The sequence below is a fragment of the Siphateles boraxobius genome, unplaced genomic scaffold, assembly GCF_051911475.1.
Source record: "Siphateles boraxobius isolate OS27281-9 unplaced genomic scaffold, OSU_SipBor_1 11, whole genome shotgun sequence".
Classification (NCBI taxonomy): Eukaryota; Metazoa; Chordata; class Actinopteri; order Cypriniformes; family Leuciscidae; genus Siphateles; species Siphateles boraxobius.
In genome coordinates, this window is record NW_027508711.1 from 13662209 (window position 1) to 13734297 (window position 72089).

A 72089-nucleotide genomic window follows, 5' to 3' on the forward strand; every position below is an offset into this window, starting at 1 on the left:
TATATAAATGTTTTGTTATTCAGTAATGTCATTTATAAATTATTAGTTAATGAACTAATCATTTATAAAACATGACTACATCAATAAATTCAAGTAGGCTACTTTAGAGTAGATTCGTGCTACACAATGACAATAGTGTAAATTTCAGAGAAAATGTACATTTAAAATAAAACAACGCAAGTGACAATGATAGTCAATATTAAAAACATTAATAACATAAAACAGCACCTTTCTGGGAAGCACGAAGCCACCATCTTTTGTAGTTTATGTTGACAAACTGGATGATACATTATTTATCACAAATTATTGAAGTATTTATGGCAAAATTGTTTTAGTATCATTATCTCAATAAACAATGGTTAATCATGAACAAATTATGAACAAACCATTAGTAAATGATTAGTATATCAGTTATTGATGGATTGTTATGTTGTAAGCTGGTCTGTTCAAAAACACATACATGCACTATTTTTTAAGAAGAGTACTTTATTTGTTTTCAAGCAGATGGTCATTTATAAATGACTTACAGTCAGGGGCTTCCAGTAGGTTATGTTAGTTAAATTAACTAAGCACAGACTTGTGTTCTGTGTGGAGTAAATTACTGTTTTTCTACAAGTCATTTACACTTTCTGCATCACTTAATATCAGTGTAATAGGTGTAAACTATTAATGAGTCCCATGCGATTTTTTGTTTTCTGATTTTTTGTCTGTTTTTCTGAAATTATAAGCATACATTTGGCATTGGAAATATATTGATAAGTTTCAATTATTTGTGTTTGTTTATGATCTATAAATTCTGTAATTCTGTATAATTTGCTTTTGGTAGGCTACAGCATGTCAGAGTGAGTAGTGAATTTTTTTGGACACCCCAATAAAATCACTGGGTCTTACCTGTCCACCCCTGAAAAAACATTCAGAATACGCCCCTGTGTATTATACAAACAAGAATGCAATGTTTCCCAAATATCCACACGATTGCAAAAATAAAATTGGTTTAATATATCAGTTCAACAAACGAAAGGGTAATATGAAGAGATATTCATTTTAAACAGTTTTCTCAGTATTTTTTTGCTCTATTTTGCAACGAAATAATAGTTCCAACGAAAGCCACAGTAGAAATGCTGCACATATTCCATTACACATTCATATATACAACTACTTGCTTTGTTACTGAATGAATGAATAAATAAATGACTTGATGACTCACTCATAAAGACAGTGGTTTACCGCCACCTACTGACGGTTTTAATGAATTTTTTTTTAAAGTATCACTTTACCATCATTGCATATCTCTATTGAATAATTTTAAGCATGTTTTATTTTATAAAGGTATTTATAAAAGTAAAAATGCACCGGAGAAAATCGGTTTAAGGGGACAAAATATTGTCCCTTAATGGAAAAGGTGTGACTGCAGTCTAAAGGGCGTTTTTACACCTGAAAGTCCGCACCAAGGGCCGAACCAAAGTTCACGTTTTGATACATTTTATACTTTCAGAAAGTTTTGGTTTGGTTTCACACTGCAATTATGCGAGCGCACTAAAAACTTTACATGACATACTTGCGCCCTGTTGTCATCATCTATGTGGGCTGCATCTTGACATTGATTGGTTTGTAAATGGATGTGCGTCTGACGTCAGCGTGTTGTCAATTCGGCTGGTAACTTTGACAACATGAATGAACAGACGCATATCGTTGCAACTATATTTGGAAAGTGTCTGCATTTTTGTGCGTTTTTTCCAGTTGACTTCTTGTCATCAGACCATACTTCAATTAAAAACCTTGTCTACTCCTCTCCCCATGTGCTACCAAGGCTAATTTTTCCTGCCACCTTCTGTTTTTTCGGCTATGCGGGAACCACCGGAACTTCCTGTGAAAGGTCTGAAAGTCCGAAACAGAAATTCTTTCACACTAGAAACGAACCAAACCTTTGTTCAGTTTGATCCGGACCGAGACTACCTCTTTTCGTCTGACCAAATTTCATCTGTTTGGTCCGGACCGTGGTCCGGGGTAGGTTTCACACCTGTAATTTTGATTCGGACCAAACTGAAAAGTCCAAAACTCCAGACCAAACAAGGTAGGTGTGAAAGGGCCCTAAGGGCATTTTCAGACCTGTAGATCATTTGCTTTGTTTCAAAACAGGGACTTTACTGTATTTGTTACAATGTTGCATTTTCTTCTTGGTTCAGTTCGCTTTCACAAGGCAACATTTCAAAGCATACCAAAATGTGTTTATTCACGTACAAGTAAAACTGTCCTCTTATTGGTCAGAGTTCCCTCTGCGTCATAGGTGTAGCCATGGGTGTGCCAGGGTGTGCCGGTGTGGTGAAGAGATGAGTCCCACTGAAGAGATGGGTCCCACTTTAGGACCCCATTAGTATGCCAGTAGTATTCCTGATCTAAATATGTTCTCGCGATAACTTGTAGCTAACGTGAACTCTTATAGCTTTATGTGGAATGCTAAATCCCGCTGCTATGGTAGTACCCCAGAGTGCAAGATAAGATAAAAAATAAAAGCAGTTTGTTGCCATCAAGTAATACATTTATTTGTATAGCGCTTTTCATAGTAGGTTGCGTCAATAGCAGAGGAGAAAGGCCGCGAAATTTAAAAATACCACTTTTATTGTGTCACGAAATGTAGTTTTAAGAGTTTTTCAGTCGAGAATGTAGTTGCTTAAAGCTCAAATCTGTGGTTTATTTATAAAGATAGCGCCTATTTAAAATTTTGATCTGACGTTTTCGGAGTTGTGAGATCCAGGCAATAACCGGGCGCACAGCGCTCATGTAACCCGCCTGGAACAGCCTTACCTAGGCTAGTCCTTCTGACGTTTGCCGCTGGCTCTGATGTCTCTAGTCTAGTGGTTGAACATGAGATATAATTCGGCTTGTATAAGTCGATCTTTGGTCTCATTAATCTATAGTTTGTTCCGTGGCAAATCATTTTGGCTGAGGGCAAAGTGAAGTCTCATAACTTTATATATTTAGGCTATTTAACTTTAACGTTGTAGCCTGCTGACTTAGTTTGACTGGATCTTTTAACTTGCTTTATTTCTTGACTTGTATAGCTTCTTATACCTTTTAGGCTACTTATACTTTAATAATGGCTATTATTGATCAATAAAACTGAAATTTAACAAAAAGAGACAGGGTTGTGTCATTTTATTTCATATAGCCTATGTAAGAAAACCTGGAGGATGTGGTGCATGCCATCAACACCTCAAAGCAGGTGATTGGAACTGTTTAAAAAAATAAATGATTATATGCAATTGATTATGTAAATGTAATTTGTTGAAACACTTTTTTTTAGGGCTCTACGAAGTATACACCATTCTTTTTGATGTTTAACCGGCACCCAATCACGCCAGAGGTTATCAACGCAAAAGTAGTATCTGAGACAGATTGCTTTGTAGCAGACAATCGGGAGGTTGGCATGGACACACGGATTGCAGAGGTGACTGCACTAAGTTCAAAGGTGATTGTTTGTAGTATAAACTATAATTAATAATTCAAATTATTTCAGGTATTCTATTCAGTCTTTTTATTATACGTTATTTTCATAAGGTGCGGGATTACATTGAAAAAGCACAGGGGAGGCAAAAGGTGGAGTACGAGTCCCGGAAAAGAAAAAATGTGAAATCGTTTCACATCCACGAAGGAGAGGAGGTACTCAAAGCAAACAAAAGAAAAGAGGGACGCAAAGGTGGACGTTTAGAGGGGAACTGGACCGGCCCTTTTCTAGTCAAAGAAATTACCGGAAAAGGGGTTGCTACACTTGCAGACAAAGCAGGCAACATTCTCCGCCAGAAAACCAATGTGTCCCAACTGAAACCATACCTGTGGCGTGACATTAACCTGGATGGTGAGAAAGGCAGTAAATTACAGTAGATGGTCCACTTTTTAGTTTAGAAGTAAATGTTTATGGCAAATTTAAAAAAATTACACATACATTTTTTTTTTCAGGGAATATTCATGATGACCATGATTACTGCCTGAAGACAGACATGGCAGGAGGTGATGCATCACGCACAGGTATGCTTTATTTGATTTTGATATTAGAATTAAATTTGTGCATTCCTTATTTAGATGTAAAAATGTAAAATAAGTTTGACAAAGATTTGTCCAATGTGTTCACAGAAATTGTTCAGTTTTCTGTGGATCGCTTTCACATCTTGGAGCTAGAAGAGGTAAGATGTCAAATAAATCTAAGGATGTTATATATTATATAATACTATATATATAAGACAATTACAAAGCATTACTTTTTATAGGAAATATATATTAGAATTTTGAATGAGGAAACCGAAGTTTTCGAGATGCCAGGCCACAGTTGAAGATTTCGAGACACTGTGCCCACAGAAGAAAAGTTTCCCATGGCTGAATGACGACGTTAGAATTTCAATTTGATAAAAATTTTTGTAGTGAATATATATTTGTAATATCTCTAGTTTGTCCTGGTTTCCAGAAAACGTCCAAACAATAAGCTGCAATTGGACACATTCCTACCTGCAATCCATTTAATGGGGCTTTAGACAGTTTGTTTGGTAGACATTTTAATTAAAGTTCCTGTCATGATAAAAACTATTTTACTGCACTCAACAGGCCCAGAGTCTGTAGCACCAAGTTTCATCACAAAATTAAAAATATCTCAGCTCTGGAAGGCTCTAGAGCATCCAATCTTGCACTCATGTCTATGTCTCAGCACCCTCTATCAGAAATCCAAGATTTCGAGAAGATCCAAGAAACTTTATTTTTCTACCCAAAAAATAATAGATGGATGGTTTGTTGAATCATATTCGAGTGTACGACCCCACTGGCAACTACAAATCAATTTCTGAGATGGACCTGGCTATACTATGGTATTTTTTGCATTGTAAATGACACACAATTTATCTTTATTTACTAATGTACATTTCTTAATTTCTTTTTTCTTTTGTACAAAAGCAATGAATTCCGAAATACTTGGGACTTGGGAAAATGGACTGTTGAGTACCCAGAACAGTGGAGGCTGGCTGACTCTAACAACTGTGGGGTTTTGGTTTGTACAGTAAGTTAAATAAATGCTTTTATTTTTTGTGTATTACATCTACATTGCTTTAACAACTGTGTTTATTGCATTAGATGGCAGAAATGGAGGTGAGGGACAAATGGACCTCTATGAAAAACGAGGTGATACAGGGAGAAGATCTGTGAGTAGTTATATGATTCGGCTTATGTCAAAATGATTTATGACCCTATGATTGACAGGTGGGCGGGGCTAACCTTTGACCTTCCGGAGGATGTTCCGGAGGTCCTTTGATGTAGGGATTAACCTTTGACCTTCCGGAGGGGTTGTTCCGGAGGTCGCTTAATTTAGGGATTAACCTTTGACCTATCGATCGATCAAGTTGACAGTACATTCCGGAGGATGTTCCGGAGGTCCTTTAATGTAGGGATTAACCTTTGACCTATCGATCGATCAAGTTGACAGTTGTCTTTACCCTATTGACCTTTGTATGATATATGAAGTTGCCAGTTGTCTTTGCCAGTTGTCTTTGCCCCATTGATTTTGACCTATTGACCCCGGGGGAAATAACTTCTTGGTGTGGGAAATCCCCTCCGTGTCGGGGTGAGAAAATAATTTTTCTAATGTTGCATATAGATTAGAATAAAACATGGGGGTGTCCAAAAAGTAAAATCATCTTACCGTTTCAGAGAATTGGGTTTAAGTTGAAAAGAGTTGAGGATCTTTTGAAAACAGTTCCTCCGAGTGATTCTCTCCTTTTGCATCTGACAGTCTCCGCACTGTGTGTGTGTGTGTGCATCTGTCTGTGAGTGACATCCGATATCCTGGCATTCCTGAGCACGCTATATAAATGGGGATATTGAGAAAAAGTTTTTCTAATACTCTCACACTAAAGTTGAAAAGCATGCTGCTCCTTTAAAATGGTTATAAATTTTAGTCATTTACAAATATCTTACACTAAAGTTCAACACATTATGTTCTTTAAAAAGTATATAAATGATTATAAAAAATCTTTTAAAAACAAAAATAAAATCATCTTACATTTTAGAGAGTTGAAGAAGTAAATCTCAACACATCATTGTCAATATAACGTATGAATGTATTTACAAAGATGCAATAAGTTTAAAGTTTTGATACAAAATATCCCCTGAGTGTTTTTCTCACACACCAGCGTTTTGACACACTGTGATTCAGAGTGGTGGAGGAATGTGTGTGTGTGTGTGTGTGTGTGTGTGTGTGTGTGTGTGTGTGTGTGTGTGTGTGTGTGTGTGTGTGTGTGTGTGTGTGTGTGCGTCTGTGCGTGCGCGCGTGTGTGTGTGTGTGTGTGTGTGTGTGTGTGTGTGTGTGTGTGTGTGTATATATTTTTTAAACATATGGCTGAGTGAATGTTCGCAACAAGTTCCGTAAAAAGCGTTTAGAAAGTAAGGCTTTAAGTTAACTTTTACCAAATATTAAGACGTTAAAGTTCAGTTATAGACCTTTAGCGCATTGAGTTGAAATTAAAACGCGATATCAATATCGCATCATTACCGAATTGAGGGTTGTTTAATAGTTATCAAGCACCAGCTGATTAAAGTGTTTCTTCAAACAAAGCGACAAAAGTAATTTTCTGATCAATCATCGTAGCTACACGGATGCACTGTGTTTTGTTGTATGCCCAGATTTTGAGGGTCGCTGGTAGAAAGATGTCTTTGTATTTTTAAAAACATAGATCTACATAGATGTTTTACACGAAAAAAATATTTCAGAGATCCTTGTGCGGTAGGCCTATTCTATATTTGCATAAAGGGTTAAAATATAAAATATACATTTAAGCGCAATTTAAAAATGGTATAATAATATAATGTGGTTTAAACCATCATTTTATTAAATCAAGCCAATTCATGCAAATACTGTCGTATATGAAAAAGAGAAGGCCTAGAGTTCACCAACATTACAGCTAACTGTAGGAAACCGATATCCATGGGGTGAGAGTGTAAAGAAAACATCGTACAAAATACGAAAAGTGTTACGATTGTGTTGTTAAAAATGAAACCGTGGTAAACAATTTAAGAACACTAGCGGTTCAATAACAAACTTCAATATAAACAAGAATCCGACTCTAATGCGACTGAGCGTGTTTCACATATAATTTATATAACAATTGATATTTACAATATGTTTAAACATTTTTGATGATGAGGCCAAAAACTGCTTACTTTTCATAAAAAGAAGAACGATTATTAAGACATAAAACACAATGTCTGTTTTCTGGATCAGGCCTAAAAGACCCCCTGACTAAAACTCTTGTGTCAAAGTATCGGTGTAGACGGAATAAAAAATTAATCATCCCGCCTTTCAACGGTAATTCATTAGCTTAACCGTTGTTTAGCCACGTAGATAAAATAACCGACTGTGCTGTGAAATGGGCAATAGCTAGACGAGTTTGAAGTATAATAGTTTTATAGGTAACAGAAAAACAGCAATACTCATCTTTCATGTCGATGTTTCGTAGACATAGCTGAAAGATGTTCTAAAATAAATATCTCATGTAGAAATATCTGTTCATGTTTTTCATAAATTCCTATATGTTTGACCACGCTCGGAGACTATAGTTTTTGCAAACTGTACAAAAAGAAACATGATGTCAATTACAAACATACAAAACTGATCACAAGTGGCTTTTCTGTATGGCTCATGTTGTATTTGCTTTTTAGAAAGTTGATCACTAGAATTTACTTTGTGCAATGTTATCTGCAGGTTTAAACCGATTTGTTTAACAGTCTTAATGAATACGCCTCTCTCAGTGCAATAGTCATATGTGATTCTGTTGTAACGTGTAAAACAGCATGCACATACTTTTTGCGTTAATACTTTGTGTGATTCCACATCGTATATAGAGGGAAAGTTGCAATTTAGTCAAACATTCTCAAACAGAAATACTTCAGAGTACAATCACTTAAATTATCAATGGTCATTTATTCCTATAAACAATGAATGTCGACGGCTCTCAAAGAAAAGTCTTCACCTAAAACAGACACACATTCAAAATGTGAACCAGTGTCGTCTGCTATCTGAATAGTAATAGTAATAAAACCATCATTTGTGAACTTTTGTGTATTTATTATTTTAAACGGTACTTTTCTTAGTGATTTGGTCTTTTGAATTCATGTATAAAGATTATGTTTTAAAGTTAGACCATAGTCTTTACAAGAGTGTGGAACTTTACATCACTACGGTGTGACAGAATATGTTGGCGTGTAAAAATACATCGAAACATTTAAGCACAACTATTTACACACATACTAAGCAGAATAATATCTAACTGTAGCTTGTGAAGATTCCATTATCTGTTTATTTGGGGTCAGAGAACAATTTTTGAAAAAAAATTTGTGGTGGATGTAAAAAAAAAAAAAAAAGGTATTAGTTAATAACAAATAAAAAACTTTAAATCAGCACGAAAGCCTAATATTAATAAATAAAATATGGTTTAATTCAAGTTTGATAATGACTTCCATAATATTTTCTTTTAGTAAAAAGCTATGCATGGATCAGCATGAGGGTGACAAAATACAGCCAAAGATTTAAGCACTACTATTTACACACATACTATGCAGGAGAATATCTGTGGCTTGTGAGCATTACATTATCTAATTATTTGGGATCAGAGATCAATTTTTGAACAAAATTTTGAGCTGGATATTGAATTGTTAGATAAAAATAAAGGTATTAATTAATAACAAATACTTTAAATCAACATGAAACCATAATAGTAATAAAATATAAATGTAATATAATTACGGTTTGAAAATTACTTCCATAATATTTTCCCAAAACAAAGTTTTGCGTTTGTGGGTGAGACCTCGCAAAGATTACACTTTCTCGAACATTGCATGTTTGCACTATGCCTGAAACTTAGTAATCGACATGCATTTCTGTAGGTTTGTCAAAAGAAAAATCATCTGGTTTAGTTGCATTTTAAAACTCTACTTTTCTTAAAAACATTGTGTCAGACGTAATTGGTAACATGATTATCTTGTTTCATCGTGTATTAAGTACATATTATCAGGCTGATATTTGTAGAAATCAGTAAAGTAAATTTATAAAACAAAAAGAATCAGCTAATGGCCTTGTGTCAGAACACAACACGTATGCATGATTTTAACTTTTTAACTTTTTAGGTACGCTGGAACCTAGTGTCATTTAGCTTAATCTTTGGTTTTTAATCTTTTGGTTTGAAGTTATGACTTATGAAGATCTCTCATGCGTAGATTCACTCGGTTAAAAAATTGAGTTTCGTAATTTACACATCTGAAATTAAACTTATGGTAGTTTTTTTATAAAGTATTGTATTAGCTAAAATCAATGTCTTTATTCATAAATATTTTCTCGTTGGTGTAAAATTACCTTTGCCAACGAACTGACTTATCCTCGTAAGCAAAGAATTTCTTATCTTTATTTACATGGTACGGGTAAGTCCATGGAGGCCTCCATGTCGTTCCGCCATCTTGAAAAACTATAATAGCAGAGAGGGACAAAAAGCACTAGCCTAGCTCAACTAGCCAACCTTTTCGTTCAGAGCCGGCTGACTGAAACCACTGAAGCGGTCAGTGAGAGGCGCTTGAAAGATTGCACGGCACTTCATAATGCAATCCTCGTAGCCATGATAAAGCTTAAAAATTTAATCTAAAAGGAAACGCGACCGGCAAATTTAAAACGAGGGTAAATATGGGGGTGGCTTTTCCCAGGTGGATAGAGCTAATGAAGGAGAAAAGACTTTGAAAGGGACACCGAAGTCCTGCTTTCTCCTCGACAGTTAAGTCAGTGTTATGGTCTAAATTACAAGCTTTTTCATTCCGTGGTTGTGTAATTCATTATATAGGCAACATAACGGTAAAACGTGTATAGTTAAACTCGATGAAGTGCAATTGGACGACAGGGCGTAGCTTCTTGGCACATAGCGGTTACCGTAGTTGCAATACGCATTTGAAAAAGCGAAGCGCTAGAGAGCACTATGCGTTTGAATGCAAAATACAATATCACCGCTAGATGGGGAAATTTCTACACAGCGTACCATTAAGGACTAAGCTATAGGGTATTTAACAAAAAGCCTACAAAAATGGAGGAGGTCAAAGGGGCATGCTTCCCACTATAGTATCATCAGCTCTCTCCAAAGTCTGTTCATGTGGCCTGTCGCATCAACAAAGGCTAACATTTTAAAATTCTACATATATTTTGAGTAGATAACCGATAGTATACTCTCAGTAAAGGGGTTCACCCTGTGTGTTTCCACAATGAATAAGGATAGTTTGGGAGATACAAGAAAAGTAAAAATGATCTTATACGTACAATAGATCATAGCTACCGTAGAAAAAGTAAGATCATGCTTTGAATTAAGACGAGTAAAATTATATATTCGCTCAAGACAAACTTTACTTATTACTCATGGACCACAGAGGCACATCGCGTCTCTGAACATGTGTGGTGATTTTCTAAATGATACAATTTAATCTAAATAAGAGCAATGTAGAGTCCTGGGATTTCTTTTAAAACAACAAAAACATTGTGACAACATGTTTCATGCGGCATGGACAAAAAATACTGTTTGAAATATTTTTGTCTAAGATACCAAAGTACAGTTTTTGCTTTATTTTTTGAACAGACGCTTTAGTAAAAATAATACCTTAGGTTAAATTTATGTAAAATCATTTATATCATACAGAAGTCTTCTAAGAAGATAAATAGAAGATACGATTTTAATAAAACGTTAAAGCTTTGATTTAAACAGTCTTTTAATTTTAAAAGATCTAATTTAAACTTTAAATATTTCAAATGAATTTAGTATGAATAAAACTCTGGAAAGCAGACTAACTTTACATATGCTATGACATTGGCACATCCCAGAGGCTCATCTGTCCTGTAACTCCTCTCGTCTCTGTGAGGGGGTCATGCATTCATTTCACCCTGTAGTTTATCACTGAAGGAACCAGGAGGGTTTCGTTTATGACTTTGGACTGTTTTTATCATTGCATAAAGAACTACATCTTCAGCACTGTGGAAATGTAAGGTATTTTTATATTTATATACTTTATTTATTTATATATAAATTCATTTAGCTAAAACTATGTTTAAATAGTTTGAATTCATTTTAGTAACATACTTGTTAATATTCATTGAGTTATATACTTTATTTATAATCATTTAACTTAAAAATAGAGATTGGTTAATTTTATGGAGCCGGGTTAGTGTGTGTGTGTGTGTGTGTGTGTGTGTGTGAGTAAAACAGTATGTAAAAAACAATGTAAAGATACAATTTTCTTTGATGGTCGTGTTTAGGTGTACGGGATAGAATATGCTGTTACAGTACAAAAATCATTATGGCTATGACTATATTAATAAACATTATACTTTAGAGCACCATTAAACAAAATCATAACAGTAATCTTCTAAAAGATAAATAGAAGATACGACTGTATTACAACGTTTTATCAAGACTTTAAATAATTAATTGAATTGAATTTAAATTATCTTTTATTTTTAAACTTTTAAGATTAACTTTTAAGATTAACACTAACAAAACATCCTCAACGTCTCATACTGCTGCTGGCCTGACACACACACACACACACACACATGCGCACGCACAGACGCACACACACACGCGCACACACACACACACACACACACACACACACACACACACACACACACACACACACACACACACACACACACACATTCCTCCACCACTCTGAATCACAGTGTGTCAAAACGCTGGTGTGTGAGAAAAACACTCAGGGGATATTTTGTATCAAAACTTTAAACTTATTGCATCTTTGTAAATACATTCATACGTTATATTGACAATGATGTGTTGAGATTTACTTCTTCAACTCTCTAAAATGTAAGATGATATTATTTTTGTTTTTAAAAGATTTTTTATAATCATTTATATACTTTTTAAAGAACAGAATGTGTTCAACTTTAGTGTAAGATATTTGTAAATGACTAAAATTTATAACCATTTTAAAGGAGCAGCATGCTTTTCAACTTTAGTGTGAGAGTATTAGAAAAACTTTTTCTCAATATCCCCATTTATATAGCGTGCTCAGGAATGCCAGGATATCGGATGTCACTCACAGACAGATGCACACACACACACACAGTGCGGAGACTGTCAGATGCAAAAGGAGAGAATCACTCTGAGGAACTTTTTTCAAAAGATCCTCAACTCTTTTCATAATATTATCATGGTCTACACTTTATGGTAAAACACTAACATATCAGAAACTCTTTTAAATATAAACATTAAAAAAATTTATCTTGCTGTTAAAACACATAAGTAACGTTTTATTTCAAATTGTACTGTTCCTAGTTTTCTATATTGCTATTTTAATTAAACTCATTTGTGTAATCTCGACTCAAATGGATAAAGTAAAATGTTTGAAAAGTATTGTGTTGATTTAACTCCATTTACTTAAGTAAATTTTTTTTGTTTACTTAACTGAAACAGGTTCTTTCAACATGACTTTGAATGAGAAAACAAATATAACGGCGTTCAATGAAAAATATTTTTTAAATAAACTGAACAGTATCGTAAAATAATTTTCGGCTGAATTCTCTCTGAGATATGCAGGACATGGTTATTTACGGCGTCCTGATGACGACCCCCACCGTACACACCAGGGGTGCGAGGGCGGACCCCAATCGCATGGGTTAATAAACTCTACACAGAGTTTCGACGTTTTCGACGAAACCCCGTTTCAACGCTACGGACGGATGCTTCAACGACGTCGGATTCGAAATCGTAAAAAACGCGACTGCGGGGGTACTACAACATCTCATTGATCTAAAGTGGATCTAAAGTGATCTCATTGATCACAAGCTTACGAGCGTTAAAGCACTAGGCCTGGACGATTGTGCTGCAAGGACTCGCTCAAGAGATTCTGGAAACTTTCACCATCAAACAGTTTCGTATTTGAAAATATAGAAACCTCTGAGATGGCGACGCAAAAGCTGACGGTGAACAACTGCCCGTCGAGTTCCGGCGATGCGGGACACAAGTATCATCCGCTGTGTGAGTGCTCCACGGGGAAAGAGTGTCGTTTAAGGGCCACGCTAGACTCTATGTTTAAAGATCATTTTAGAGACCAGATGGTTTACTTGATGGACAGTATCATCGATGCTGCGTGTGTTAAGAAAACCGATTGTGAGCGGGACACCAAACGTGTCACAAATCTCAAAAAAGAAATGGATGTCATAAGAGGGTTGGTGGGGACATGGACCGATGTGACGCCCATGTTTTTTAACACCCTAGAGCCGACAGGCGTAATCCTCAGAAAAGTTCTGGATGTGATGTATGCATCTAGTCACGAATTCGCGGTCGATGAACTACTCGTTATGTTTACGTTTGTAACAGATCTCTGTGCGTCACTGGCATCAAAAAATGCCAAAACAGATCTTGCCGAAATAATTCAAGGCCTCGTCAACTATACCCTAGACCAAGACATGGTAGCGTGCCGAGACTTTCTATTCTGGTTGGATCACAAATAAATGGAGTTATTGTCTACTTTATGTATATTTAATATCGGTCTATCATCATTTTGTAAAGAAAAATACTGTTGAAATAAAAGATTGGACCGCTTAACTCATCATTCTTTGCGACCGTGTCGGAGCTTTGGAGTTTCACAATTTTATAATAAAATGGTATTATAAGTCTTGATTCTTGCGCATTAATAATTTAATGAATAAATACTAGATGAGAATATTTAAGAGATGAAATATTTCAGAGAGCCTGTGGATTTCCCCTTCCCATCATGCTGGATAGGGGTGTACAATTTGAAATAAAACGTTATTTATGTGTTTTAACAGCAAGATAATTTTTTTTAATGTTTATATTTAAAAGAGTTTCTGATATGTTAGTGTTTTACCATAAAGTGTAGACCATGACAATATTAATTAAAGCGGTTTTAATCATTATAAAAACAACTACTTTGGGGATGCATTGGATGCGACAAAACCAATAAGAGTCTTTACCGAGTAAAGATTTTGTAAAAGGTTATCTTATTAGATATATTTGTAAAGGTTGTTGAACACAACCCCTAAATAAACGAAACAATTGGATTATTTGAACTTAATAGTTTTGGACTAAATTAAGAATGTTAACCTGATTCAACTAAATGGCATTTAATTAATCTTAATAATAAACTTAAGTTTACTGAAATAAACAATGTTAATTAAATGGTTGTCTTCATTCTTTGTTTTGGTGTATTTTTAAAAACATAGATCTACCTAGATGTTATACACGACCTACATAGATGTTTTACACAAAAAATATTTCAGAGATCCTTGTGCGGTATTCTGTAGCCGCATAAAGGGGGTAAAATATACATTTAAGCGCTATTTAAAACTAGGATGGTATAATATAATGTAAATGTCTCAAGCGAAGATGATGGTTTAAACCGTCATTTTATTAAATCACGCCAATTCATGCGAATACTGTCGTATATGAACAAAGAGAAGACATAGAGTTGACTAACATTACCGCTAACTGTAGTAAAACAGATATCCAGGGGGAAAGTGTAAAGAAAAACACCATACAAAACATTACAATCACACCCGGCGATAAGATAAGTGTTACGATAGTGTTGTTCAAAATGAAACCACGGTAAACAATTTAAGAACCCTAGAGCTGTTAAACATGTGGTTCAATAACAATGTTCAATATAAACAAGAATCCATCTCTAATGCGACTGAGCTCGTTTCACATATAACTGCTGATAGTTAGGTATAATCGTTAGATAATTTATCAAACAATTGAAATTTACGATATGTTAAAACATTTTGATGATGGGCTTGCACAAAGCATTGACCAGCTCCTTGGCAATGCTTTCACAATTCACACAGTCCAGCAGTTCCCTCATCTTCATCCGGCGTGTTGGATTCGCTCGCACATTTGCAACTGATCCATTGTGCAAGTCAAGATCGTCAATGATTGGATCAATGTTCTTCATATTTTCAACCAACTGACTGGTGTTTGCTTTCAGAAACCCTTGATGATCTGAGAATATAAAAATTGAAAATTAAAACATGAAAAGGAAAATGAAAGCAAAATGGGGAAAGAATATAAAGATTGAATCTAACCTTGTATTGACCCGTTTCTCTTCTTTCCCAGTCGCCCCTTTTGGACAGTATTTGGCTTTGATAAAATCTGTAGTAAAATAAATAAGTGTCGTAAAATAAAAGGCTATAGTTACATTTCTGAATAATCCAGGAGCATGACACCAGATAAGATAAATTCATCATAGCTTATTCTACAAAACCTGATTCAATAGTACCAAAAATATTTCAAATTTGTACATGACGCTGTTAGATCAGAATGTAACTTTCCTTAAAATTGGTCCCAAATAGTTAACTCCGACTGCTTAATTAAGATTAATTTTATACATTGTTTATACATTTATACATTAATTTTATACAAAAAACTGTTTTAATAGTTTCTCATGCATCACACTTACAATTTGCCGGTACATTTGACTTGGCAGAAGTCATGTTGATATCAAAGGGGGAGCCATGAGTTAAACCAGTTATGATAGGTGAAACCTCATGGTCACTATCATATGCAGAGATTTTGCCTGTTTACATAAAATATCTTTCAGTTCATCTGTCACTTGTTCATTTATTTTATTATTGGAACCATGAATTGAGTTAATTCGTGGCTTTGATAAAATCAGCAGTAAATAAAAGGCTATAGTAATGTAGTATAGTAAAATAATCCAGGAGCATGACAAATTTGTACATGACGCTGTTAGATCAGAATGTAACTTTCCTTAAAAATGGTCCCAAATAGTTAACTCGGACTGCTTAATTAAGTTTAATTTAATACATCACATAGGCAAAACTGATTTATTACACTTACAATTTGCCGGTACATTTGATTCGGCAGAAGTCATGTTGATGTCAATGGAGGAGCCATGAGTTAAACCAGTTATGATAGGCGAAAACACATGGCCACCATCAGATGAAGATATTTTGCCTGTTTACATAAAATATCTGTCAGTTCATCTGTTCATTATACAGCCAATAGAGTACCTGCCCCCTTTTTCACAGTCGCTGGTTACCAGAAGTGTTTTTACTTCCAGAAAACGCCTGTTGCACTCTATAATGTTTCTCATTAAAAATAAATATAAACCACACTAACATGTTACTTGGATGTCCGGTCGTCCTGCAGTGTTTGCTGTCTCTAGAGAGAGAGAGAAAAGGAAAGACCATGTTATTTTAAATGGAAAAAAATCATGCAATCATCCTATAGGCAGTAACGCAGTTCATTACAGTACAGTGATGAAGTTTACAGTTCTTTTCCATTCAGGGGCGCATAATATCATAAATATTGAACCATCTGAAATAAGACGCTGGACAGTGCCCAGCGTCAGAATGTATAACTAAATTATGAGAATGTGTATTGTGAAAAACGCTAGGCTATATAAATAGCTTTGACTTAACTTTTATATATTTTGGTTATCACATTGTGCCATTCATATTTATAGCTTACATTTTAAACAATTTTATCATGCAAAGTGCTAAAAGTTAAAATCAAAGACAAAGTAAAAGAAGAATTAAAAAGTAGCCTACCGAAATTTAAAAAGTAAGTAACTGAAAAGGAATAAAATACAGATTAAATAATTAAATAGGCCTATTCAGATATAACCATGTCTGACAAATATAATCTAAATAATATTTAAAACATTTATTTTAAAGTCCTTTATGGAAACCCCCCAGCGGCCAACTACAGTAAAATGTGATTGGATGGGGGGGAAATATATATATATATATATATATATATATATATATATATATTTTTTTTTTTCTGAAACGTATATGCCGTCAAAAACATTTGATATAGAACATATAACAATGTGTAAGAGCAACAAAGCATGCTATAACAGCAATAGCATGTTTAAAACACTAATGAATTATACCGTCTTTTCCTTATGTGTAAACAATCTTTTTAAATAAGACACTGTAGCATAAATGAATTATAAAGACAATACTCACTTTTAGACATGTCTTTTGATGAGGTGGTAAGAGGAGTGAGGGTGCAAAAGTTTTTGGTCCAGAAATGATTTGTCTTGGCTGTTTATAAAGAAGAGGCTGGGCAAAATACTCTTGGAAAACGTCAGAGCTGTGTGTCCACAATGTTCTTTCAGTAGGGAATGGAGTCCTCTCACAGCCGTAGCCATGAGGTCCACGTAGGTCATCGTTAAAATTTTTTATCACCTCTTGTTTTTTCAGGTTACACATGGCAATAAATTACTGTAGCCGCTTAAGGACTAAGCTGTAAGCCTCCAAAATGGAGGAGGTCAAAGGGCATGCCTCCTGCTATATAGATAACCGATAGTATATTCTCAGTAAAGGGGTTCACCCTGTATGTTTCCACACTGATTAAGGATAGTTCGGGAGATACAAGAAAAGTAAAAAATGATATACACATTATACGTGCAATAGATCATAGCTACCGTAGAAAAAGTAAGATCATGCTTTGAAATAAGATGAGTAAAATTAAATATGCTGTGTGATGGACCAAAAAAGGTACATCGCGTCTCTGAAAATGTACGGTGGTTTTCTAAATGATACAACGTAATCTAAATAAGAGCAATGTAGAGTCCTGTGATTTCTTAAAAACAAAAACAACAACTACAAAAACAAAAAAACATTGTGACAAACTTTGACAACATGTTTCATGCGGCATGGACAAAAATACTGTTTGAAATAATTTGTATAAGATCTAAGACACCAAAGTACAGTTTTTGCTTTATTTTTTGAACAGACGCTTTAGTAAAAATAATACCTTAGGTTAAATTTATGTAAAATCATTTATATCATACAGAAGTCTTCTAAGAAGATACGATTTTAATAAAACGTTAAAGCTTTGATTTAAACAGTCTTTTAATTTTAAAAGATCTAATTTAAACTTTTAATATTTCAAATGAATTTAGTATGAATAAAACTCTGGAAAGCAGACTAACTTTACATATGCTATGACATTGGCACATCCCAGAGGCTCATCTGTCCTGTAACTCCTCTCGTCTCTGTGAGGGGGTCATGCATTCATTTCACCCTGTAGTTTATCACTGAAGGAATAAAAAAGGAATAAAATTTTGTTCATGACTTTGGACTGTTTTTATCATTGCATAAAGAACTACATCTTCAGCACTGTGGAAATGTAAGGTATTTTTATATTTATATACTTTTTTATTTATATATAAATTAATTTAGCTAAAACTATGTTTAAATAGTTTGAATTCATTTTAGTAACATACTTGTTAATATTCATTGAGTTATATACTTTATTTATAATCATTTAATTTAAAAATAGAGATTGGTTAATTTTATGGAGCCGGGTTAGTGTGTGCGTGAGTGCAAAACAGCTTAGAAATTACATTAAATTATTTATTTATTTTTATTTATTTATTTTGGAAAATGTAAAAATGCCTTTTTCTGTGATGGTCGTGTTTAGGTGTACGGGATACAGTACACAAATCATTATGGCTATGACTATATTAATAAACATTATACTTTAGAGCACCATTAAACAAAATCATTAAAAAGATAAATAGAAGATACGACTGTATTACAACGTTTTATTAAGACTTTAAATAATTCATTGAATTGAATTTAAATCTTCTTTTATTTTTCTCACTGTCCCAGCAATGCAGAGGGTCTCATGTAACACACACACACACACACACACACACACACACACACACACACACACACACACACACGCAATGGGATTTACTTCTTCAATTCTCTGAATATGTAAGATGATTTTCTTTATTTTGTGTTCATCTAAAACAAAACTAATTGGTGCACTGTGTTTCAGTAAATTTAGAAAAGATGGTTATTTTTAAAATGAACGATATAATCATATCATTTATATACTTTTAAAGAACAGAATGTATTTCAACTCTACTTAGGGTGAAGATAATATATTTGTAAATGACTAAATGTTATAACCGTTTCATATATACTTGTAAAGAACAGAACGTTTTCAACTTTAGTTAGTGTGAAAATATTATATTTGTAAATGACTAAATGTAAATTTTATAAATATTTCATTCATATACTTTTAAAGAACAGAATGTGTTTCAACTTTAGTTACTGGGAGATATTTTCTCACTTCCACCGTCCTCAGCAATCCCCTGTCCTCTGGAATATGGAGGGAGATCCTGCGAAGCCACGTGTCAAAGTTCAAACATAAAACCTTCACAACTTCCATTAAATCAAACCCTTATACTCACGAGGCCAGACATATGGCGGTAGATTTACTTCTTCAACCCAGGTGAAAATTTATTTATTTATTTTGTGTTTTTGAAAAGATATTTTATCAACCATTTCATTTATATACTTTTTAAAGAACAGAATGTGTTTCAACTTTAGTGTAAGATATTTGTAAATGACTAAATGTACATTTCATTTATATACTTTAAGATCAAAGCTTTTTCAACTTTAGTTACTGGGAGATATTTTCTCACTTTCACTCCCCAGCAGGGGGTGCAGGAATAGGGTGGTGTCTCACTCACAGACAGACGCACACACATAGCGCGGAGACCATGCCTGTCATGTGCTGGTGTTTGAGAGACTGAGGGGGAGGGAGGGTGTCATGAAACACACACACACACACACACATTTGTAAATGACTAAAATTTATAACCATTTTAAAGGAGCAGCATGCTTTTCAACTTTAGTGTGTGAGATATGTAGCATTATTAGAAAAACTTTTTCTCACTATCCCCATTTATATAGCGTGCTCAGGAATGCAAGGATATCGGATGTCACTCACAGACAGATGCACACACACACACACACACACAGTGCGGAGACTGTCAGATGCAAAAGGAGAGAATCACTCGGAGGAACTTTTTTCAACTTTTTCAAAAGCTCCTCAACTCTTTTCAACTTAAACCCAATTCTCTGAAACGGTAAGATGATTTTACTTTTGTAATTCTAATCTATTTTAATCTATATGCGACATTAGAAAAATTATTTTCTCACCCCGACACGGAGGGGATTTCCCACACCAAGAAGTTATTTCCCCCCGGGGTCAATAGGTCAAAATCAATGGGGCAAAGACAACTGGCAAAGACAACTGGCAACTTCATATATCATACAAAGGTCAATAGGGTAAAGACAACTGTCAACTTGATCGATCGATAGGTCAAAGGTTAATCCCTACATTAAGCGACCTCCGGAACAACCCCTCCGGAAGGTCAAAGGTTAATCCCTACATCAAAGGACCTCCGGAACATCCTCCAGAAGGTCAAAGGTTAGCCCCGCCCACCTGTCAATCATAGGGTCATAAATCATTTTGACATAAGCCGAATCATATAACTACTTCTGTGGTATCTGAGAAGATATCACGCATCATCAATGGCAGCATATGCTGTTCAGCATATGATGTATAAAAAGTATGTGTAAAATGTGTGTCCTCATTCATAAAACCAACTTATAAGTTTAATAATTCAAGTAAATCGATGATTTTTAAAATATAGGACTGTTGAGGAGGTGGGGAAAAAAGGAATTTGTGCTCTTGTCAGTGACATTGAAATTCAGGTACATATAAGATTTTTTGAAATTAACAATGTCTAGAAATTGTTTGCTATACTAAATATTTTTTTCAGGAGTTGTTCCAAGGAATTGTGAAAGGCTCACTGAAACCTACGTGGAACAAATGGTGGCAAACGAAGACTGGGAAAATGTCAAAACCAAAGAGCTTTCATCCAGCCTTATCAGCACATGTTGAGGAACTTCTAGGACACATTGACAACATTGTGTTTAAGCAAAAGAAGGAAAAAAAGCTTGAACATATCGACCTTATAATGTGTGAACTGATTCCTGAGGTACGCATTTTAAGGTATCATTTTGGTACAAATATATACTATATAATATATATTTTAAGAAATGTAATCTTTTGTTGTTCAGATAAGCCTTTTGATACTGAGACGAACGGAAGGTTTTAGTCACTTTTGGGCTGAGATATCTTATCTTGTGGAGTGTGTCATTAAAATGGCCTTGTAATGTCACAACATCCTAACAGTGAGTGATGTTACATAGCACAACAGACTTTGCGTGTGTACAAATGCACGTGTTGCAGCATGTTTGTGTGTTTTGCAGGTCATGACCCAATCATGCCAAGGGGAAATGACGACAAGGTTCAGCGAGCTAACTACGCCTGCTGCGTTGTGCCTTCCAGTTTGCCCATCTAAGTAAAAACAGTGAGTGATGTTACATAGCACAACAGACTTTGTGCGTGTACAAATGCACGTGTTACAGGATGTTTGTGTGTTTTTCAGAGTTCCTCAGCCAGTCCAGCCTCCTCGTCCACCAAGTCACGACCCAATCATGCCAAGGGGAAATGACAACAAGGTTCAGCAAGCTATCTACGCCTGCTGCGTTGTGCCTTCCAGTTTGCCCATCTAAGTAAAAACAGTGAGTGATGTTACATAGCACAACAGACTTTGTGCGTGTACAAATGCACGTGTTACAGGATGTTTGTGTGTTTTTCAGAGTTCCTCAGCCAGTCCAGCCTCCTCGTCCACCAAGTCACGACCCAATCATGCCAAGGGGAAATGACAACAAGGTTCAGCGAGCTATCTACGCCTGCTGCGTTGTGCCTTCCAGTTTGCCCATCTAAGTAAAAACAGTGAGTGATGTTACATAGCACAACAGACTTTGAGTGTGTACAAATGCAAGTGCTACAGGATGTTTGTGTGTTTTTCAGAGTTCCTCAGCCAGTCCAGCCTCCTCGTCCACCAAGTCACGACCCAATCATGCCAAGGGGAAATGACAACAAGATTCAGCGAGCTATCTACGCCTGCTGCGTTGTGCCTTCCAGTTTGCCCATCTAAGTAAAAACAGTGAGTGATGTTACATAGCACAACAGATTTTGCGAGTGTACAAACGCACGTGTTACAGGATGTTTGTGTGTTTTGCAAAAAAAAAAGCTGCTCTTTTTCAGTACCACAGCGTCCTCGTCTCATGGTGTCATCTCATGGTCTCAGGTGCCTCGGCACATCTCACCTGACTGCATCATCTAGGCCTCAGGATGGTTCCACAAAAAATTGACTGCACATACAATATGAATTACTTCAAACTACAGATTGTACTTTACATACAGCAAAAGACACTGCATCTATTTGGGTCTCATTAGTTAATCCAGGATGGACCTAAAAAAAAACTTTAACCTTACGGTTCATTAAACATTTTTAGCACAGCTAACTCAACATTATTATTTTTTTAATCTTCACACTGTATAGCCAGAGAACTATAACAAAAGTATTTAGGAAATTAAAGACACACTACAGTATGTCTGTTTAAAGCTGCTTTGTATTGTTGTGTATTTTTAAAAAAATCTATAAATGTCCAAAAATGATGTGCATTTTGCTTGTAGTTTTGTGTTAATAAAAATCAAAATCCATTACATCACATAATTCAGTTGTTCATTTTGTATTGTATTGTGTAATTTAATAAATTTTATTTTTTATAGCCTGTACGTTTTGGTTCACTAATTTTATTGCATTGAATGTTATTGTATTGTATGATGTTCTGTTTTAAGAAATAATTATGACATAAATCATATGAATTAGTACACAAAATGACATGCATGTAATTAAAAAAATATATATTATGCCTTATTGCTTAATAACAAATAAATTAATGTCGCAAAACCTGAAAATGCAATTTCTTTCATTAATCAGGATAAAAAATACAAGATTATTATATGAATTAAGGGGTTTGATAATGATTACATTAAGATTTGTGATTTCGTAGTTTTATTACACTGTTCTGTAATCAAGGCTAGACAACCAATTAATATTTATACTAAGTAACCTACACACAAAACATAGCTAACATTCTGTAATTTATTTAAATGGATAAACAGTCAATAAGAAAAATAGTAATAAACACAACTTAACATTATTAACTTACATGGTTCTTTTAATAACAAAATTTGTACAACATATTGCGCTGATTATTACGATAAAAATAGTGACATAATTCTAATTGCATTTCGAATCGCTGTGAATACGGTAAGGCAGTATAAGGTCAGGTAAACCTCAGCTAGCACGATAGCTGTATGCTATGCTACTATGTAAGCTAACTAAAAAACACTAAGAACAAGAAATGTTTAAATTTATAATCAATAGCTTCGGTTTTATACTAGTATATGAAACATATAAGTTAAAAAACATTAATGACTCGTTATAACGTAATTCAACCGACTTCTATAATAAAGTGATTTTGTCTGATTTGTAACCAGGCACTAAAGCGATTACCCATAAAACGTGCTTTGAACCAATCGTATTGCTTGGGTCCTAAGGTGGGACCCATCTCTTCGGTGGGACTCATCTCTTCACCACACCGGTGCCAACCACAGTGGGAGCTGGCACACCTAAAAATAGATGCAGAATTATTATTAGTCTTAATAAAAATGTTTTTCTAAACTTGGACTATTGTTGTTTACTTACAATATTTGTACATTTAAAATGTATTTTAATTTTTTAATTATTATCGTTAAAAAAATATCTGCCGACAGTAGGACTGCCAACCAATCCGCAAACAGCCGCTGACTGACGGTAACAAGGTTGGCTGTTGAGGCTCGTGACTCATGAGGAGAAATGGAAACAATGAGCACAGTTCACACAAAGAAACGAACATACAGCGGTTAAAAAATTAATGCAGAGTTTTTATATTTATGACATATGATATCAGACATCCCAACCTGCAACAAGTCATTTCAGGGAGGTATCCATCCATCCACTGAGTAAAAAGGCTACAAAAGTAAAAGTCAAGACGTTTGTATTCAAAGTTAAAAAGCCAACACACTACAACATTTTTAAATGTTTCAAATAAAGGATCTCATGGGTCTATCTTCTAAATTCTCCTGATGATTAGATTATACCCTGTCTGACATCAGCCTATATACTTACGCCAATAATATCGCCAATAATATCAGTTTAGATTTTTTTTTCTAATCAGTATATCGATCGTGTCTTTCTCGTCCACTTGATTTGTGTATAGCATATTTAAGGTAGCAATGCAATGCATGATATCATATTACTTATATTAATAATATGACAATATCTGCAGTCAATATTGATTAAATGGGTGGGGAAAATCCTGCCCATACCAGCTATGAAAAAAATGATAAAAGTATATATCACTGAAGTGCATGGGCGGCGCTAGGGAGGGGCTAGCAGGTGCTTCAGCACCCCCAAGAAAGACCAAAGCACCCCGATAGCACCCCCGAACATAATGTCTGGAATCAATTATATTCAGGCTATTCTATGGAAGCCGCATGGTGAAGAAAAAGGGAAAACTTATCTTGTTATTTAGAGATATTAAGTCGTTATTTCAATATAGTATCTCCTTATTTCGACATAATAACAGGGGTTTTCCTGCATTGAATTTTTTTGGCGGTTGCCAAAGCAAATTTTTGTCCCGCAAAGCCTTTTTTGATCGGTGAGTGATGTAGAATAGAATGACTGCTGCTCTTGACAGGGCGCAAACGAGCAGAGAGAGAGAGAGAGAGAGAGAGAGAGAGAGAGAGAGAGAGAGAGAGAGAGAGAGAACACGCACGGCCGCGCGCGAGCACTCTCAAGTCTTCAAACAACACGTGCGCTGTGTTGCTCTCTCTCCCTCGCGCATATTAATCAAAATCAATTTACACAATAGTAAAAGGTCGGCCAGATCACCAGACCGCTGAATCGGTGTATAAAAAATCGGTAACTTAATTAGATTAGTTAACATTTACTATTAATAAACTGCACTTCTACAGCATTATTAATGTTAATTTCAATATTTCGGAGTCTGTAGGCCCACTATATGTGCCATTAAATAAGCGCATTTAGTTTCATTTTTGTTAAAATATTATAATGTTATTTTTTTTTACATCTACACTGTAAGAAATGATTCTGTGGTCATGTAGATTTCAATTAATGTTTATGGTTAAAATGTATTCAATATAATTGTGTTTTTGATTTTGAGGCAAATATTTAATTACATTTCAAATAAAAATGTTTAGAATAAAATCCACACATTCTAGTTAAATAAAATTTAAGCAATTTATTTATTTAATCCCAAATGGAGAGAATATTGAGTAAATTCAAATTAATGTAATCAGGCAAATTTAAATTGAAAAGCACTTCCTGTCAAATTGCGCCTTTTTAAAATTCAAGTGGGCTAACTGACCATCTGCCTCAAGAAGACATTTGAAGAGAGTACACCGCAGACAGTGAATGTTCGTCTTGCTAATCTTGCAAATTTAACTGTTTGAGGTAAGTTAAGAAAACTACTTTTGTCATCACTGGGCTAGTAAGAAGAACGCATGTAACGTTAGTGGTATATTACAATTTAAAACGAGTTATTATAGAAAAAGAGACTAACCTTAATCAGCAACACAAAGTTGTCTTCTGTTGGCAAGGATAACTTATAACGTTATATTAATGTAATAGTGTGATTTTGTTGCGCTATAATATGAACACAGCATTATACATTTTGGAAGAATTCTTATATATCGAAGTCAAAACTTTCACTTTGAAAGGTGTGGGTTTGAATTATCGCTATCATGGTTTCTAACGTTACGTTCTTTGCGTGTTGACATCATATCGTTATATCTTCAGTAACGTTATGTTTTTATTTATGTTTTAAATACGTACATTGGATTTAATTTTAAGGTTCCAAAAAGAGGAATATTTGGGGTTATAGCTGGAAGAGCATCTTTTCAGACGACACTTGGCGCACTTTTTCAGTTGGCTATATTTCCTGTGTGTGGAGCTCGTCATCCCGCCCTGGCAGGTAACGTAACTTCTCTCTGTTGTTTCAATTTGCAAATGTAAAGGTAACTTATCTAAATCCACGTGAAGTCAGTCTAATATCAGTGTTACGTTTTAGAGTCGCAATTTTATTTCTTTTCATGCATAAATCTGCTCATTTTAGTGTGGTAATGTCCGTCCACAGCGGTTACAGGAGGGGGAGGGCGCTTAACATGGCATAGACTGGATCATTTTACAGCTAAACCGTACAATATAAGCGTCAGAAAACATTTTAGGAACAGAATACGGTTTCATATCTCATTAGCGGTGTTTAGTTTGACAGTTGGACTTTCGTGAGGCGGCCGTCGAACTCCATTGAAAATAAGGCAATTTTTAACATTTAAAGATGACTGTTGATGAATGTTTTGTTAACTAACGTTAGCTAGCTAGCTAGCCAGCCAGTCATTTAATTTAAAATTTTACTTAAGTCCACATTTTACCACAAAAATAGTTGTTGAATACAGTGAATAACAGTGACCCTAGCGTTAATTTACTTTATTCTTTAAAATATCACCATGTTGCTCGTCCTGAAGGCTTATTTCAATTTTTGTATTTTTATTGGGCAGTTCTTAATGACTTTAGGATTGGCACCTTCTGCGGACACACCCGCAGAGTCTCACTCTGCCACTTTTATTAAAAAAATAAAATAAAAACTAGTTTGAATAGGGCTTGGTTGTCATTACTTGGCGTGGCCGCCATGTTGATGGCCTCCTTTACTGGTACTTGACTAACGTTACTGCTGCGCACTGTTTATAGACGTACTCCCATTCAGTCGTGTGTCTTTAATTTAGCGTTACTATAAACCTTTGCTGTTTTGTGGGGTGTAACACTTAACATTTAAAATTACAACACTTGATTATGTTTCATTCTACGCATCCTGTGATATTAATTAGATACACAAATATATGAACTTGAACTAAGACGTGCCATTCAGATTGACTAATTTTGTGGACGCGCTTTTCCTGGAACAACACTGCAAAAAAACTCAAATAATTCACAATTTTTTATTACAATATCGTTCTCTTTATAATGTTTTATAATATGACAGTCCCAATAGTCATTATTAGTCGTGCATTGCAGTTTGAGCTGCCTGCTCAAGCTCACGTTAATGTTATGAGAGTATTAAAATACGGGATATTTTACAGGAAAATACTACAACGGGAAAAGAGCTCAAATACGTGAATAAATTCCACATTCTTTTAGGGATTTTAACATCTTTTTTCTTTCTCCCAACTCTGCTGCCTCTCCTTGTTCGATGTATGTTTACATTCGCGAGGCCATCAACATGGCCACCACGTCCCAGAATGCAACGCGGCGCCCAAGCCCTATAATAATTTGTCTGATATAGTTTTCCACAAAATAAGTTAAATTATTGAAACTGAAAGGCACTTCTCATATCTAAAACTTTGTGTTTTCCTTAGGTGGCGCCAAATGAGATGGCAGTGTAAAGTCTGTGGATTCAGAGCGACAACAAGGGGTGACCTTCTGCAGCATTACAGACTACAGCACAGGACGTTTGAGATTGGAAATTCGGTACCTTGTCTCGATTATTATTGTCCATGCTCCTTTAAAACATTAAGTGCCCTCCGCACACATTTGTCAAGATATCATGCAGAGGATGAAGCTAAGGGGCCAGGAGTAGTCCTCTCTTTTACTTGTGTTATTTGCTCAGCTAAATATCCCACTGAAAAAGAATATTTCCAACACCTCGGCAATCACCTAAGGAGTCATGAAACCGTAGAGTGTGTTTTTATTGGATGTACATTTAAGACAAATATATATGGAACATTTTTTGTGCACAAAAGCAGAAAGCACAACCCTCATTCACTTGAAGACTTAAAGCCAGATGTCATTGGTGAACACCAAACTGAAACTGATCCTATTGTCCCAGGTGATAGTGATCATGATGATACCAGTATAAATCATCCAGTGGATATATCAAATGAAATTCACCAAAGAATTGGTTCACTTCTCTTGAAATTGGAAAGTGTGCACAACGTTTCTGGTAAATGTATTGATGATTTGGTGGAGGAGCTTCATTTTATATATACCGCTTCTGCTCCAGTAATCCGTCAGCTTGTTGATGCAAGTTTGAAAAACTATAATTGTGCTGTGGAGGAGGACACTGTTAATGAATTGGTGGTGGAAATATGCAAGTCACACCCTATAAGCAAGGCACTGGGAGAAGATGGGCCCTTTGGTTCTGTGTATAAGAGAAGACAGTATTTCAAGACACAGTTTGAATTTGTCCAGCCAGTAGAGTATATTCTTGATTCGCAGGAGAATCTCAGCTTTCAATATGTGCCCCTTCTTCAGACCTTGAAGCATATATTGACCAATAAGAATATTGCACATGAGGTTTTGAAAAAAACAATCTCATCCACTCAGTATGAATCATTTCAAGATGGGAAAAATTTCAAACAAAATCCATTTTTTGCTGTAGATGAACCAAGAATAGCGTTGATTCTCTATGCTGACGATTTTGAGGTTTGCAACCCTTTAGGGACGTCACGTAAGAAACACAAGATTACTGCAGTTTATTGGATCCTGGCAAATGTACCACCTGAACTGCGCTCTACTCTTTCTGCAATAAACTTGGCCATTCTTTGCAAAGCCGTTGATGTCAAAAGATTTGGCTACGATATTGTTTTAGAGCCTCTCTTAAAAGATCTGTCTGTCTTGGAACAAGAAGGAGTTTTTGTTGCCTGTGCCGGAAAGAACATAAAAGGCACAGTGTATTGTGTGGCAGCAGACAATCTTGGTGCACACTCTCTTGGTGGACTTGTTGAAAACTTCACTGGTCCTTACATTTGCAGGTTCTGTTTAGGATCTCAATCTGAATACTCTCAAAAGGAGGTACGCTTGGGGGAATTTCCACCCCGCACAGAGGAAACCCATAGCTTGCATCTCAGAACTGTAGAAGATGACCCCACCTTGCCTCATTGCTATGGAGTCAAGAAAGCTTGCCCACTGACTAAGAAGCTGAGTCACTTCAGTTTTGTTAGAGGTTACCCTCCTGATATACTTCACGACCTATTTGAAGGCATTGTCCCTAAAGAATTAGCACACTGTCTGAATACTTTTATTAAGAACAAATATTTCACGTTATCAGAAGTTAATGACTTAATAAAGCAATTTCCATTTAAGTTCACTGACAATCTTGACCGCCCTCAGTCCATCCCAGTAAATTTTGGTAGTCGTGGTACTATAGGAGGAAATGCTCATGAGAACTGGGCACTCATAAGGTCACTGCCACTAATCATTGGCCCAAGGATACCCTCTGATGATCCAGCATGGCAAATTCTCATGACTCTTAAGGACATTGTAGAGCTCTCTGTGGCCCCTATCCACTCTGTAGAAAGTATTGCTTATCTTGACCAAAAAATATCTGAGCATCGTCATAGACTTCAAGAAGTTTTCCCTCATTTAAGATTGACTCCCAAACACCATTTTTTGGAGCACTATCCTGCGCTCATAGAAGCCTTTGGTCCTCTAGTTGGACTGTGGACTATGCGCTTTGAGGCCAAGCATAAGTTTTTCAAGCGTGTTGTGAGGTTCTCAAGCAATTTCAAGAATGTTTTGCTGTCACTTTCAACAAAACATCAGCTGATGATGGCTTACAATTGGCAAAGAAATATGGATAAGCCTGCCCTGGTACTCAGTAAAGTGTCATCTTTGCCTTTGGAAGTACTACATGTTGACATCCAGGAGTCTGTAAAGAAACTGTTCCCTCAGCTAACAAGTGTACAGTTGTCAAACACTGTGACATACCATGGGACAAGGTATTCAGCTGGGATGATCTTAACGTATGGCTCTACAGGAGGGCTCCCAGACTTTGTGGAGATCATACAGATGTTGATCTTGGAAAGCAGTTTTTACTTCATTGTCAAGAAACTCAATGCTTGGTACCTGGAGCACCTCCGATCTTTTCTATTGGAAACCTGTAAGGAAGTGATTCTTGTTCATCACCTCAGCCTTCAAGATGTGTATCCACTTGCAGATTACAGACTTGCAGGAATGCGTTTGGTTACACTGAAACGTTACATTTGTTGTACATCGTAGATTCTATCTTTTCCCTCTATCATAAACTGTAGGGTGTTGGTGATTTTTGTGAATTGTCTTATTTCCAAAAAACGGATGCCCACACATCTCTTGTTTTTGAGGGTTTGAGTAATTTTTGGGCTAAATGGAGGTATAACCTGTATTTTTTATATATAAATATATATTTTTTTTAATGTCTTCTCACTAGGCCACCTGTCATGGATTCAGCAATGGTCCGGGTCATTTTTGGTCACAGGATAGAGAAACTGACTCTTCCATCTGGAATACCAGAGACAATGGAGGAGCTAAACTTGGCCATCAAGCAGACATTAAGTATCCCGGACGAATTCAGCCTGCAATATTTAGATCCAGATTTTGACGACTTTTTTACTCTCAACACCACTGCTGAAATTACACACAAAGCCACAATTAAGGTTGTGACAATCAAACCAGTGGTTCTCAATTTTTATCCAGTATCACACAATGACAGCTACGATGAAAGTTTCACCGCAGAGCAATCCTATGATCCTGCCTCCACAAGTTCCACTGTACAAGACTTCAGTGGCTCATATGATTCATCATCTGAAAGCTCAGCCATCATGTCAGCATGCAGCAGCCTACAAAAGCAACCATGGCCAACTGAATTCATTATTCCACGATTCTCTGTTGAAACCGAAATGATTCTCGAAAGAGCCAATGAAGTTTACAGAAAAGAGGGCACACTGCTGACTATGCCAAACATCAAGTCAGACATACTTGAAAAGCTAGCTCAGTCCATTTATACATACACTCCCTATCCATCACTCCAGAATCGTGTTTCTGTTGCTGAAGCACTTATCAAAGCACACCCATGTCTGAAGGATCCGGGTAGCTTTTCAGGCATCATTGGATGGCAGAATAGCATTAAATACAAGATGGCTAACTACAGAACAAAGTTAAGAGGCCTTGGTATTCCAGATGTCACATGCAATGCTCTAAAACATAAATGCCCTGCTGACAGGAAGTCTGCAAAAAATGTGAAAAAGGCAAAAAGAGCAGAGGTCAATTATCTACCACCCTACCCAGCTGGTGAAAATGAGCAGAGCTTGGAGAAAGAAAGGGAAGAGCTGGTCACAGAGTCAAAAAAGAAGAACAATGAAAATATAGTTAAAGACAAAATGAGCAAAACATTTGCCCACAGACGACATGAAATCATCAATCTGTGTCCAACTATTCGAGCCATTAAGGAACGCTGGCCTGCTCTGTTTGACCCTTCTCAAGTAAGTTGGAATTTGTAATTCCTGTTAAGAGACAATGAAAATGTGAAAACGTCGACCCTGTAAGGGTTTGCTTCCAAATAAGTTTGTCAAATTGACTTCAAGACGTAAAAAAATACTCTTGTGTTGTTGTTTTTTTTTATTTTGTTTTTTTTATAAATTGTCATTAAAATCCTTAAAATTACATCTAACTCTCCCTAATTAAAAAATACCATAATGTTTAAATATGCAAATATTGTGGAGTGGGGCTTTGACTCTGTACTCTGACACTGGCAAAAAGTATTGAACGTTAGACAATTTAGCCGAAAGATGTTTAAGAGGCTAAGAACTGATGTGATACATTTGTCTCTTTTGTTGCCTTTGTGCTTCAGATAAATGCAGAATTTCAAAGAACAACTACTGTACTTCTGGAACCAAAATTTATGTCTGCGTTAGACCGTCACACTCCCAAGCTACTGACACTATTTCATGCCAAAGGTGGAGCACTTGGAAGAAGACTGGAGATCATAATGAAACTGGTGGAGGTACAGTATTTTTTAGATTTAGAAGTAGCTTTGTTCCATAAGATTTCCAAATTATATGAATAAGGTAATCAAACTGAATGATAGACCATTGTCCTCCAGAAATTAGCTGCTGCCCTATTTTAGAAAAGGAAAAACTAATAACAGCTCATGCCTTTTAAGATGCTGTATTTTTATTTATTTTTACAAATGAATCTGAGGCAATTTTATTTGTATATCCCATTTTACTAAAATTTTGTCTCAAAGGGCTTTACATAGCATCATGACAACAGCCTCTGCCCTTAGACCCTCACATTGACTGAGGAAAAACTCCCAAGAAAACCCTTTTTAACAGGGTTAACCTTTTTTAATACCTCCAATCGCTGGCTGTGAATCCTGGCTGTGAGTATTCACTGTTGTATTCACACATGGGGTAATTGACATAGATTTTGTACCATAGAACTGTCTGGGTTAAATCCATTTAAAGGGGTCATGACATGAGAAACCAAATTTGCCTTAATCTATTGGTATATAAGAGATCTATGTACCATTAAAACTTCTTGCAAGTTTTATAACTTAAGATGTCCTCCCCATTATAAACGAACAATTTCTTTATTCAAGCTCTAAATACAGCTCGTTGTAGATCCATGGTATGAAGTGACGTCACGATATGAAGTGACGTACCAATCGTTTGCATATGACCGCCTCCAGCGTAAGACATCTACGCCTCATTTCGTATCATCACATCGTTGTCATGCGATTTTCTACTTTAAAGCCATTATGAATCTCTGCCTTGTGGTCTGACGAAGCTTTATACATTAAGTAAAGCAAGCATGTAAAGTATGATGAGAATTGATATTGTCATGTGTTTACAGTGATTGTGATTGTCTTGTTGCATTCCTCCCTAGGACTCCGTGCACTCTTCGATTGAGAGGACCAGAGAGATTGTTCTTCGGTGTCTAATAGAATACCTTGGAGAACAAGGGGGACATCTCATCAAAGAATTCAACGTAGGTGAACTTAATTTGCATTACCTAAATTCAAGGACCATATTTCTTTAATTCCTTAAGTTGGTGCTTGATCTAGATCTGTGACGAATTAAAACGAATACGATCTCAGTCCACACCAGCGTTTTAGCTGTGTATTATAATTGATCTCCGTCCACACTAAAAGGACTGAAAACGCGGATCACGTGACTATTCACCAACACTGGGTATGCGCGTGCTGGCGCATGTAGGCAAATTATAGCATTGTAAAATTAAAAATGTACTTGCACAACAGCTGCTAACAAAGACATCAAAGTCAGTAACGCTTTTAAATCGTTATCCATGTTGTAGTCGCTAACGTTACGTAGTCCAGGCTGTTTTCTTCCAGGGAAGGGTCATTTGATGGGTGGCTGACGAATCAGGGAAGGATTTGCCATGACTGGCGAGCCCCGAAAAAAAAAAGCCCCGAAGAATCCCATTATAGGGGAAAGTTTAGAAAAAGACCCAAATAAATCCCATTCATTCGCATATTCATTCTTTTTCTCACGTGGAAAGGGTAACAATTTTAACCTTTAGATATCATCATGAAAATCACTGAGTTGATTACTTGCATCAAGACAAACAAAAAATGTATTACACGTTTTTTTAAATTGTTTGTTAACATGGACAAATGGTGCATAATCTGATTACATATGTGCTAATTTTCATAAATACCCAAAAAGATCTAAACATTGGGTATAGCAGGTGAAAATGTCTTGTAGAATTTTGTTGACGTATAACAGTAAACTATTTAATATTAAGGTCTGAATGGAACCCATTTAGGCTACCCATGAACATTAATGCAGGAAGAAGTACTTTAGAAACCAGCCTTTATTAATTATTATGGCAGAGATGGGGTTTGGGGCTGGGAAGAACAGGAGACATGGGTAAGGAGAATGCAGAAGACAAAAGGTAGGTGAAATAAAAAGTGTCTGGATCAAAAAATCTAATTACGTACACAATGCACTCAATGCCCAAACCCCATCTCTGCAATAATAATTAATAAAGGATGGTTTCTAAAGTACTTCTTCCTGTATTAATGTTCGTGGGTAGCCTAAATGGGTTCCATTCAGACCTTAATATTAAGTCTTTAACTGTTATATGTCAACAAGATTAAAAAAAAACATTTTCACCTGCTATAGCCAATGTTTAGATCTGTTTGGGTAATTATGCAAATTAGCTAATACGTAATTTATATTATGCACCGTGTATCCATGTTAACAAACAATTTCAAAAAACTTGTAATACATTTTTTGTTTGTCTTGATGTAAGAAATCAACTCAGTGTTTTTCATGAAGATATCTAAAGGTTAAAATTTTTACCCTTTTCACGTGAGAAAAAGAATGAATATGCGAATGAATGGGATATTTTTGGGTCTTTTTTTTCCTTACTCTGAACATATTGAGGATACAAAATCACTGGAGTTTGTTTCTGTTGCAATTTGTTCAACCTTTTTTCATAAAATGACTGGACTATAAATCTCATACTAGAGAGGGATATGATAGTAGAATAGCATAAATCCCTCATTACGATGGAAGAACATTTGTAGACTACAAAAACATCAAACTAGAGAAGGAAACAAAACAAAGAACAATTTGAGACCAAGGTCTGCGAGAAAATAAAATCTAATAAAATAGGTTTATAAGCTATGAAAACAATAATGAATGTAATGTGATATGCTTGCAATATATTTCTGAAAGTTTTATACTAAGACACTAACAATTTCATGTTGCACTGCAGGACAATGAGAACTTGGAGGAACTTGAGCAGGTCATAATGGCCATTACTCTCACCCCAAAGCCTGGAGCTTCTACGAAGAACATTGGAATTTTCATAGATGGAGTGGAAGTCATCACAGGACTTGGAAATATTGCAAAGGCTTGCTCTGTCCTCCTTGGCTTGACCTACGCACTTAATCTCAATTATCCCAGACAGCTGAAGTATACCTTCGAGGTATTCCAAAAAGTCTTCTTGGAACTGGATGATTCAAAGCTGTCAAACAAAGTCCAGTCCCTCAAAAGCAAACTTCATAGTTGAAATTAGACTATTGCAGACTTTTGTGCTACACAATGCCATCTTCTAAATTGCATATTTGAAAGTGCTATGTTTGTTAGTTAGCACTGATTTGTCCCACCAATGTCATGGCATTTTAATTGTTGTATGTTCAAAGTACAAATGTATTTTAATCTGTCCAAATTGCACTTTATGATTTATGTTTTGGCACATGCCATTATAGTGTATTTTTCTTTAAGATCTTTATTGATCTTTTTTTGTTTTTTAATAGTTGGAATCAGCATTTTGTCCTTTTCAAAGTTCTGGTTTGAAATGGGTGAGCAAACCTCGAAAATGAGACTGTAGTTGCAGTGTACATGTTGTGCTACCCAATGTTTTACAAAGCTTGGAAATTGCACATCTGAAAGTGCTGTTTGTAAGTTAGCACTGATTTGGACTCTTATGAATGTCAGTGGGTAGTTCAGTGTTCAAAATGTTTTGTACTCCATACAAATGACACTTTTCTGCTTTTTGTTTTGGTAGATGAACTTATGTGGGATCTTTAAGATCATTATTGACCCAATTAAGTGTCAAAGTAAGGTGAAAATGCATGGAAACAGGTTGGATACATCACCATTCTGTAATATGGCATTTATTTTTGTTTCAGCATGTTTGAAATGCAAGATCCAACTTCTGACTTGAAATAAGAGTGGTTGCAGTACAAAGTTGTGCTACAATGTGTCTAAAGCACAAAAGTTAATTGTAAATAAAATTCTTTAAGAATTAAGAGTATTTGTTTAGTTCTGTACTTTCTGAGCCGTATTATTCCTAAGAAAGGAATATTTAGATTTAACTAATTGCATTGATTAAATTTAACTCATTGTGCGGATTAAAATAGATGATTATTAGTCAATTATGTATCATATGTAGAATTAAATTAATTTTTATTAGTACTATTTACACAATTAGGGAGTTTCTGATTCAAACCAACTCATAAATTTTGTTTAGGTTTTAATTAATTCTTTTGGGTTTTCTATTGGAATATACTCATATTAAATGGATAACTATTAAGGGTCTAATTTAATTTATATTTACTCAATACCAAACCTTGTTAAATTTAATTAATAATATTGCTTGTAATCTGTTGCCTCATTTTTATTGAGTAGATATGGTGTATCTTTTCTTACAGTGTATGCTGATTATGGAAATAGAACAGCATGACTAAGATTCGCAAAATATCGGAAGATATGATGGGTCAGACATGATTTTGACCACTAAATTAAGTTTTGTTTTGTAGAAAGCCTTTCTTTAAAGTGAATTTCGTTTTTTATAAATTGTATCTTAATTTTAATAAATTTTTCATCAACCAATTGCCTGGATATAATAAATAAGAAGCAAATATAGCAGACAATATGATCATGATGTGGAGGCGCCGGTGCGATTGCATTGCACTGCACGTGAACTGGAGCACATCTCATCATAAATTTTGCTCATTTAAATAATTGTGTGTGTGTGTGTGTGTAGCCTAATTATATATATATATATATATATATATATATATATATATATATATATATATATATTAGAGGTGGGCATAGATTCATATTTTTAATATTTTAATATATTTGTAATATATATATTTACGCAGCTCCCCCTGTCAATGATCTAGCACCCCCTCAGCAGCTGCCTTAAACATTATCTGGCGCCGCCCCTGCTGAAGTGGTATTCTGGAACTGTAAATAAATTAAATAAAACAGCAAAATAACAATAACAATAACATCTTCATTAAACAAAAAAGAGATTACCTTAGATGAAGTTTGATTAATATGCACATACAGTAGCCTACTGGTAAAAAGTCTGGACCAATTACTAGTTTTAATGTTTTTGAAAGAAGTTTTTTATTATGCTCTACAAGCCTGCATTTATTTGATCAAAAATACAAAAAAAAAAAAAAACAGGAATATTCAGCAAGGATGTGTTAAATATATAACAAGTGATAGTGAAGACTTTTTTAAAACAACTTTTTAATAATAAAAAAAAATCCTGAAAAAAAGTATCACAGGTTATAAAATAAATACTAAGCACCATTTCTAACATTTGATAAAAAATCAGAATATTATAAAGTTTTCTGAAGGATCACATGACACTAAATTCTGCTTTGCATCACAGAAATATATTTTAAAGTATAGTAAAATAGGAAAACCATTATTTTACATTTTTATAATATATTATTTTTCTGTATTTTTGATCAAATAAATCCAGGCTTGATGAGCATAAGAGACTTCTTTCAAAAACATTAAAAATAGTGATGTGTCCAAACTTATGTACTGTGTAAGTAAAAACATTTAAAATTAAATGTTGTATAAATTAAAAGGTTAGGAATCATATTTGTTTCAAGAGTTTTTTATTGGGGATGGGGGGCCTCGAAGATGAATATTGCCTAGGGCCTCCAAATGTCTAGAACCGGCCCTGTCTGTGACCGTCATAGTCTGTGACCATAGTGGGCGCGGTTGTCACTGTGCTGCGTGATCTACGCAAACAGCGTAACTTCTGACTATAAGCCAAAGGTAAGGTATTTACGAAACGTTTGTTTAGAAATGATGGTTATTTACACAATAAATGATTATTTGCTTGCCCAGATTGAGCTCAATGTGTTTTTCTTTTTTTCAGAGTAGCCGACTACGTGTGTTTCCGTGTTCATTAATGTTTATGTTCTCACGCGAGAAGAGAACGTGCACGTTTAGGAAAAGTTTTTTTCTCAGTGTGTTTTGCTATTCAGAATAATATGTTATATTGGATATTATTTATTAGGATATATATTTAATTTGTGGAACCAGTAGTCAATGAAAGACATGTATGGCACAAAAAGATTATTTTTGTGTAAATTATTATATTAATGCACAGAATAATAATACAAAAAATCACTCAAAATTGCTGTAACAAGTTGTAAAGGTCACCGAACAGACATACAGTAGGGTCACCAAATATGATAAGGCTATTTTAATGGTCACCGAATTCTGTTACCCTCCTCTATTTCACTCATAATGAATGTGACACACTCCAAATTCACTCTGATGATGTGTGAACTCTTCAGCTTCTTACAATAGAAATCATTTTGGGCTGACATGAACAGAAGCAGACATACAGTAGGGTCACCAAATATGATAAGGCTATTTTAATTGTCACCGCATTCTGTTACCCTCCTCTATTTCACTCATAATGAATGTGACACACTCCAAATTCACTCTGATGATGTGTGAACTCTTCAGCTTCTTACAATAGAAATCATTTTGGGCTGACATGAACAGAAGCAGACATACAGTAGGGTCACCAAATATGATAAGGCTATTTTAATTGTCACCGCATTCTGTTACCCTCCTCTATTTCACTCATAATGAATGTGACACACTCCAAATTCACTCTGATGATGTGTGAACTCTTCAGCTTCTTACAGTAGAAATCATTTTGGGCTGACATGAACAGAAGCAGACATACAGTAGGGTCACCAAATATGATAAGGCTATTTTAATTGTCACCGCATTCTGTTACCCTCCTCTATTTCACTCATAATGAATGTGACACACTCCAAATTCACTCTGATGATGTGTGAACTCTTCAGCTTCTTACAATAGAAATCATTTTGGGCTGACATGAACAGAAGCAGACATACAGTAGGGTCACCAAATATGGTAAGGCTATTTTAATGGTCACCGAATTCTGTTACCCTCCTCTATTTCACTCATAATGAATGTGACACACTCCAAATTCACTCTGATGATGTGTGAACTCTTCAGCTTCTTACAGTAGAAATCATTTTGGGCTGACATGAACAGAAGCAGACATACAGTAGGGTCACCAAATATGATAAGGCTATTTTAATGGTCACCGCATTCTGTTACCCTCCTCTATTTCACTCATAATGAATGTGATGTTATTTTTTTGCAACTTATTTTTTCTTTTGGATAGGAAGTGTTTTAAATAAAACCATTGAAATATTTTATAATGAAATGTTTTAATAATTAAAATATTTTAAAACATTAGAAACATTGATTTCAAACATTAACTATTTACAAATTTGACGAACTAAGCAAAAAAAAAAAAAAAAAAAAAGCATATTTTAAATGCATGCTGCACAGCAGTAGGATTTCTTGGGGTCGGGCTCCCCAACACATTTCATGTGGAACCAACAGGCACAGACATCACACTGGATCTGTATCAACAAAGATAATAATTAGCATTTTCAGGGTGAATATGAGTTACATATACCCATGATGCACATATTTCCTACTCTAGCAAAGACAGGCCATGCCCACAATGATCAGAGGCCTATGGTGGATTTCTTTATTAAAAAAAATAGCTTCTTACCCAAGGTGTTGTCTTGCCCTTCTCCTCCACATTATTCTCCCCACAATGGCGGCACAAATCAGTAAGGTCATCTGGTCACCATTGAAAAGAAATTTAGCTTGTCAATAAATGTGTTAATCGTTTAAATAACATATTGTATGTAAGGGATAATCCACTAGCTCATTAAACTATTGGACTACAGAGGCAAAGAGGCTCAGAGGAGTTTAATGAACAGCTAACCTTGGATTTTCCTCCTTATACCATGGTCATTTGCCAGCACAAGTTACAGTAAAAGCTGTCATTGATGTGTTGAGCTCTAAATTTGACTGGTGTTAGGGTTATGTTTTATTTTGTTTTAGTTTAGTGCCTGTCTTTTGACCCAGTTTTCCCATTGTGTCTGATTAGTTATCCCATTCACCTGTTGTCTCAGTTATAATCTCCTGTGTATTTATACTACTTGTTCTGTTCTTTGTTTTGAATTTTCACATTTTTTTGTATTGAGAGTTCTGGAATTAAAGACTTACAAGTGATATTTTGTGCACCCCTATTGTGCAGCCCCTCACATAGAAGATTAATTATTAATCAAAAGTACATAATTAAACAAACGTACCACTTTCATCCAGCAGGGTCATGGCAATCTTTTTCCTGAAGTTGTTCACTGCTGACGCTTTGTTTGCAAACGTCAGAGGCTGCCCTGCCAGAATTTTCTCTGCATACTAATATGACACATGCTTATAACTGATTTGTTAGTGCATAGTAAATAAATACATAAGTACTATATAAACCAGCATACTATTGTTTTAAAATACTTTACTGTTATAATGATGTAGACACCAGTATAATAAAGTGGACACAGCATGATAAAAAAAAAAAACTTACTTTCAGAACAAATACCCCACATGACGTTCCATCCAATTGTGAACTGTGTGGAGCTGTGCTGGCTGTCCACTTTGAAACGTTGCAGCCTCGTTTTCTGACAAAGGCCCTGAAAAGGCAAGACAAAGGTAAAATTATGCTAACATATTTACATATTTTAGTTTTGTAATTAAAAGGGAACAACTTGCATATATGGACACAACAATTACCTTGTGGACTCCAAACACTGTTTTATTTTGCGTGCATCATTCCCCAGGGGATCCAGCACAAGGCTCCTTTTTTCAGCCGGAAAGATTGCCTGTAGATTAGTAGATTATTATATTACAATATATTATTGTATAGTATCAATATAGTCATGTTGTACAGCTATTGGTAATATTGTGGCTCTCAACAAATGTCAGCAATGCAGAGCAAGGTCCTTACAGCCAACATCCAGTGACCCGGCTCATGGACGGCTCCCAAAATCACTTTGTATTTTATTGGATCACACTAAAACAGATAATAATTATTTACAAAATCAGTTAATAAATTCTATTAAATTACAATCCACTTAAAAAGGCCCTAAAAAAAATATTTTCCTGTGCATACTTTCAGTCGTGAGTTTTTTTTCTCCCATATTCTGGTCATTTCAAAGGAGTCAATTTGAAGAGCCTTTTCGTCTCTTATTTGGTTGTTTTTTTTGACTGCCTGGGCTATATATGCATTTATTACCTGTGAGACAGATAAATGAGTAAGAGTATGTAGCATTACCTTGGATAAATTATATACAATCCAAGTAGACAAGTCAGTCATTCAACTAAGCTCACCTCGCTTTCAAGCTCTCCATTTGGGGCTGTCCTCAAAATGTCCCAGTAAAACATTTTGTAGGGCCCCATTCGCGACAGCAGAACATGTGCTTTTTTGCCTCCCCAGGCATCCCTTATGCCTATGTATGAGGTAAAAATAGTAATTGAAATAACTATTGTGAATGCACAACAGCATTAGTTATTTTTAGTATATGAAATATATCTCTGAATGTAAACAAAAATGTATCAAATATTAAATTGAATCAAGTACAATGTTAACTAAAACTATAGATTATTAAAAGTCTAAAGACAAACAGGAATGTAGGAAATGTAGTTTGTTTATCAAATTTACGTACATTTTTCATGATTCAGAACATCAGAACATGATTGTTCAGCTGGTAGAGGAGGCAAGACTGCAGCTGAAGTAGGGGAGAGAACAGCTGGAGAAAGAAAAGATAGAATAGGTGGAGGAGGAGAGGATAGAACAGGTGGTGGAGGAGAGGATAGAACAGGTGGAGGAGGAGAGGATAGAACAGCTGGAGGAGGAGAAGGGACAACAGCTGGAGGAGGAGAGGAGAGAACGGGAGGAGGAGGAGAGGAGTGAGCAGATGAAGGAGAGGAGTGAGCAGCTGGAGGAGGAGAAGGGACAACAGCTGGAGGAGGAGAGGAGAGAAAGGGAGGAGGAGGAGAGGAGTCAGCAGATGAAGGAGAGGAGTGAGCAGCTGGAGGAGGAGAGGAGTGAGCAGCTGGAGGAGGAGAGGAGTGAGCAGCTGGGGGAGGAGAGGAGTGAGCAGCTGGAGGAGGAGAGGAGAGAACGGGAGGAGAAGAGAAGTGAGCAGCTGGAGGAGGAGAGGAGTGAGCAGCTGGAGGAGAAGGGACAACAGCTGGAGGAGAGGAGAGAACGGGAGGAGGAGGAGAGGAGTGAGCAGCTGGAGGAGGAGAAGGGACAACAGCTGGAGGAGGAGAGGAGAGAACGGGAGGAGGAGGAGAGGAGTGAGCAGCTGGAGGAGGAGAGGAGTGAGCAGCTGGAGGAGGAGAGGAGTGAGCAGCTGTAGGAGAAGAGGAGTGAGCAGCTGGAGGAGGAGAGGAGTGAGCAGCTGGAGGAGGAGAGGAGTGAGCAGCTGGAGGAGGAGAGGAGTGAGCAGCTGTAGGAGGAGAGGAGAGAACGGGAGGAGGAGAGGAGTGAGCAGCTGGAGGAGCAGAGGAGTGAGCAGCTGTAGGAGGAGAGTAGTGAGCAGCTGGAGGAGGAGAGGAGTGAGCAGCGGGAGGAGGAGAGGAGAGAATGGGAGGAGGAGAGGAGTGAGCAGCTGGAGGAGGAGAGGAGTGAGCAGCTGGAGGAGGAGAAGGGACAACAGCTGGAGGAGGAGAGGAGAGAACGGGAGGAGGAGGAGGAGAAGAGTCAGCAGCTGGAAGGAGAGGGGGAAAGTTGTTGATGCTTCCTCAAATTTTGAGGTATCCTTGGGGTCTCCTCCTGATGGTGCTTGAGGTGGTCAATGTTGACCTTGTGAGTGGTTCGACCCTCTGAATCCACAAGATCAATGCTTTTCCCTTCTATTTTAGTCACCATAAAGGGACCAAAATATTCTGCGTCAAGTTTTCCTCCTTTCCGCTGTTCACTCCGGACATTCTTTCTCCACACCATGGCTCCCACTGAAAGGCTTTGGCTGTGGTCCTTTTGGGATAGCCTTCTCCTTGTTCTAGCGTGTGTTTTTTCGACATTTTCTTGAACAATGTCCATAATTTTTTGATGCCGTTCAATGTCTATGGCCACCACTTCGTCGTTGTATTCATGTTCGAAGGAAACATCCAGCTGTGTAAAAATGTTATTAATAAATAATTTATCTATACTGCATAATTACATAATACAATCGTGTAATCCAGAATATTTACACAAAATCACCTGATATTGTTTTGGGACCTCGGAGGGGTAGCGTGCTTCTCTCCCAAACATCAAGTGAAATGGGGAGAACTGTGTTGTTAGTTGTTTTTTTGTCCGTAGCCCAAACATGGCAGCATCCAAATATTGGTCCCAGGTATTGGGTTTATCCTCGACCAGCTTGGCAAGAACTCTAAAGAAATCAATGAAGAGAAATATAAAGACAATGTTGCTTTTTCCTGCTAATAGAGGAGGGTAACAGAATGCGGTGACCATTAAAATAGCCTTATCATTTTTGGTGACCCTACTGTATGTCTGCTTCTGTTCATGTCAGCCCAAAATGATTTCTATTGTAAGAAGCTGAAGAGTTCACATATCATCAGAGTGAATTTGGAGTGTGTCACATTCATTATGAGTGAAATAGAGGAGGGTAACAGAATGCGGTGACAATTAAAATAGCCTTATCATATTTGGTGACCCTACTGTATGTCTGCTTCTGTTCATGTCAGCCCAAAATGATTTCTACTGTAAGAAGCTGAAGAGTTCACACATCATCAGAGTGAATTTGGAGTGTGTCACATTCATTATTAGTGAAATAGAGGAGGGTAACAGAATGCGGTGACAATTAAAATAGCCTTATCATATTTGGTGACCCTACTGTATGTCTGCTTCTGTTCATGTCAGCCCAAAATGATTTCTACTGTAAGAAGCTGAAGAGTTCACACATCATCAGAGTGAATTTGGAGTGTGTCACATTAATTATGAGTGAAATAGAGGAGGGTAACAGAATTCGGTGACCATTAAAATAGCCTTATCATATTTGGTGACCCTACTGTATGTCTGTTCGGTGACCTTTACAACTTGTTACAGCAATTTTGAGTGATTTTTTGTATTATTATTCTGTGCATTAATATAATAATTTACACAAAAATAATCTTTTTGTGCCATACATGTCTTTCATTGACTACTGGTTCCACAAATTAAATATATATCCTAATAAATAATATCCAATATAACATATTATTCTGAATAGCAAAACACACTGAGAAAAAAACTTTTCCTAAACGTGCACCTTCTCTTCTCGCGTGAGAACATAAACATTAATGAACACGGAAACACACGTAGTCGGCTACTCTGAAAAAAAGAAAAACACATTGAGCTCAATCTGGGCAAGCAAAAAATCATTTATTGTGTAAATAACCATCATTTCTAAACAAACGTTTCGTAAATACCTTACCTTTGGCTTATAGTCAGAAGTTACGCTGTTTGCGTAGATCACGCAGCACAGTGACAACCGCGCCCACTACGGTCACAGACTATGGGTGCTTCTCAATATCCCTCCTCGTCTCCTCGCTCCTCTGTCCTCCATCCTATGACCCGGAAACCAATCAAGCACAGCCATCTTGAAGGACATCTCAATTCTCTAATTGCACCGCGAGGAGTCGAGGATCGAGGAGTGAGGAGGCTTTCAGAGGAGTCATGAGCAAGGATACACAGGTGTATCCTATGCGGAACTGTTCCATTGACTAAACGTGACGCACGTATACATTCTCCTCCCCCTTCACATCGGTCACAATCTTTTTAAATTATAGTTTACCTATGCAGTTTATATAAACCACACATCTCACATATTTCAACAGGGTATCTTGCTTTATTATTATTCATTATGAATTTCTTAAATAAACAAACTTCAACAACATAAGGGCAGATGCTTTGAGCGCTGCTGATGACGCTGTGAAGTGACGCTCGAATGATCAAGTATTTCAATGTATAAAAAAAGCTTTCATTCGATTCCTCCATCCTCATTTTCTTTCCTTGCGTCCTTCCCTCACAACCTACAGGGGGAGGAGCTGAGGCGCTAGGAAAGGAAGCGAGGAAAGGAAACGAGGATGCACAAATAAGAAATGAGAAGCACCCTATGACGGTCACAGATTCTGGTGTAACACCGGAACTTCCGGGAGACTTGGGACGTCTGTGATATTGCTGCGTTCCAAACCGCATACTTCCCTACTATTTAGTATGGGAAAAGAGTAGGCGAGCGAAAAAGTATGTATTAATCCAAAAGAGTAGGCGAGAATTACCTGGGTGACGTACCAATTATCGCGAGATTTGGACTTAAGTGCGTTCGAATGTGCCTACTTTCCTACTATATAGTAGGCGAAAACAGTACGTGAAGGAAGCAGTACGTTCGAAACATCAGTATTCATAAAAGAGTAGGGGAGAAGTTCCCGGATGGCTTACTGCTTCCGGCCCGATTTTTGAGTGCTCAACCGATGGATACTCTTCTATCCCAGGAGGCCACGCGAGAGCATACGTCATTATCAAACATCACGGAGATCAGCGACGCCGGGGGTTTTCAAATGTGAGTAAACACGGTTCCTTATGTGTTAAACTACAATAGAGTAGACGTTTTAACTGTTGAAGATGTAAAGTAGTTAGACACTATAGTATAGTTGTGATTTTGCTGTAAAAACATGTTTTGTATAGCTAGCTAACAGGGGAGCTCTAAGCACACGTAACGTCTCTAAAGTGGATTTACATAACCATATACATCTTAAACACGCTTATTTAAAATGTCTATTTACATCTGAAAGGAAAATATTGTAAGTATTGACATATTGCAGATGAGCACATCACAACATGAAAAAGACATCTGAGTGATGTATGTGTGGCATTATCATAGGATAGGATAACGTTAATTCACTGTTGTCAACACTGTTGACATTAGACTAATGTGCTGTAAATAAGGTAAATAAACCAATCTATAAAGTAACTAAACATGTTTTTATTCAGACTGGTGTGAGCACTGAGGATGAGGAGCCCAGAGCTGAATCCTGGAAACGGTGCCATGGATGAGACTGTCATAAGATCTCTCCATCTGCCCTTATCGCCTCAGATTGTGAAGCGCAGCGCAGAAACAAGCTCCGGCACGAAGGCACGGTCACCTCTGGTGAATTCATCAGAATAAAGCCGCAGAATGGGAACCGCTGTGTTGAGATGGCAGTAGGATGTGGGCTTCAGCGCCCAAATACATGCTTGTAGTTTGAATAAAGATTTGTTTCATGTGCATGCATTTGTTTATTGTGTGATGGTTACTTTTATTTGTTCTTTTACTCATTTATTCATGTTTCTTATTGTTGTCAGTATATAAAATATAATTATTTAATGTATGCATTAATTCATTGCTTGACTGACAATTGAGATGTTCACGTGTATTCATGCATAACTCATATGACAAAACAAATTACATTTTGCTTGTTTTATTAAATTATATCATTTTTAGTATATAAAAAAAGTAATATAATTAAGTATTGGTCAGCATTTAATATTATTTTGTTTAAGTTTTGGGGTGGGCTAACAATGCAATTCATTCTGAGGTAATATTAATTTTTTATGAGCGATACTTGCATTTTTCGAGTATAAAGTCAACAGTTTCTCCAAAGGAGATCTTCGAGCAGCGGCCCGTCTCCTTGTGCACTGCAGACAGTAAACGCAGAGGAAAACTGTTCTAGGTTGTGCTGTCGAGTTCCTGATGTTATGAAGTGTAAGTGCACCTGTCGCTCATATCATTTAAACTTATAAACTTATTACATAAAGATCATGGAAAGATACTAGTTGTATCTAACAATGAACAATCATAATGACAAAACAGAAAACATAAAGATCATTGGTTTGTGTACATCATAATATGATATTTATACACAGGAAAAAAGAACAATAACAAGGCTAAATATCTTTAAATATAAATAGTTCTTCATAATACAGTAAAAAATTATTTTGTTGTTATTGTCTGAGGGATGAAACGAGAGGTAAATTCATCAAGAAAAGAGGAAAACTTGAAGGAGAAACTTTTTGGGTATAAAATAAAGAAATTAACAACATATTCAAGAGATGCATATTCAAAATCGATGACGATTTTGGGGTTTCTTAAAAAATCGTTATAAGGAACTGTGGGTCACATTAGAAGGGTTTAAAATAACTTAATAACTTAAATCAACCCTAAATGTATTCACAAAATAAATTGGCAGCTGTTTCTTCAACAATACCACAAAATGAGCAAGTTTCATCAATATCAAGATATTTACAGATAGATGAATTAAACGTGTCGTTCATCTTTTAAGTTGTTGCGCTTGTGATAACGTGTCGTAGGTCACATGATAACGTCAACATGGCGGATGATGTCCGGATCGCATTCATACTCAACGAGATTTGGCTATAAAGTACCTACTCTTTTAGCGCTCGTTAAGTAAGTACTCATTGAAATTAAGTACCTACTCATTGAGTATGCGGTTTGGAACGCAGCCACACAGTTAAGCAAGATCACACGACCACGAGTGCTGACTACCATAACAATTGAAAATGTGACACTGATTTCATATGACAGTTCAATAAACAAGTAATTAATATCAAGTCACTTACATTTTAGACACAATATTGACTGTTTTTGTTCTATTTGAGGAGCAAAAATAGTTCAAAACAAAGATCACAGCAACAACTGCCTCATTCCTGAACGATTCAGCCGTTTGAACGAATCATTTGAATAAACGACTCATTAAGACGGTCACTTGCTGCCCTCTACTGGTCGTTTAGTTTCGTGTTTAAAAGTAGGCTATAAGTTAATTCTATTTGTATATTCAAAAATATTTAAAACAATCTCATAACTTTATTTAATGCAGTTGTAATATTTCAGTGTAAATTAATTAATTTGATTGGTAACAGCTATATAGTTTCTTATTATTTCAATTGAATTTTTTGATCAAATTTAAGAATTTAAAATGAAAGATGGAGCACATATTTAAACCGATTAGGGAAAAATGCTCGTTATAAAGGTTAAAATATCATAAATATGCAGATTTAAATATGTAAAAGCTGACTGAACACTGATGAGAATTTTGCTTCAGAATAAATTGTATTTACAACACAAAAAATCCCATTTTTTTCTGGACAACCAATTTTTTTACTTGGACAAGTGAATGACCGATTTTCTATTACTTGACAATAAATGTGGGACACCCAGTTTTTCTATGCACACTCAGATACGCTTTTCTGGCTACACTAGTGCTCTGCGTCATCTATCAAGATGATTGACAAGTTCGCTCCACAAGCTTTTTTGTAACAGACACACATGCCTTATGTAGCCTCATTCTCGCATTATTATATAGCCTATATAATGCAGTCAGAGCAGGGAGCAAGACACTGCTGCTTTTTATACTACACACATTTGCCATTATCAGGCCCGGCGCCACGAGGGGGCAAAAAGGGCGCATTGCCCCCTCAGATCTGATTTGTGCCCCCTCAGTTTCATTTTTGTATTCATGGTTACAAATGAAATGTTTAAGCTTTTGAGCGGCACGGTCCCACATATGGGATTTAGTATGTTCAGTAACGTGACCGTGTTTTTGCGTATTGGTTTGGCACTGAGCCAGAGACGGACGAGATCAGCAATGTCATATATCACAACTATGCAGTGTTTTCAACCTCATAATGTTTATTTTAGGTTTCAGACATTTAAATACACATAAGCACTAGTAAAACAATGGTGGCACCAATTTCCCGTTATATAGATCAAGATCAAGATTATATAAAGGTTTTAAACGACCAAACACTCTCACTAATACATTTTTGAGAATCAGAATATCAGATCGTTGATAACAAGTTTGTGAATATTTTGAATAAAAAAAGAAAAACGAAATGAAAGCGATACATCTGTCATGCATTATTGTGGTTGCGGTGTGTCATGTGACAAATATGACGCGTTGCCATAAAAACATTAAGGGGGTATGTTCTAAAATAACGGTCGCCTAGAAAAAACTCATTCTGGGGAGTCAGTTAGAATATTTTAAACTTACCGGTAAGTGTGAAAGGGTAAATATATGCATAATAAATTATGCTGGCTTATCTTTTTATTACGAGGTTACCTGTGCAGTTGCATATGGAGTGTTTTAGGGAGCGCTGCATTTAAAAATCTGTCGTTCCAAAGCGAGATGTGTATTGATTGTTCATTGATGGTATCCAACTTTTTCCTGGTTAGCGAATTTACCCATGATTCATAGCGGGTTTGAACCGGAAGCCGGTTGTCCTTTTCCGGTTCGAAGCTTTATGAAGATTAAGCGCTGCTTGCTCAGAACGCCGCAGTGATGTGCTGGTTAGAAAATATGTGAAATAAGTAGGGCTGCCCCTGCCCGTGCACGACTAAAGTTGGGTTGGAAGTTATGTATACTATATGGGAGAGAATGCTAAACCATAATGAGAGTTTTCGAAATATATTGCCTATTCTGCATCTCAACGCACGCATAAGCTTGCCACAAAAAAACGGCAAAAGTAATGATTATGCATTAAACATTTGAATTGTTTATTAATAACTAGTGTTTTCTGTAAGTGTCGACTGCAAAGATAAATTTGATGATGCTGACTCGCCATCTTCGCAGTAGTGAACGCGCCTATAGAGAGAAATGCACACTTCATACGAATTAACCTATACATAAGCAGAGAGCAGCCCATTTCTGCTCGTTTTTAATTATTTTGTTTAAAAGTACACATTTCAAGTTTTAAATAGATATACTTCTCATGTATGTGAGGCAAGTAACTTATACGCTGAGTTTAGTTGATTAATAAGACGCGCTCCAGTTTACACGCTGGTGCCTCCTGTCCTACTATTTGCTTCTTATTTATTATTCCAGGCAAATGGTTGATAAAACATTGATAAAAATGAAGATACAATTTATACTAAACACTTTAAAGAAAGGCTTTCTACAAAACAAAACTTAACAAGTGGTCAAAATCATGTCTGAGCCATTCCAAATGTTTTCTAATATCTTGGGCATCTTATGATCATATCTGACTCATCTCATGTGCTTACCTTTTCATATAATCAACATAGATGAAAAAACATTATATTGTGAAACTTAAATATAAAATGTATGTTTAGTTTTTTGTTTAACTTATATTTAAGCGTCACACTGCTCCGCTTTGCTCACATGCTCTGGTGTGTAGCCTATAGCCTATACATGCATGTGTGCGTGATGTGATGGAGGGGTGCGATTTTCGAATAATAATTGAATAATACCCAGCGATCTTCGAATATTTTTTTTGCTTGAAATGCCCATCCCTACTGGTAACGTATTACAACTTTTTTTGATGGATGCTTCAGTTTTAGCGCAGCTAACCAAAAACGTCTACTCTCTGGCATTGAATGTAGCTGATACGAACCGGACATAGCTAGGCATTCTCTCCTTTTTATCTTATGCTCAAAGTACCGAGTTTCTAAAAAGTTTTTTATCTTCTTGGAATTGTTAAAACAACCAACAACAGCACATGTTGAGCCTGAACTCATTCTCTCACTGCTAATACAGTAGGCCTACGAACCAGAAGTAGGCAACCGGAGTCGTCGTCATGGCGGCACGCATTATTTAGAGCAGATTAAGGTGGATAAGCCCCCTTAACAATTTCACATGCCCCCTCAGTCATTTCATCCTGCGGCCGGGCCTGGCCATTATGAATTATGATACAGCTTGGTTCATTGGTCCGTTGGGTCGGATTGCTTTCTCACCTCAACCGAACAGTTCCAGAGATCGTTTTCAATCGGGCCGAGACCACATCGTTCAGCCGATTATTTTAGTGCAGATCCGAGCACGATTGTTGTGTTCATATACAGTGGCGGCTCCTGCAAATTGGGGGGGGGAATGTTTGGATGATTGATAAGGATAAGGTCCACCCATGCAATGGATAAATTAACAGCTTGCATGTAAAGGCAACTTCACTACTTTAATATTAATGAAAAATAAAGTGACTCTTACAATAAATCTCCTTGTTTGTTTCTATACTCACTATTATTACACTGCTTACATCACATTACTCGCTTAATACACTGCTTACTTATACTGAAATTTTGCTCTTCTCTCTTTCATAGTTAGCCTGGCAAGCCAGACCTACCAAGATGTTAGGTCTGGGAACTCACAATTGGCATACCTCAATCCGAGGGGCGGGATAAACAGTTGTCTTTCAAATTCCCTCTGCACGCAACAGGACAGCGCTACAACCAACCAGATCAACGGACGGCTGTGGCTGAGTGAGTCCCATGCGTTTTTCCACCAGCGGAGCTAGTTGATAGGCCTATATTAAACTTTTGCCGTATCCGGTCGTCAAAACTCTGAACACATCTTCCTTTTTTTAAGAATGACTTAAGTGACGTTCTCTTAACTCCAAGTCATCCAGAGTCGCGGCCAAAGCCGATTCGAAAGACCGCTGTTCGCCAGCAGCATCTTCTTTGTTTTCAAGTAGCAAATCACCTATGGAATACACGCGAAACCGTCACAACTCTGCCGTCATTATGTTAAGCCCGCCCCCCAACTCCATACACGATGTGATTGGCCTGACCAGAGTTTGGTTTTTCCAGCTCGAATTCCAACGGAGAGTTGCTAGACCACACTTTGCTGCAAAATATTTTTTGCTGCCACTAGGCTGCGTCTAGATTTCTAGGCTATTTCAAAGTAGCAAAGTGATCAATTACTCTCTCATTGAAAGCAGGCATGTTATTACGTTAATTAACATTTTACCAAAACTCAAGCTCAAATGGAGTTTGACAAGGGTTTTTGACCAGTAAATGTATTTTCAACCCACTCAGATAGTTTCTTTTATTAAAGATTCCACTAGGTGGCGACAAATAATATGTTGACTGAATCGTTGACGTGTAGGATAAAGATTGTGTTGGTGTTCGAATGGAATGTACAAATTTCAAAGTACAATGCTAGGAGTAAAAAAGACTGCTACCATCCTTTCCTAAACTGATTGTATAAACAAAGTGAGATTTTCCAACACTCGAGTATTTAAATGGTCAGCAATAAATACCTCTTTAGACAGCCTCTGCTTGTCTTCTTCTCCAAAGGCCCTCCTAGATTTTAGATAGAATTAACTGCATTCGCCATGACGTTGTTCAAGTTCAACTGGCCTCCACTCGCGAGATGTCCCAACAGTCTCTGATAAAGATATTAAAGTAGTGTTTCATTTTTTCTTGTTGTTCAAATTCGAAATTGTTTTCAAATATTATTTGTCACTTAATCTTAAAGATTGTTAATAGTATGTGTTTGTTCCCACCAATGGCTGCACAAGATACGTATGATGACATAAGCACGTTAGTGCGAGCCCTCCCGGAACCCTTTGAGAATCATAAGGCTTGTTTGAGATGAGCAAAATCTGCGCAGAACCGATCACCGGTGATCAGCGCGTAATGCATGCCGGTTAGAAATGTGTCCGAGTGCGGTCCGCCTTGCTCTGATGTCATGCTGACGTGTGTCAAAATACTCTTGCGAGCGCAAGGCGCACGTGTCGGATTCTGCAGTCGCGCGCAGTTGCACTCCACTGACTGCGCTGATCAAAAGCATGATGGGAAACAACTTGCTGACGACACAGCTTAATGTTGATTGGTTATAAACAACCGTGATGTATTGTTCTCTTTTAAAATGTTTGATTTTAAAACTCGGATATCATGTTTTATGTATATATATATATATATATATATATATATATATATATATATATATATATATATATATATATTAAACACATAGCCTACCTGTATGTCTGTATTAAAGAAAAAATGATTGATAAACACTTATTTGGAATGGAATTAAATAACAAGTAGGCCTACTTTGGGTGTCTTGTTCATTATATTTATTTTCATATAAAAGACAGAACTTCAATTACATCCAATTTATGAGCCACACTGTGCACGAGCGTGAATCCCGTGAATCCTGCGATATCCATCATTCATCTCGCAGGTGTCAAATCCACTGCGAGAAGCGAGAACTGTCCGGCTTGTCTGCGCTTTTTTCACTCCTCCTCTCACTAGAGCCGCCTACTCTCGCCTACATTTCAGGCGAGGCAAGGCGCATCTCAAACAAGCCTATAGACAAAGAAATGGACACAGCGACCCCATTGATTTCAATGGAGAAGACTGAAGCCAGATTATTGCACTTCCTGTCTGATGGCTGAGCGACTGCGCAGGCTCAAACTAGAAGTGACGACAGTCTGACAGTTGTACATCTAGTAGCTGTGGCAAAACAAATCTGAATCACCTAATTCCTCAAAAACGTTGTTGAAATATTCTCATCCTGTCTATACGGTAATGTCTCTATTGTGCGACATAAAGTCCCGTGGTTATGACGCAATCATTAGCCTGTTTTTAACAAAAACGGCTTCTACGGGGCCATAACGTAAGATACAAAGTAATGGAGCCTTTTATACATTGTCGTGTTTATTTAGAAATAAATAATGGACAAATGAAGTCTTTGGACGCCTCAGATGTAAAGTTATTCGCTGTCAAAGTGACGCCAAAATGAATGAGAGTCAATGGAATGCTAACAGCAGGTGAATTTCTGCTACAATGACGGCTCCCTCGAGGCTTCAACTTCCGGCTGATGGATTACTCCCTTGTTGTGAATGCATTGCAGTGTCTGCATTTCGAAAAAAAAAAAACACATCTTTGAATGATGTAAGTCTATGGGAACACTCTGGGCGATTCTCAGACAGAGTGAAATCGCCCAAAAAGAGGCGGTACTCCACAGAACGTGACATGACGGTGATTGGACTATATCCAGAGGCACAGTGACGGCTAGCGTAACTCTGTGGTTGAATGAGATTGTGAATGTGATGGGGGGGCTCAAGATGGCGCCGTGAGCGGTTGTGGTTTTGCAAGCTGAGAAGCAATATCGGGAATTTCCCCGCAAATGAAGATACAGATTTCGTAAAGTTGCTAACTAATATTTATAGTTTTTTACGGGTTGCAGCAATTGATTAAACTTTGATTTTGGAGCGGTGCGAACGACTCGGTTACTAACGTAACCTCGGTTCCCTGAGAGGAGGGAACGAGTATTGCGTAATGCTTACGCTATGGGAAAACTCCTTTTCTCGAGAAATATTGAAGTCTTTATGTAAAACGCATTGCAGCTGCACAGCATACAGCAATGAGCGAGGCAGCTCGGTCATTGGCTGTGCTGCAGCAACTTGCACGAACCAATGACGGGGCGACTCTGAACCCGCTTCCAATGAGCGTGCTTCGCGTCCACGCACGTCAGAGCCCGCCAAGATGGGCGTGGCCAAGGGCTATATATTGGGCGCCCCGTCGTCTGAGTTCTTTAGGTTCAATCGACTGAAGCAAATTGACCAAGCACAAGCACGGCAGATTACGCAATACTCGTTCCCTCCTCTCAGGGAACCGAGGTTACGTTAGTAACCGAGTCGTTCCCTTTCGAGAGGTCTCTCCTATTGCGTAATGCTTACGCTATGGGAACGCCATGTAAAACGCCGTGCGTTCTGACTTCGCTTCTATTAAGCCGGAGGCCGGTGCCTGAGCTTTTGACCGAAGTAATTATCCAACGAGCCAGCCGAAGGCGGGCTTTATAAAGGGACAACGTGGAACGGCCCAAAGGGCGTCCAAAGACACACACAAGCACATTTTTATGTACTGTCATGTATGAAAAATCCTCCACATCAGATGCAAAGATGTGATTCTATGAGGGAGGAGACAATGCTCAGCATGTACACACCCCAGCCTATGCATAGTTAGACCAACAGTATGTTAGAGTGCAATGAGGGGACCTGTAGGTTATAAAACCTGATAAATGTGGACGGTGAGGCCCAGCCTGCAGCCGCACAAATATCTTGAATGGGTATCCCACTCGACCACGCCCACGAGGAGGCCATGCCTCTCGTAGAGTGAGCTCTGATGACCAAGGGGCACTGAAGGCCCTTGGCTTCATAAGCCAGCGCTATAGCATCAACTATCCAGCGCGATATTCTTTGCTTTGACACAGCCAGACCCTTAGTGCGGCCGCCAAAGCATACGAACAACTGCTCTGTGTGTCTGAACAGGGCAGAACGTTCCAAATATACTCTGAGTGCCCTGACCGGGCAGAGTAAATTAGCGTCACTTTCGTCTGCTGGGGACGATAGCGCGGCCAAAGATATCACCTGTGCTCTGAAAGGAGTAGAGAGCACTTTAGGAATATACCCGTGTCTTGGCCTGAGGACAACCCTGTTGTCGTTAGGTCCAAACTCCAGGCAGGTAGCGCTTGATGACAGCGCGTGCAGGTCGCCCACTCTCTTGACCGAGGCGAGAGCCAGCAAGAGAGCAGTTTTGAGCGAGAGCTGTTTAAGGTGCACAGTTCGGAGGGGTTCGAACGGGGCACGCTTAAGTGCGTCCAGGACCGTGGCCAGGTCCCAAATCGGCACCGAGGGGGGGCGTGGGGGATTTATCCTCCTGGCGCCCCTCAGGAAACGAACAACTAGGTAGTTTTTCCCTAGTGTGCGTCCTTCGACCGGTTCATGTGATGCCGCTATGGCAGCCACATATACTTTGAGCGTGGAGGGGGTGCGGCCTGCCTCCAACAGCTCTTATAAGAAAACGAGCACACTCGGTACTTCGCATGTCTCAGGATTCAGGTTCCTGGACTTGCACCAGTCACTGAACACCTTCCATTTCTGGGCATATAAGCGCCTCGTAGAGGGCGCTCGCGCCTCAGTGATGGTTCTCAACACTCCACTGGGGAGGTTCCCGGGAATCCGTTGAGGGGCCACGCATGGAGGGCCCACAGATCGGGGCGGGGATGGAGGATCGTCCCGTTGGCCTGCCTGAGGAGATCTAGCCTCAGTGGAATCGGCCATGGGGCAGATTGTATCATCTGCATCAGTTCTGGAAACCACGTCTGGTTTTTCCAGAGTGGGGCTACCAGGAGCACTGCACATTTCTCCTCCCTGATCCGACTGATGACCTGAGGTAGCATCGCAACCGGAGGGAAGGCATACAGCGGGCGGCTCGGCCAGACTTGGGCGAGCGCGTCCGTGCTCTTTGAAAAGAAGAGAGGGCAGTGCGTATTTTCCTTGGAGGCAAAGAGGTCGACCTCTGCTCTGCCAAAGGTTTGCCATAACCACTGAATCGTCAGGGGGTGGAGAGACCATTCTCCTGGGAGAACTTTGTCCGCTCCCTGGTTCAGAACACCTGGCACATGCGCTGCTCTCAGCGAGCGCAGGTTGCGCTGGGACCATAGGAGGAGCTCCCTGGCCATCGAGTGCAGGGAGCTCGATCTGAGTCCACCCTGACGATTTATATGCGAGACTACCGTCATGTTGTCCGTTCGGACTAGGACGTGCTCGTCCTTCAGGTACGGGAGCAGGGCTCTGAGAGCCAAAGCGACCGCTTTCAATTCCAGACAGTTTATATGTAGGTGCTTCTCCGGGTTTGACCACAAGCCGGAGACAGGCCTGCCCTCGTAAAGGGCCCCCCAACCTATTTTGGAGGCATCTGTCGTGATCATTTTTCTCCTTGTGTTTACACCCAAACTCACGCCGGACTGATACCAGTCGACAGCTTTCCAGGGCGTCAGGGCTTTTATGCAGCCGTGATTTGCTCTGATTAAAAAGTGGCCCGAGCGCCACGCGTGGGTGGGGACACGGCTTTTGAGCCAGCGTTGGAGAGGACGCATGTGCAACAATCCTAGCTGGAGTACAGCTGATGCTGAGGCCATGAGACCGAGCATCCTCTGAAACCGCTTGACGGGGGCGCGCGCGCCCGCTCTGAACGATGTTGCAAGGCGCCGGATAGTGAGCGCGCGCTCTGATGAGAGGCGCGCCGTCATCTGCACTGAGTCTAGCACTATTCCCAGAAAAGAAATATTCTGGCTGGGGGATAGCATGCTCTTTGCAAAATTGATTTTTAGACCTAGGCACTCTAGATGACTGATAATCCAAGACCTGTGTGTCACTAACTGGCTCTCTGATTGTGCTAGTATTAGCCAATCGTCGAGATAATTTAGTATTCGCACTCCCCGCTGTCTCAGGGGGGAAAGTGCTGCATCCATACATTTCGTAAATGTACGGGGTGCCAGTGACAGGCCGAATGGTCGTACTGTGTACTGGTATGACTGTCCCTCGAAAGCGAATCTCAGAAATGGCCTGTGATGAGGCGCTATTGGAATGTGAAAGTAAGCGTCTTTCAGATCCACTGACAGAAACCAATCCCTCGGGCGAACTTGCGCGAGGATATGCTTGGTAGTTATCATTCTGAACGAACGAATCATTAAAGCTTTGTTCAGATGTCTGAGATCTAGAATGGGGCGGAGACCGCCATCCTTTTTCGGGACGAGAAAATAGCGGCTGTAAAAACCTGCCTCGTTCATAGAGGGGGGGACTGTTTCTATAGCGCCTTTCTCTATCAGTTTGAGCATCTCGGTGTGTAGAACATGTGAAACATCTTTTCTCACTTTCGTCTCTACCACCGCTGTGAAGCGGGGCGGTCTGCGAGCGAATTGAAGCGAGTAACCGTGTTTTATTATGTTCAAAACCCATTTCGGCATGTCGGGGATATTTTCCCAAGCTTTCGCTCGCACAGATATGGGCTGAATGTTGGCCGGGGGCGTGTCGCAGTGACGTATGGCTCCCGCCAGCGAATCGTTCTGTGTTAACACCGAGCTTACAGCTCTCAGCGGCGCGGACGCGCGCTGAGCAGCTCTGCTGAATGCCGAGTGCAGGGGTGCGTGTGAGATTACAGGCACGCTCGCTGTAATGCTCACAGAGTGAGATGGGGAAATGTTTAACACTGTGTGTATAGTGCTTATGGGTGGGGGTGCATAGACTGTGGTAGGCACGCGCGCCACTTTCATAAAACTTCCCGCTCGTGGCGGGAGGTTTTTGGCCTTATAAACAGTGTTTGTGAGTTGGGGTGCGTGCATAACAGCGGGCACACGCGCTACTCTTATACAACTTCCCGCTTTTACTGGGGAAGTGTTTATAACTGTGGGAACAGTGCTTGTGTGTAGTGGTGCATACGTAACAGTTGGCACACAATCTACATTTATGGGGCGTCCAGCCTGAGCTGGGAAAACATTTGGCACTGCGTTGACAGTTTTGATATGTGGGAATGCGCACTTTGGTGTGGACACGTGACCCTTTAATGACACAGGCAGAAAATAGCTCTTTATGTGATTTCTGTGTGTCGCCGTAAAAACTGCGTTTGTTTGTAGGTGGGCGAGCTGTGTGGCTGGCACATTGGCTGCTGTATAGACATTTCCAGCCGCCTGTAAGGGGACTGGGTAATGCTTTAGACGTTTTGGAGAGAACGGTCCGGCTCTTGCGAGACACGCGCTCTCCCTTTTCCTCCCTGTAGCTAGGAGGACTTACGAGGCTCTGGGTTCAGCACAATCCTGGGCCGAGGTCCCCGTCGCTCGGGCGGCTGCTTCCTGTTGGCAGAGCGCGAGCGGCGTCGAAAATCCGTTTCAGGTTTGGGCTGAGAAACGGGGGGCGCCGTCTTAGCTCGCTGCTGTTGAGGCGGCCGTTGGCGGCTCTGCGATGAGCTAGATCGCTTGGGCAGGAAGTGACGCATAGCCTGTGAGTCCTTACGGTCTTCGGTGAAGCGCTCGGCGAACTCCTTCACCGCTGGTCCAAACAGGCCGTCTTGGGAGATAGGCGCGTCGAGGAAAGACGCCTTATCTGCATCCTTCATATCTGTTAGCGTCAGCCACAGATGGTGCTCAAGGACAGTCAGGTTAGCCATAGCACGGCCGATGGATTGGGCGGTGGCTTTTGTGGCTCGCAGCGCTATGTCAGTGGCGCTGCGTAGGTCCTTAAATGCCTCAGGCTCGGGTCCAGACTCGTCCATACTGCGGAGAAGTTTGGCTTGAAACACCTGGAGGACAGCCATAGAGTGAAGCGCTGATGCAGCTTGGCCGGCGGCGGCGTATGCGCGACCGGCGAGAGCTGAAGTGGACCGGCAAGGCTTCGAGGGATGAGAAGCTTTAGCTTTCCATCCAGCGTTGGAGGGTGTACACAGATGATTGGCCACAGCCTCCTCGAGGGGTGGAGTCCCCTCATAGCCTCTTTCTTTCGCGCCGTCCACGGAGGAGAGCGACAAAGAAAAAGAAGGCTTCAGGCGAGCGGAGTGCGGGGCTTTCCACGACTTCATGAGTTCGTCGTGAACTTCCGGGAAGAAGGGGGAGGGTCTTTGTCGAGGGGCCTGTCGGCTCCCCTGCAAGAACCACTCGTCCAGTCGACTGCGGGGGGGTTCTTCCGTGGAAGACCAATCGAGCCCGAGGTCTTCCACGGCCTTGGAGAGAATGCGGACGATCTCTGAGTCCATGCTGGAGCCCGCGCTCGTGCCCGCTAATGTCGAAGGCGCGGGGTCGAAGGACGAGCCCGGCCAGTCGTCGGATGCAGCATCACAGGAAAAACTGTCATCCTTATCTTCGTCATCCCCTGACGCGCCAAACGAGACGAGCCCCATCGCTCCGCTGGAGGGGTGCTGGTCCGCCTGTGTGAACTGGACTGGCGGCGGGGAGTCTTCGGGTGGCGGTGAAGCACGCGGGGATTGGCCCGGCGTGACATCACTGCAAACCGCGTGCTCCGGCAGCCTCTGTGAGCAGCGTTTTTTCTTTCGCGGCTCGACCAGAGGAGATGGCAGCACAGAAGAGGTGGGCTCTTTCGCGGTGAAAACGGCGAAGCGAGCGCGCAGCTCGGTGAGGCCCAGGGCGTCACACTCGGGACATCCGCCTCGAGTAAGGGCAGCCTCTGCGTGGTCCGGTCCCAGGCAGCGGGCGCAAATGATGTGACGATCCCCGTCTTGAAGAGGGCCTCGACACGAAGCGCAGGAAGGCATTTGACGCCTTGAAAAATTGCTCTTTTAGAGAAAGTGTCGCGGGGGCGAACACTGAAAGCTTTGAAAGGATATAGCGATGATGCGGCGCCGGATGGCTTAGCAGAAGGGCGATCGAAGGCGGCTGAAGGCGCCGGCGTCCTCGAAGCAGTCCTGCTGTAGGCTTGTCGACGGCAGCGGCGGCGAAAAGACTCCAACAAATCCGGAGGATCAGCGAAGAGAAGGTTCTTTGCTGAAGGAGATTAAATCTAAAGAACTCAGACGACGGGGCGCCCAATATATAGCCCTTGGCCACGCCCATCTTGGCGGCTCTGACGTGCGTGGACGCGAAGCACGCTCATTGGAAGCGGGTTCAGAGTCGCCCCGTCATTGGTTCGTGCAAGTTGCCGCAGCACAGCCAATGACCGAGCTGCCTCGCTCATTGCTGTATGCTGTGCAGCTGCAATGCGTTTTACATAAAGACTTCAATATTTCTCGAGAAAAGGAGTTTTCCCATAGCGTAAGCATTACGCAATAGGAGAGACCTCTCGAAAGGGAACAGTAATTACCAGAGCATCAGCACACAGTTTGGAAAAATGGCTGAGGATGCTAATCTTGGTGCAGAGTTGGAGGTTGAGACAGTAAAAGAGAAGAGAAACTTCAGCGATACCCACTCGTATGCCTGTAAAGTAAAAAAAGGAGGAAGTTGTGATTCGTGTCCAAACACACCAAGCAAAAATCAACCTTCCAAAAGGCAAAAAAATGTTGTGACCTCCTCTGCCAAAGAAAGTGAACTCTCTTTAAGTGAAGTACAGGAGAATATCATCCGAATTCTCTCTGAGAAGATTAACGAGAGATCCGACCAGATTGAAAGAATGGTGAAGGAGAATTCTTCCAACATTGAAGCATTGGGCAAATCTCTTACCTCAGTTCATGATGATGTAATGGAGTTGCAAAATGAAAATAAAATCCTAAAAAATGCAAATGCTCTCCTAGGAAAAAAAGTCAAAGAAATGAACACGAAAATTCATGACCAGGAACGTTACAGCCGCAGATGGTGTCTGCGTTTATATGGATTGTCCGAGCAATCCGGTGAAAACGAGAGTCATGGAAATATGCAAACGAGTGTCCGCCGACACAGCGGACAGGCGTATGGTAGCGGATGCTTTGGATGTGGCACATCGTCTTGGCAGACTTAAAACCTCGGATGCTGGCAGGAAAATTCTACCAAGACCGGTGATCATGAGATTCATTTCTCGCACAGCCAGAGATTTGATCTGGAAAAATTCAAAAAACAACGAGTATCTGACCACCAAAGGGTTGCGGTTTAAGGAGGACTCGACTGCTTTTGACATTGAAGCACGAAATCGTCTTTGGCCGGCTGTGGAGAGGGCGAGGAAGGAGGGCAAAAGCGCATACTTCAGTGGAGCAAGGGCGTTCGTTGATGGTAAAGAGATTTATCCCGAAGAGGGCAACGGATCTTCGTAGACTTGTGGTCGTTTAGTTGGATTCTGCAGTTGGAGGTGTCCTGTAAAGGTCAAGGTTAATCATCTCTATTAGAGACAAGAAGTGGTTGCTTCTAAGTTCTTAATCGGATGGTTAAATAACGGATGCACTTTAAGGTTTATTTAAATGTTTGCAACTGTAATAATTTTGAAGATCGTTTGTGGGAATCCCATTATGTTAAAATTTAAAGTTTAGGCTATTTACCTACTCTTGTGGTTTATTTTCAGTAATTGGTTACTTTTGACAAGTTATGTTTCTTTCTTTATTTTCTATCAATGCCAGAGGTATTCGTGATATTCTAAAGAGAAAAGCTTTATTTTTGTATTGCAAAGGGAAATGTGTAGATTTATGTTTAATTCAGGAAACGCATGCATGTTCTTCAGATGCAAAGTTCTGGAAAAATCAGTGGGGAAAAGAGATTTGGTTGTCATTTGGCAGTAATCGATCAGCGGGGGTCGCTATTTTACAGGATAAATTTACAGGGCGGATACTAAATTATGAACAAGATGATTGTGGTAGATGGATATTACTTGTGATAGATAAGGATAACGAAATATTTGTATTAGTTAATTGTTATGCCACCAATAACAACATGAACAATGAAACACTCTTTTTGCATATTGAATCTAAAATTCAGCATTTTATTTTATCATATCCATTAGCTAAAGTTATTTGGGGAGGAGATTTCAATACTGTGTTTGATGCAACCATTGATAGATGGCCTCCTAAAAGTAGGCCTGGCGCTTCGAGTGAAGTAGTTAATGTATGTTTAAGATTGGGCCTCACTGATGTGTGGAGAGATAAGAATCCAGACAGGGAGGAATATACGTGGAGTAATAAGAACTCATCTCTTCATTCTCGTATTGACTATTGGTTAGTGTCCAATGATTTAGCTAATAATGTGGCATCTTTACTGATAGAACCTTGCATAATGACAGATCATAAAGGAATATTCATAAGAATAAATATGGTGAAAGATAAATCGGCCAAAAAAATTAATAGTTACTGGAAATTAAATAATAAATTGCTTGAAAGTGAATGCCTAAAGAAAAAAATCAAACACATTATTGAAAAATATAGAACAATTGCAGATATGGAAAAGACGTATGGAAAGTACTGGGAATTAATGAAGTTTGATATCAGAACGGCATCCTTTAACCAAGGAAAATTGGAAGCAAAAAATAAAAAAGGAAAGAAAATTCAATTATTGAGGAAATATTAAATTTGAATAAAAAGAAGAAAGAAGCATTGACTGATTTTGAATTAAATAAATTAAATGTATTACATACTGAACTAGATCATATCTATGAGGATAAAGCAAAATGAGCATTTATTCGATCTAGACTTAAATGGTTAGAAAAAGGGGAAAAAAATACAAAATATTTTTTTGGCCTTGAAAAAAGAAACAGTGATTTTGCCTCAGTCTCAAAACTAACGATTAACAACAAAATAGTAGATAATTCTTTAGATATTTCAAAATATGTTTCTCAGTTTTTTAGTAATGTGTATTCTTCCACAATGGCTACTTCCAATATTGATATTTTTTTTAAATGACTTTATGAGTGATACCAAAAAAATAGATCACAACTTCCAAAATGTGTGTGATAGAGAAATAGTTATTGAGGAGTTGAGAGAGTGCATTAACTTGCTAAAAAATAACAAATCTCCAGGCAATGACGGGCTAACAGGAGAGCTTTATAAGACATTTTTTAAAGAACTTTCACCCTTTTTATTTTTAGTATTTATAGAAGCTATAGAAAAAGGTGAATTGCCTGCTTCATTAAAACAAGGGGTTATAACACTGATTCCCAAACCTAGCAAGGACAAGTTACTTATTGAAAATTGGAGACCTATTAGTTTGCTTAATAATGATAGTAAGTTGTTTGCAATGATTTTTGCTAGAAGAATGGAACAAGGTTTAGATCAAATAATTGATATGGAATAGTCTGGTTTTATGCAAGGCCGTCATATTGGGAATAATATTAGACCAATCTTAGATATGGTAGACTATAATAATTTTATTGAAGATGATAGTTTTATTTTATTTATTGATTTTTATAGGAATTTGATACTGTAAATCATGATTTTATTTTCAAAGTTATTAAATTGTTAGGTTTTGGAGATGTATTTTTGAAAGAAGTCAAAACATTGTACAATGGCTGTAATAGTTCTGTCAAACTTGCATTTGGTACTTCACAAAGGTTTGATATTCATCGTGGCATTAGGCAAGGATGCCCCCTCTCTCCTTCTTTATTTTTGTTGGTCACCCAGGTTTTGGCAATGCATGTGTAGCAAGTTGGGAAGAGAGAAATATTTATTTTATTTTTATATGATGAACTTCCCAAAACTATTTTCCTATTAAATAAAATACTTTCAGTTTCATTTTGTATTAAATATGAGTTAGTCATGCAATGTTATTGTGGTTAGAAACGATCAATTAAGGTGTTCGTTAAGTGGGACTCATATCAGTGTTGCGCGCTATGCTTTTAGAAAGTGCGTGAGTGATTTGTGCACAGTGTATATAACGTGGAAAGAGGTTGGCGCAACGTAAATTTTCCGATCAAATTGTCCCATATGTTTCCAGGTATGTTCAATTTTTCAATTTAACCAGTATAAAGTGATCTAATTCATGTATCCTAATTTGGGTCTACAATGTATATGTGGATTGCGTTTTTGAACAGATGTACTCTATCTTTATTTCTTATAATCTGTAATACATTCTATTGTTTAACTTCCATCGATTACGCTGGCCTTGCGGTTCTATAGAGTATAATGTAAATGTGCCTGATGTTTTGAGGCGATGTTTGTTTGTCGGTCTGTACAAACATTATTCTTATATCTTATTACTAATATTTGAAGAATACCCATCCAGTCATTTTGTTATTTACTTATTTTTTTCTTTAAACAACAGTAATGCTTTATCTGCTTTAATGTGTAAGCTACTACATAATGTTAAACCTGTATACAATTGTTACGTTAGCCTCAGATTGCAAATGGACGCTGGCGAGGCAAGACGCACTTGTTTTCTTCTCACTCTTCCCACTTAATATCGTGTATATAACGTGGAAAGAGGTTGGGGCAGCGGAAATTTTCTGATCAAATTGTCCCATATGTTTCCAGGGTCAATAAATTGATTCGTTTTGAAGCCATCCTACTGTGTGCTGTGTGGCATTCCTTATGTACAGATGTAAGGAACTCAGCTTTTTGGAAATATTAATAATCAATAATATCTTGTTATTATTAATTATAAATATTTGGGTCAGTTAATTGGATTAACTTGATGTGGCTGAATTAATATTACAATCAATTAATCAGTTCTTCCAACAAACTCTTTTGATTATTAATTTATTCTAAGAAAAGGGTATCTTCCATGACCACAGAAGAATAATTATTTCTTCGCCTGTACAGTACTTTGAGCCAGTAGCAAAAACCGTGATCCTAAAGTGACTTGTATTGCAAACAAAACAGAACCAAATACATATTATGTACAAGTTTTATTAACTAAATATAGATATTTATATGAATATAAATAAACTAAACAACATACACACATGAATACATAAATAGGTTAGTGATAGGATGAAATTGGAAACCGGAAGAGGGTCTATGAGAAGAACCATCAGAATTTCATTTTCACATTTCATTGAATTGAATACTTGCATTTGTAATGGGAACAATTCTTGAAGTTGTTGAAAATTGAAGTCGTTGATGGTTCCGGCAGTGTCAAGTGGAAGTTGGTTGAGCGTTCTCTTTCTCCAGGAATGCATGCCTGGTTTGGTCAAGGCCTGGGACTCTGTTGAGGCCACGCCGAGCACCCAGGAGAAGTGAGGAAGTCGGAAGAATGGGTGATTGGAGTCGTTCTTGGTTGGAGTCTTTGTTCCAAAACTCTTGAAATTGTCCTTGGTTCTTTGTGAGAGAGTCATCTCTCTCCTGCCTGAGCCCATATCTGGTTGGATCGAGGCCTGCTGGGCCCTGGGGCCCCCGTGGAGGGGGAGGGGGTTCCCCAGAATCACCAGAACAGTGTTGCGGCTGGATGAAAGAACTAAGAGAGCGAGGTCACATGTGGACTGTCTCTAATAAGGCCTGGAAAAGATCCTCCCCTAAGGGTTGAACTCGACCAATCAGAAAGGTGACATGTCTGAGAGGGAAAGTGGCTCTTAGTTGATTTACGGATCTTTGTCCCTAGCATGATTATACCTTCATTAATTCTCAAATAGCTATAACACACCCACACTGCATTCTAGAAGAAGGTGATGTACATCAAAGTGTGAGTCATTAAATGAGGATTAATTAGGTAGGAGGCATGATACAGGTGAGGTTACATTGATCGTTAGTTGGTTGTATACCAGGATACATACCATAATATATACCTAATAGTACACGAGACAGTAAACCATTTACACTGTTTCTTTCACAGTTTTATGCATGTTCATTTATAGATCAGTTAGTCTGATTAATGCAGCAAAGTCTGTTTTAAAGAGGGTTTCTGTTTCATAGTCTCTCTCTTGAGTATGTGGCCACATTCCTCGGAGGTCGTAAAATCTCCTTATCATGCCCTGTAACATGACACTGTTTCTGCCCTTGTGTTTGTTCATTTGGGCTGTGTGAGGAGTTTCATAAACCTTTGTATATAATGAATAATTAGTATGTGTCTGATTGGTCCATACCCTACACAGAACTGGATCTGCTACATAAAACTGGTGCCGTGACCTTCTTGGATACAACTGATCAGCCACAGCCGATCGCCGGGTGTTGTTCGTTTACATGGAACTGTTGCTGTGTCTTCCCTGGATTCTCAAAGCCGGCCGCCGTTGTCTGCCAGGTGTCAAGCCGTGGATCGAGTCCTGCCTTCCAGTGTCAGCTAATGAACTTTCCTTGTTTCATACAGTTTTCTTAAATTATTAACCTTGACTTTCGAATCAGACACTGAATTACAGAGACATTGAATCAATTTATTTTGTTACATGCTAGTGACCAGTATGGACAGTAAGTTGTACAATATGTCTACACCAGTCTTGGGGAGGGGTAGAGGTTTCATCAGTTCAGATGGTGTTGTGAGACGTAAAGAAAACGATCAAATTTGCGATATCAATTTAGGCTTTTCACAAATGGAGGGAAAAGTCAACGCTGGTGCTTCACCTTTTACACCTGCCCCAATCTGTGATGATTCTAGTTTGCAGATAACAGAACTACTTGAGGAGCTTGGTAGCCAGATTGGCGACAGTATTTTGGACCGGCTCTTAGCTGACCGTAGTCCTTCTGCTCTGGGGCATCAGATTGCCCCTGAGCCAGATAAAAGTGATCAAGCTAGCACTACACTGGACTTATCCAGGTTGAATCTGATCGTACGTTCTGACAATAGGGGCCCTCCTATTTTCCGTGGTGATGGTACGGATAAACATACTGTACATGAGTGGATAGAGTTGATGGAGGTTTACTTACAGAAGTGTGATCACCCGAGAGCGGAGCATGCCAATGAGGTTCTGAGCCAACTTTTGAGTAGAGCTAAAAACATTGTAAAAGTAGGGCTAAAAAGTAATCACTCACCTGATATGGTTGTTACCCCTGAAACTATTTACCAAATGCTCTTACGCTATTTCAGTGAGAGCCCAGAGTCTGGTATTCCACTGGCAGACTTCTACTCTACAATACCATATGCCAAAGAAAGCCTGGTCGACTATTGGGTCCGTCTCAATAATGCGGCCGAAATCGCCGATAATCATCTGCAGAAACAGGGTAGTCAAATGAAGAACATTTCACAGGAAATTGCAATGATGTTCATTAGAAACTGCCCTAATGTTGAACTTTCTAGTGTGTTCAGGTACAAGCCTATCACGAAGTGGTCATCAGCAGAGGTACAAGAAGCAATTGATGAGCATCAAAGGGAGCTGAGAACGAAGAAATCACATCCTTACTCTCTTCCTGGCAATTCGTTCCAAGTAGCAACTGCCGCTGTCAGCCACACAGAGACCACTACTGTGGACAACACTGCAGTTAACTCAGCAGCGTGCATACCCAGTACCCATACCACAAAAACTGAGATCGCCACAGTGCCTCCACACACGGCCCTGACTGACACAGGTACGTTAGAGCGAGTGCTCCGCATGCTGGAAAGGGTGCTCGACCGCACTAAGGCACAGGCTGCTCCTGATAGACCGCAAATACGTTGTTGGTCTCGTCAATCTAGATGTCGTGTTTGTGGTGAGAGAACCCATTCCACAAGGTCAGACTGCATGACTGAGAAAAGATGTCTAAACTGCTTGGAAGTGGGTCACCAACGCAGGGATTGTCCCAAGAAAAGTGCTGAGTTTGGGAGCCGCTCCCAGATTCAGGGAAACTGACACACCTGCACTTGGGAGGGGATAGTGTGGGTGAAGAAGTTCAGACCCTTCAAGATGATGCGTTAAATGTATTCGAGTCGACTTGTCAGACAGTTGCAAGTGATAATGTGGTTCTGTTTCAGAATGTGACGCAGTTGGCACGCGCAGACAGTCTTTTCTAAACTGACGTTCTAGTCAATGCTAGCATTCCTTTGAGAGCATTGTTAGACAGTGGCTCTATGGCTTGACCCTTGTACCTGCGGTGAATTTGCGGAATCTCGCTTATTGGACGCAGGTATGTCTCTGGATCAGTGTGAGATGCAGGCCAATGTTATGCTGGTTGGATGTGGTGGTGTTCAGGTTGCGCCGAAATGTATATATCAGCTGAAGATGAGAGTGTATGAGTATGAAGTCAGTGTACCAACGCTGGTTGTTACAGGACAACGGGATGATCTGATACTGGGCACCAACGTCCTTAAATTCATCTTGAGCCAGTTTAAGCAGAAACCCACATACTGGCGTGTTGTAAATAGGCCTGAATCAACGAAAGATGCTGAGGTTGAGCAGTTCCTTAATGTTCTTTCTGGTCTTAACCTGTTAACCTTCAAGGCCACTTTTGAAAAATCCCCAGAAATGGCATACCCAAACTTAAACAGATACAGTTGATGAACCCTTTGCACTAAAAGCACAAGTATGATCTCATTTGAAAGCTGACACCTAGTAGTTTATTGTAAATGTAGAAATAATTATTGTCATAATGAAAAAAAAATGTTTAAATAGCTTCAAAGTTTTGTAAAGTTATTAGAAATTTACTTTTATGAAACATCTTCATAAAAATAAAATTGAAGTTGGCCCTGGAGGAATCTAGAAATGCACTGCAGCTAAAGCCATATGTGTGACCATTTTATATTTAAAATCTGAAAATGATAAGTCTAAAACTCTGTATTTAGTTAAATGTTTTTCAAGATCATGTCAAATTACTTTATTTTGATTAGACTCTAAAATGCAAACTGATGTTTAGTCATCTTCTGAGTCATCTATTCAGTCTATTGTCTCTATTATTTTGTGGTGCAAACGAGCCCCATTCAGTGTCAGTCTCCCCTGCACACATTTACACCTCTCCAGACTGGTTATGGCTCTAAATATGCATTTCTTTTGTCTGCATTATAGCTACTAACGACTGGCTATTCACAGGCTATTCATAGGGTTTCAAACCCTAATTTCTTTTATCAAAGTTCTCACTAAATATTTGAAACTGGTATCAAATGCTCTCAAACATTTCAGTAAGCATTCCTATTTAGAAAAAAATCATAAAACAATAACTGCTGGTGGCAGGTGCACCTGGGCTAGCTAGCATGTTAGCTTAGCACACCATCAATACACGACCATTTATGAGATTAAAACCATGTTTGTGCTCCAAACTTACTTTATAACGCAAGTCGAGTGTTTTAAATAATCTTCTGTGATCTAATTTGGCTTCAGATAAAAAAAAATCCGACAGAAAATGTATTATTTATAGTGTTCTGCACGATGATGAAATCTATATCGATTAGCATTACATTATAAATATAATCTATTATTATGAAATACCTGGCATGGCTTGAAGAACACAGGTAACTCAAATATCATTGCAATCATGTTTATTGTCTTCAAAACATCTTTATCTGCATGTTACAGCGATCTCTGTCAGCTACTTTCTGTATCAGTGACGTCCTGGAATGTCACATGACTATGGTTCCCTTTCAGTCGATAACGTCGGACGTAGTCGACACGACTGAAATGGGATCACGCTAGGGAGCCTATCATCTTCGAGTACTATTGAACGAGCCAAAGTAATTGGCGTGCGTGATTCGCATCACACACTCCGCCCCCGCGGCGCGGGTATAAATACGGAAGTGGATGCACGCACTAGTTGCCTTTCGCTTCGGAGCCGATCGTTTGATGTCTCTGAGAGTGCTGTTGTCTACAACGAGCGAGTGTGTCGGTGTTCTTCAGGAAGACTCTCCCAGTGCTGGTGTTCTACAGCGCGAGTGCAGCGGTGATCGCGAGCTTTGAGCTCTCAACTGCTGATTTAACAGCAACAAATTTCTAAATGTTTGTGTGTGTTGATGGCTGGTTAGAGGGCGGAAAAGTGAGTGCTTCACTGTTTCAGTTCTCTGTTCAGTGTTGCCGCGGTCATTTCCCTGTGTGCTCCGGCACTGGTGACGGTCCTATTTTCTGAAAGAGCAACACGGGTGCGTTTGCGTCTTTTTCAAGATGTCATTCCGCCCGTGCGTTTCTGGGTGCGGTCGTTCCCTGTCTCTCTCTGATGGTCACAACTGTTGTGTCACGTGTTTGGCTTACAGCACGCTGAGACAGCTTTTGTGGACAGCTCATGTTTTCACTGTGGGAACATGACTGTCGCAGTGTTGAGGGCGAGACTCGCCTTCGTTCGCGGAGAGCGAGTCCCCATTACCATGCCCCACCCTCGGGTGCTGTGTGGGATGGGTGACCGGAGGATAGTGTTGGATGTCCCGCCCGGTAACCATTCCCTGTGGGCTCCTCACTCCTCCCTTCCACTGCAACCACTGGAGCCTCCTGTGTTGTCTGCTGGTCCATCTGTAATGGGTGGGCCAGCGGTTTCACTCGGGGCTCCCCTGGAGGACAGGACGCCGATTGCAGCATCAGAGGGTGAGCTGACTTCTGGAGATGATGACTCGGCTGCATTGTCTCCCTCCGGGAGTTCAATGTTGCCCGAGCCGGATCCAGAATTATCAGCTATGCTGAAACGGGCCGCCGAGGCTGCCGGGCTCGAGTGGAACCTCCACCGTGTCCCGTTCAGTCTCGGTTGGAATCTGGAGTTTGGTATCTTGGGGCGGGCCGCGCTGGTTCTCAGCTCGCCGCCCCAGTGCCTTTCTTTCCCGAAATGCATGGAGAGCTTATCAGGTGGTGAACAGCATCTTTCTCTGCCAGAAACTGCCTGAATAGCTTTTCCCCCTCATTACCCTTGATGGAGGAACGGTGAAGGGTTGCGAGGTGTCCCTCCATTGGAGCGGTCTGTCGACACAGGTGCACCTGTGTCCGGCGGCCGCTGCCTTTTGGGGGGATCCTCGTCTCCCCCCTAAGGCCTGTGAGTTTCGTCCGTTCCGACGGGCAGAGCTTACAAAGCCTGTGGGCAAGCCCCTTCCTCTTGCGTGCCATGGCGTTGCTGCAGGCTAGGGCACCCATGGCATGCACAAGGGTAATCCAGACCGTGCGCTCATAGGTGAGCACCGCACTGCATCCGACCTCACCCTCCGGGGTACGGGTGTCGTAGCGTGCGTGATCGGTCTGGCGATGTCCACCTTGGTGGTCCAGTAGCGCCTTCGTTGGCTCAGCCTGGTTGGTATGGCGGATGCGGACAAGGTTCGGTTCCTGGTCTCCCCAATTTCCCAGGTTGGGCTGGTCGGCGACGCGGTGGAAAACTGCATCAAACAGTTCTCTGCCGCTCAAGCGCAGACGGAGGTCATCCGGCACATCCTGCCCCGGTGGCCAGCTGCTGCCTCCACCCGCCGCCGGTGGCAGCTCCTCCGCCTGCTCGTCGCCGTGGGCGTTCTCCGGCCGCCGCTCCTGCTGGCCCTCCGCAGCAGCCTCCACCCAGGCCTCAGCAGGGAGCCGGCCGCAGTAGAGACGCCCAGCCCGCTCCAGGCGCTGCCAAGCCAGGTGGCAAGCGACAGCGAAAGCATTCCGGAGCGGGCCGCCCAGGAATGGATGAGATGCTCTTGGAGTGGCACGATCACTCCCTCCCCCCGGGTGAGGGCCGGGTGGAGCCTTTGTTTTTGTGTGTGTGTGTCTGTTCCGCCGCTGGCTCCCTAAAAAAAAAAAAAAAAAAAAGCGGAGCAAGCGGTACCCACACTTCAAAGAGAGAGCAATTTCATCTGTTCCTGGGTCCCAAGAGGGCCAGTCTGGCGGGTGTGACCCTGTATAGCCTTACACCCCTCAGCTCCCCCTTGGTCGCCAGCAGGCAGCTTGGTGCGTTCGAGGACCCGGTCATCCGCCTTCTCACGCGCCCCCTGCCGCTTGTGGAGACAGGTAAGTGTTGCACAGCACACTAACACCACTCTCTCTACTTTGCTGCCCCACCTCAGGCTCGGCTACCCCGCTCAAGTCAGTGATAGTCATCACATTAGGTGTTGAGCAGACGTGCTCCTGAAAATTCAGTGATATTCATCACACCGAGTGTTGAGCAGTGCTCCTGACTTGTGCGTGCTTATCTTATCCTGCTGGCGAAGGATTTGATATAGCCGCTCCTCCAGCCGGTACGAAGGCCAGTTGTAAACTCGTTCTTCGTGCTACTAGGTGGTGGGTCGTGACCATCTTGGCCCAAGATTGGTCTGCAGCTTTGACCTGAAAGACATGTGCTTCAGATCTCTACCTCCCGCACCGCAGGCCATCCTGTGTGTTGCGTCTAAGGGTGGAGTATCAGTACAGTGTCCTTCCCCTCGAGTGCTCCAGAGCCCGTTGGGTCTTCAGGTCAACTGGAAGAGAGTAATCTCGCCCACGGGCTGAGTATCTCTTTTCTAGTTTTGGAGAGGTACTCGGTCCAACATGTCTCTCCAATGAGAATGGGTTCAGCTGGTGTTGAAGTGAGAAAGGGTCCCACTGAAAGAACTTTCAGAGGCTCCTGGGGTATATGGTAGTCGCAGCCTTTGGCTCCCTCCATATGTGACCGCTTCAGCGCTAGCTTCACGATCGAGTCCCGAGGTGACCGTGGCAGAGCAGCTCACCCTGTGTGACTATAGTTCATCCCGGTCTGCTGCCAAACCCTCTTCAACAGAGCGGCCATGTACAAAGGGCGTGTTTTAACGGGGGCCTGGGCGACCCCCGACTACACGGGCATTCGTGCCTCGAGTTGTTAGACATTGCGACCGTTGCGCAAGCTTCCCCTGCATGTCACAAACTCACCCGTCACCTCCTCCTTGGAGTCAGACGCTTCTGAGGGCGCCTTATTCCACTCCTCCCGCTTACTCAATCGTGCCGCCATCGAGCCTCACGACAGTTATAGCCAGGGCAAGTGGAGACTCCATCCCCTGGGTCCGGCTGGGTCATGACCATTCCGGGGCCGCTCAGTTGCCCCCCCG

General features: G+C 39.3%; 1 protein-coding gene and 2 long non-coding RNA genes across 4 annotated transcripts; 2 read left to right on the forward strand and 1 right to left on the reverse strand.

The window, feature by feature from the left end:
- The first annotated feature begins 4768 nt into the window (after positions 1-4768).
- On the forward strand, positions 4769-5187 carry LOC143703389 (uncharacterized). Its single transcript, XR_013190995.1, has 3 exons — positions 4769-4853; positions 4939-5041; positions 5116-5187. It is a non-coding gene; the product is annotated as an uncharacterized LOC143703389 (long non-coding RNA).
- A 15186-nt stretch (positions 5188-20373) lies between these two features.
- LOC143703347 (uncharacterized) lies at positions 20374-21888 on the forward strand. 2 transcript variants are annotated; one of them, XR_013190949.1, is made up of 8 exons: positions 20374-20445; positions 20530-20590; positions 20659-20877; positions 20960-21073; positions 21152-21252; positions 21331-21466; positions 21545-21680; positions 21759-21888. It is a non-coding gene; the product is annotated as an uncharacterized LOC143703347 (long non-coding RNA). The 2 variants fall into 2 exon arrangements; XR_013190955.1 differs by lacking the exon at positions 20960-21073.
- A 16805-nt stretch (positions 21889-38693) lies between these two features.
- Positions 38694-40752, reverse strand: LOC143703212 (uncharacterized). The gene is made up of 7 exons (XM_077197267.1): positions 40692-40752; positions 40474-40596; positions 40309-40374; positions 40095-40183; positions 39889-39994; positions 39031-39101; positions 38694-38875 (listed from the first exon to the last, which is right to left on the reverse strand). Exons 1-7 carry the CDS (start codon positions 40743-40745, stop codon positions 38839-38841), a joined length of 546 nt encoding a protein of 181 aa, XP_077053382.1. The 5' UTR covers positions 40746-40752; the 3' UTR covers positions 38694-38838.
- Between the last annotated feature and the right edge of the window lie 31337 nt (positions 40753-72089).

Excerpts from the sequence above, each read along its gene's own strand:
- LOC143703212 (XM_077197267.1), bottom strand. The coding sequence starts at position 40,745 with ATGTTTTACTGGGACATTTTGAGGACAGCCCCAAATGGAGAGCTTGAA. Across the intron at positions 40,184-40,308 it reads CGGGTCACTGGATGTTGGCT|GCAATCTTTCCGGCTGAAAA; the intron begins GTAAGGACCTTG and ends ACTAATCTACAG. Across the intron at positions 38,876-39,030 it reads AGGGCAAGACAACACCTTGG|ATCCAGTGTGATGTCTGTGC; the intron begins GTAAGAAGCTAT and ends TTGTTGATACAG.